Source organism: Coptis chinensis, chromosome 2 (assembly GCF_015680905.1).
Source record: "Coptis chinensis isolate HL-2020 chromosome 2, ASM1568090v1, whole genome shotgun sequence".
Classification (NCBI taxonomy): Eukaryota; Viridiplantae; Streptophyta; class Magnoliopsida; order Ranunculales; family Ranunculaceae; genus Coptis; species Coptis chinensis.
Window position 1 is genome coordinate 1,068,864 of NC_141457.1, and position 72,089 is coordinate 1,140,952.

Consider the following 72,089-nt stretch of genomic DNA (forward strand, 5'->3'; position numbering starts at 1 on the left):
TAATCAAACCTCATTTAAGACATTTAAGTCTAATTTATACAACTTGGTTCGTCCCGCATATTCGGGGAATACCACTTATCATAATACCTATATCAAAGGTAGTCATTCACATGACATCATTACGTCATAAAGTTTTTGCGTGCATAACCATAGATCTTAGACTATCACAAGTCATTAATATTTTTGTAATAATATATCAAGTTATAGTCATTTCGCAATCATATAAAAGATCACCAACATTCACTAATATTATTCACAGTCACACTTCACATCCATAATATCACACAAATTCACATACTTTTAGTTCATTCAATTCCACAATACATCTTGTTTATTAATCACTTATTTACTGACCTCATCACCTTTAGTTCCTACTCCACGATTTGCACTTCACACATTTGCCAAATCACACATACCCGTGTGCCTCTTTCACACCGAGTACCACTACAAGACATATGTCCCAAGCGGGGATATCGCCTCCAAGAACATATTTACATCTTGCAAACTCATAACTTGTGAGTCATAGCCATCTTTGAGCTTTCCAATCGCATAATCACAACCTCTTATGGGCATTCAATATCTCAGGTCATTCATGGCACATTCAATGAATACCTTGGGTTATTCCCGCAACATTCAAGGAATACCCATCATACACTAACATGTCATTCATGACACATTCAATGAATACCTTGGGTCATTCCCACCACATTCTAGGAATACCCATCACAACACTAACAGGTTATTCATGGCACATTCAATGAATACCTTGGGTCATTCCCACCACATTTTAGGAATACCCATCATAACACTAACAGGTCATTCATGACACATTCAATGAATACCTTCATATCACATGACATCTCAAGTCATAATATGTCATTACCAAATCCTGAGGCGTGGAGAGTTCTAAAGGTGTGGTCGACTCGTTGAAAATATTATTCTCAGCTCACTTATCATTGTATTAGCATTAATCATACACAACAATTGATCACACGTGCATAGTTATTTTCACGCATCAATGCAAATCAATCACACATTTAAATATCATGGAACGTAACACGAATGGTCATTAATCAAATACAATTCAAACAGCCACAATCACGTACACAATTAAATGATAACATTATACACATATAGTTATCACAAAAACTAATATATAATATATAATATAGTGGCTGCACCTGTACATAAGGTTGCCTACGTATCCAATCTTTCAAGATTAGAATAAAGCCTTACGTAGCTCTTAACTAATAAATATCAACATCCTTGTATATATGTACCTTTAAGAAAAACAACAATTTATACTATATAGAATCACATACAATAAGTTTCAAATACTTCCACAATCATATACATAAATTTTCATACCTAGAGATACTTTAAATCCAAAAACTCACAAATGGATATTTCTCTATTTTTTATTCTAAAAAAAACAATCTTATGAACCATGTCAGTTCCAAATAAAACAACAGTCTAAAAGTAGACTACAAACACTATATAAAACACCCAAGAAGAGTTTAAGAGACTCTTAGTTCATTACTAGACATATTTCCCAAAATATGTTCATACACATAAAGGATAACACGGTAGGTTTTCTAGCCAACTTGTCAATGCTATAGTTTTTCCTACATTCATCCAAATGACATGTAACTTAATTATTTAGAAACTAGGGTATGAACACATACTTTTTCATGTAGAACTCAAAGTCCCAATCTCAGCCCATCTAAAAGAAAACTTAGGTTGAAAACGGTAAAAATCTTAATTTCAGCAAATTGGATTTCTGACGGACTATCTTCTGAATAATACAACTCTTTCCACAGGTATCTAAATACATCGAGGCTTTTTGTGTTGAAAAGCTAACACACAGAACTTACTTTTTTATCTATATAACAAAGAAGGGTAGTGCTAGACATCCAACACCACCCCCTAACCTTTGGATCTAGCTTATGAGGTGGCGAATCCTAGGGCTTATGAGGTGTGGGTTGTTTAATAGTGTGGAACAAGAAGATTGCATTATTCTTGAAATCAACAAATGCGGCTGGACTTTGGTTAGGCTTTTTTTGTCGGGCTTCTAATGGGCTTCGATTGAAGTTTTTTTAGTCGGGTTTCGGTTGGAGTTTTTTTAGTAGGGGGCGGATGCGCATCGGGGGTGCCTAAGGTGCGCGTATTTGTGCCGTATGGGGGCGGATCTTGGCGTCGAGGGAGCGAATCTTGGCGTATATGTAGTACTGGGGAGGCGATGCTCGTCGGGGGGCGCCGAATCGCGCCACAGATCCGTCCCCGTGCACGGGGCGGATGCTGCGTTAAAGCAAAGGCGTATTTGATTTTGTGTTGTATGGCAAGGGAAAATACTAGTATTTTATAAAAATACTCAATCTCATTCTAAGTGTACGAAAACTAGGTTAGAACATAGTGTACAGAAACTGATTTCTGATGCACTATTTTCTACCAGTCAAACTTCCAGACGTCATAATTAATTCCACAGGCCTTCGAATGCGATGAGGCCAATTGGAATAGAAAGCAGATTTCCAGATCTTACTCTTTTATGTTTTATAAAAATTCTAACTCTCATCCTAACTATTTTAAAACTGGATTTGAACACAGTGCACAGAAACTGATTTCTGACACACTATTTTCTGTCAACCAAACTTCCAGACATTATATCTATCTTCACAGACCTCGTAATGCGACGAGGCCAATTGGGTTGGAAAGAAGACTCATAACGCTCACGTTTTCATGTTTTGGCGAGAGCCTCGTAATGCGACGAGGCCAATTGGGTTGGAAAGAAGACTCATAACGCTCACGTTTTCATGTTTTGGCGAGAGTTTGAATCTGACCCTAACTATGTGAAAACTCGATTCCAAACCAGACACAAACCGGATTTCTGCAGTCAGAAAATTCTGACGTGCCAACTTCCGAAGGATGTAACTCCTTCAACGTAAACCGAAATGCTATGGGCCTTTTTGAGTTTGAAAGAGGACAGCTAAAACTTACTTAACATGTTTTAATCAAAACCTATATCAATTTTTAAAGACATTGAAAATCGTCTCCAAATCAGACAAAATTCCTAACTAGAACAGGAACAAAACAACATCAATATTGGAACTAAGTGTACACCCATTTAAATACTTATCTAATTTAATAGAAGGGTTCATTGCTCAGGTAGGTCTTTTATACTAAAAGAAAATTTAAGAGATAAGTTTAAAACCGATGTAAATGTTGTGCTTATAGCCTTGTATAAGTCTGACTTGTAGGTTCATTATGCAAAAGAGAACCAATAGTTAAAGAGATTAAAAACTAATATATAGGTTAAGGCCCATGCACATTAATGTCTGACTTAGTTTAGCTTAACCTTATTATAACTAGGTGAGCAACAAATTAAGTTGTACCTCCTAGTTAGTCAAAACAGTTTCTGTTTGGACTCACAAAATTTAAGTCCACATATTCCTACGTAATCATCAGCACGTACTTATTTCATATTTTAAATATCATGAAGGTTAGCACAAGTTGTTACAATCAAATATTCCTTAGATCATCACCGACCATATAAGACACTTCAAATGTTTATTCTCATATCTATAAGCCACTTCAAAAGCAAATAAGTGATGCAGACACCACCGGCCATATAAACTCATTTATATCAAAAGAAATCTCAACGTCTGTAACTTAACACAGTATGCCCTTTTCTTTTCTTTTTTGGCTTTGATCAACATAACAATTTTTCATTTCAAATTTCCAATAAATAAATTCAGCACATCACTAATATAATTCATATGATAACTAATCAATTAAATTTAAAAATAATAAGATTTAGACTACTCACCAGAACTAATCGAAAAGCAAAAACATTAGTTTACGTAACAAACTCGAAATCAGGCGAACTCGAAAACCAACGGTAAGGTGTTGTCTTCCTCCACCTCTTTATCTTTCAAGCACTCTCAAGCAATAGCTATCTCTATCTTTTTATTCTGTACGTCTCTCTCTGTTTTTCTCTTGTATTTCAAAAACCAGAAAAAAATACTAATAAAGAGAGAGAGTTCGGTTGTAACCAAACCCCTCTAACTCTCCCACGTTTTTATCTTATCATATTTTACCTTTACCTTTATCTTTTCTTTTTTTCTTTATTTTTTTTTATATTATTATTACTTTTTAAACCCTAATAAATAGGGAAAAATATAAAGAAAATAAACGGGGTGTTATAAATACGCTGCACAAAGGTTAAGCATCTCATATGTCTTATCTTCCAAACAGTAAACATGTGTGCTATACTCATAGTAAAACAGTAATCATTTCTCGCTCATCCAAACAAATAATAGAAGCGCTATGTAGTATCTACCATAGAAAACACGTTTCTCCTAGAGTGCGATGGATTTAGCCAATACTGGCTTCTACGTACTATGTGAGTGTGATATGCCAATATGTGCCAGTGAGCACCACCACTGTAGTGTCAATTTATGTCAACGTGCTAAAATTTTGTCATCACCTAAATAAACAGAGTTGTAGGCTGTAATGTTCTTCAGTTCTTGGTGCTTCTGTAGAAATATCACGATTTCTACCACTATGGATACCATTGTTGATAAGACAATAATCACAATATTCCCCAACAATATTTTAATTGTAGGCTTGAAAGTTTTTAGGGAGAATTAGCGATACCCCCCACATTTAAAGATCTCTTATGTGATACCCCCCACATTTGAAGATCATTTGCGATACCCCCCACATTTTCAACTTCTGTCAGTCAACAGTTAGTTGACCGAGTCAAACCGTAAGAAAAAAACCCAAAAAACTATAAAAAAAAAAAGTTGACCGAATTAAATAGTGGAGGTTACCAAAATACCCCTCCACTTCGACACAACGGTATGCTACATAGTATGTATCATCCTTACTTTGGCAAACTAAAACTTTCAGTAAGAATGGTGAGAACCATGTGATAATGGAACTCAACAGGATGTTATATAGTATGTATCATCCAGAAAATGGTATGCTACATAGTATGTATCATCCTTACTTTGCAAGATTCATCAACTTTTCTAAAATTGAATCCAAAAACTATTAAAATGAATCCAAAACTGAATCCAAAAACTCTACATAATCCATATTCTCTACATAAACTGAATCCATAATCCATATTCTCTAAAGACAAAAAAAAACACACACACAAAAATCCATACACAAAAAACAGTCGAGTTGCTTGCTTCAATTACTTGATCTACTTGAAAAGTTGATGAATCTTACAAAGTAAGGATGATACATACTATGTAATATACTATTTTCTGGATGATACATGCTATATAACATCCTGTTCTGCCCCATTATCACTTGGTTCTCACCATTCTTACTAGAAGTTTTGGTCTGCCAAAGTAAGGATGATACATACTATGTAGCATAAAGTTGTGTCGAAGTGGAGGGGTATTTTGGTAACCTCCACTATTTAATTAGGTCGATTTTTTTTTGTTGAGTTTTTTGGGTTTTTTTTCTTACGGTTTGACTCAGTCAACAAACAAACTGTTGACCAACGGAAGTTGAAAATGTGGGGGGTATCGCAAATGATCTTCAAATGTGGGGGTATCGCCAAAAGAGATCTTTAAATGTGGGGGGTATCGCTAATTCCCCCAAGTTTTTATGATGACCAAGGCATCAGCCGATCAGCATATGAATCCCAGGGCCCAAGATGAAGCCCAAGCCCAAGCCCGAAAGAATGGGAAGGGCCGAAGAGGAATATGAAACACTTGTCTGGTATGATTTGAGAGTTGAGAATAGATAACAAGGAGGTTTATCAAGGGCCACTAGCTCAGTGCAACAAAATAATGGAAGCCAACATCCTTCCTCATCCTCTCTTCTCATCAAAATCATCCACCCCATTCCTTATTCTAAACCAACAATCACCTTTCACTACACGAATTTCCCTGCTGCCCGTTGTTCGCCGATCGCAGTCCCTCAAGGCCACTCCACCCACCACTAACAGCAGCAGCAATGGAGAGGATGGAAACAGTATACCATCCATGCCACAGCCAACCATACCACAACCTGATGCAGTTGAGATTCGTTTCCGAAGAGGTTCAAGAAGAAGAACAAGAGAAAAAGAAATGGACAGCAGTGGTGGTAGTTCAGCGAAGCCACGTTTACCTCCTAAGGACTGGGAGTCTATGACACTTGGAGAGAAGGCAGTGGAACTGTATATGGGAGAGAAGGGTGCACTTTTCTGGCTCAACAAGTTTGCGTATGCATCCATCTATATCGTCATTGGAGCCTGGATACTATTCCGCTTTGTTGGACCTTCACTTGGCCTGTACCAACTCGACACTCCACCTTTGTCACCCACCAGCATTCTTAAATAGTGAGTGGATCATAAGAAGAAATAGATAATAAGCATAACCAGTGAATTGATCAAGGATAGAAATAAATGTACACCAAGCATTGATATATCTATCCATCTTCCTTATCCTCATATTATCCATTTTCTCCCATGCTTACATTTTGCTAAGACAGACTTCTTCATATACAGGAAAGCGTTAGCTACTTAACCTGCCTCCTGTAACGTGGATGGTTTCCGCAAAGAGCGTTTCCTTTGTTGGTGATATCATCTTTTGATAAGGATAAGAGTATAAGACTGGTTCTGCCTTCATTTCTTCGATTTCACCCTGTTTAGTTTGGCCGGTATTGGATGAATTATCAGTCGTTTGAGCATTCGTAGCTGAAGTTGGCGCTGTTGGAGGGACTGCTTCTTGAGTTTCCACAGGTTGCAATTGATTTGCACCAATGCTTGAAGAACCAGAATGTTGTTTTTTAGCTTGTTTCCAGGTAGGTTCAACTTCTAGAGTTTCCGCACCTTGCTGTTGCTGTTGTTTCAATCAAATAGAGAAATTACACTACTGAGGTGTCAATATTGCAGAATATACATTAACCAGTGTTACTTACATTTCATGAAATCAATGTTGCCTTTAACTTTTAGCAATTCAATCCAACATATAAAATTAGTCTAGTCATAATGAAACCCAAGCATAATGAAACTACAAAATGTTAATGCTCCCTGATCCAAGATTGGGTTGCTTGAACTTGATTAACACAAGTGAAAGCCCCCTATCACCCGAACTTCAGTTCTTCCTACGAAGATGGAGTTTCTGATCAATGCAGAACAGTTTGAAGCCAGCTAAGTACCCATCACCAGTTCAACTAAAACTTGTATCTTACATCAGTAGTTTAGTAGACTAGTGATTCCTTTAAATCTACAATGCCACGGAGTTTTGTACCTAATTGTTGTTTTGTGTGATTAGTAGGGACTTGAAAACTTGAAAACACATCTACTGTCAATAGTACGATGTTTGCCTAGCATCAGTGCTTTTATTAGCTCAATGAAACATGTATTCTATATCACAAAAGCAGTACAACTGTACAAGTACAGCTAGAAAGAATCTGCTGCAACTTGCTGGCAGGGGACAACTATGTATCAGTAAATCCTGTATTGTTATGATGTCAATGAACCATTTAGCATGACCAGAAATGGGATGAAGCAGTCCCTAGAGTAAGCTGTTGTTACAAAGACGTCAGAGAAATAGAGAATCATCTTGTTGTCAGCTCTCTTATAAGATTTAATCAACTAGGAATTGGTTCAAAAAGAAGTTATGGAGTTTCTTGGCAGAGTTCATCCTTTTAGCATAAAGAGGATGATACAAGAGTATATGTGATGAACTAATCTACTTAATTAGTTGGTATTCTAGTCAATACTAAGATCCCAGGTCGTATGAGAAGCTTCAGTAATTGCTGGCTAGCTATCTGGAAGTTGTCTTCCTACAGCTGTTTTTTTTTTTAAATTTGTTGTAGTGCATTAATCTAGGACAGAAACAGAGGAATTCATTCTGGCATGCAGTTTAACAACGAACATGTGTAGAAGCTAGATTGCAATGATGTGCAGTTCAAGCTTATTGGGAGAACTTTTGAGGTTTGCAACAGTCAGTCCAAACCTAGCCTATTAGGTAGATAAGGAATTAGTATCCAGTATACGGAGTCTGATCCCTTTTCAGTTGAATGGCGAAAACCGAACAATAGAAAATTCTTGTAAACAGTAAACACTGACTGATCTGAAAGATAAAACTTACGGCGTTATGGAGCTATATAAGAGATAGTAATGAGTCTCTTTCTGCTTATCACAGGGTGAGACAGCAGATGAGGTCAAAAGGCATACAAACACTTTATGGTACTGCCTGCCATGTTTGAGTTATTTCAGCACAAACTACGCAGCTGATAAGCACCATTGTGATGCGGATAACCAACTAAAGGAATCAGAGAATTGATCTCCTAGCTGTCTTGTCAATAAAAAATCGAGCAGTACTGGTTTCCTGGGGAACTTCTCCCCCGTCATGGTGATAAAGAACTTATTCTGATTTCTGAGATGCAAGATCTTAAAAACACTAGTGTTTTATGTATCAGGTTGGATTCTGTGTAATTCCTAGCAAATTTTGTTGGGCCAAATTAACTATGGGGCAAAAAGCAGATCAATAGGCCTATTGAACAGGATGGCGTGGTGAGGTATGCCCAGTGCGTATAGATTACTTATTAACCTACTTGTGCATGTCATCGAGTACCTGATCAACGTGAGGTTTTGCTGTCGACTGACCAGCAACGAACTGCAAAATCTCATACAATTTTGTCTGACCGTAGCTTGCAGCCTTTTGCCAGTACAGAACTACAATATTCGTAGTGCTGGTCCTTAGTTCCAACACGTTATGATCAATATCTTTCTCATGTTTTGCAAGATATGGGGAAAGATGTGAATCATATACATATGTTGTGCCCTAAAGCAAACAAAACAAAACGGTGGAAAAACGAAACATCAAACACTACGTGCACAACTTATCTGAACTATTTCCCTAGTTTGAAATTTGATCCTATTCATACCTTTGGTTTAGGACACCACAATTATATGAAGAATGCCAACTTGGCAGTGTACATTGGTACCCTACAGTAAACAACATCAAATTAGAGAACCAGCGAGAAAACCATAGTTTTCAAATAGATTTTGAGACCTCTTACCATGAAATGAACACATCCCCAACCCTTTCAAAGACTGTCAGCAATGCAACTAAAACCCTACAAATTCAAGAACACAATTTTTATGCGGTTTTCTGTTACTAGCCTCCCAATGACACAAATGAAGCGAACCGTAATTCTTTTACCAGTATTGACACCAAAACCGAAGTTGCTCAATATCCGGCCTGTTCTTCTCTCCAATCTTATAGCACTCATAAGCCGGAAAAGAATATCCAAATATCATACTGCACATAGATAAATCATAAACTTCAGTATATTTCACGTCTTATGATAAAAAAAATATACTAGTTGAAGTTTAAGTTTAGCATTATACATGAGATGAGATAAATATGCATGCCAAATCTATACTTAAGGTTGTAACAGAACAGTAACTCACGGGACTTGGTAAAACAAGCCGATAATCCGATTAACCCATTATTTGACGTACAAGAGTAGGACTGCAACAGAGCAGGGCCCAAAATATCGCCGAGATATCCGATATCTCGCCGATATATCTCGGTAAATTGGTACACCGATATCGATTTTTCCGAGATATATCCACCGAATATTGAACCCCTTTTTTTCCGAGATATATCGGAATTTCCGATATGAAAGTTTATATCGCCGAGATAATCGATATTTCCGAGATAATCGATATATATCGGTTGACTTTTTGACCAATTGTTAATAATTTAATATTGAAATTTCCGAAATATCCTATATATCCGAGATATATCGGCGAGAGATCCGAGATATATCGATGAGATATCCGATATTTTAGAAACTTTAGACTGGTCACCAAAAGAACCGAGATATCCGATATATCCGATATATCTCGGTTTTTGGGTACACTGATATATTAACCGATATCGAAATTTTGGGCCTTGCAACAGAGTTCTACATTATTTGAAATTATTCCCATGCGTATTTCCTCTACGCCCAGGAGCGGAGTTCACTTTCTGCTCCCTAGCTCATAAAATGGATCGTTTTGGCTCTCTCAAGTGGTGCTGGTGAGCCCACATATCCAAAAACATGTGGTCTTAACCAATCCTAAATGTGGTGAGCTTGAACATCCCTTTTTCTACTACCGTACTGTAACTAGTTCCCTCTCATTGTCACTAACCATATAACTCAATCATGTCCTTAGCATTACACTCTCCTTTCCTCTCTTCCAACCTCAACTTATCTTCACCATCTCTTAAACTCACCACTCTTCGTCGCCCACCAACTTCTTATCCATGTATAAAGGCATTGGAACTTGATCAAAACACAGTAATACTTCTCACTCTTAACTCTATGCATTGCATTATATTATCTTTTCTTGATGTACATGTTTGTTCTCATTTTGCGCAAAACTCAGGTTATAGCTATATCGGTTGGGGTTGCTAGCGTCGCAGTTGGTATTGGTATTCCAGTATTTTACGAGTCACAAATCGACAATGCTGTAAGTTATTTCTCTCTCCTAAAGAACTGAGTGAATTTACAGATAAAGCAGGGGCACCTAACCTTTATGTTATCTGTTGTTGCAGTCTAAGAGAGAAAATACACAACCATGCTTCCCCTGTAATGGCACTGGTGCTCGTAAGTACACAGCATCTCCTTAATAAAGAATAATTTTATTTTTTTTCATTGTTAAAATGATTTGGACAATGGGAACCAATAATCACGACTAGATTTTTAGCTATATCACCTATAATTAATAATCGACTCAAGGTGTTTCACTAATTTGTATGAATGAGTAGTTGAACCTATATGATTTTAGCTGCCTGATGCACGACTTGTTGATCAACTACTCACTTACTCAGACTTGAATTCAGAATGTTGAGTAAAGTCATTATGGCGCCTGAATGAACGTGATCATCAAAATCCTGTCATATTTTTTTCCCTTAGACTAGCCTTTTTATTAGGAACTGAAGGAGATTATTGGTGGATAATGACAAATAATTGAAGAATTTTTGTATTTTTTGATATATGAAACAATAGCCAATAGGAATTCCCAGAAGCTGTGAGTCTAGTTCCAACCATAGGTTGAATTCGTTCACTCCTGAATGACGAACTTGGTAAACACAATCCGTGCGTGGTTTGGGATGTGAACCTACACACAAAATGACCAGAGTGAAAAGTGTTCTTGTTAAGGATACACATGCAACAGCCTAGGTGTATCATAGAGATTGTATATTTGTGTATCCTTAACAGATCTACATGGAGATCTCAACATCAACTTTAGTAGTTTATATATTTGTTATTAGCTATACTTCAGATTCTTTAATAAGGGATTATCTTGCGAAGTTTTGCTTATATCCTAAAGTAAGTACTTTATAGAAAACAGAGTAGTTGAACTTTATGTGAAGTGTTTGTTTCCAGAAAGTAGTCGAGCTCATTCTGAATGACTTTGCTTGCATTATGTCTCATCTTTTAAGTCGATTGGTGTGGCGCATTAAGAAATGTGGATAAGTGGCACTTGTAGCTGGCCGGAAATGCTATTTTCTTCCTTTTGCTGAACAAAGCTTCTAACAAAGAATAATGTTAAATGGAATAATATTTTTGTTTTCAGAGAAATGCAGATTCTGTGTGGGAAGCGGTAATGTGACGGTGGAACTTGGTGGAGATGAGAAAGAAGTTTCTCTGTGCATCAACTGTGATGGTGCTGGCTCTTTAACTTGCACTACTTGTCAAGGCTCCGGAATTCAACCTCGTTACCTTGATAGGAGGTATGGTCGCCTTACTATACTCATGAGTAGAGCATTCTCAAATCTCAATGGTTACAATTATTATTTCTTTAATTCTTTCAAGTTCACTAAAGCATTTTCAGACAATCGATGTATGTAAATGCTCAACACAGTGCATATGATTGATGGCACCTGGTCTTGTTTACTGTAGTAACAAGAATTTCCAAATGAATGGCTATAACTGACTATGAGAAAAAATTATTTTAACAATTAATTAACATGTGGTTTCGTGTTGAACAGAGAATTCAAAGACGATGATTGAAGATAAATGACACTTCTGAGTTCGGAGTTAACAGATTTGGTGATCTTGCCGCAACTCATTTTGTAATATTATCATTTATTTTGTTCATCACGGAAATGTATACTTGGCATAATTTTCATATTAAATTTTTTGTTCCGAGTTTGTAATCTGCAAGCTCTTTATAGATTGCAGGAATATGGAACAATGACAAATAATTCCAACACAGTCACATAACATTGTTTCCAGTAGAGATGATTTTTTGTTTTGTTTTTTTGAAACTGTTAGGGGTTCGGCTGACCCCAACCTGTAGTCATGAAAATTTTGTGTACAGATTACCTTTTGCATCATTTTCCACTATTATATATTTTTATATATTTTGTGTACAGAGATGAATTTGAGTATCACTCAACATGTCGTAACGATGAATGTTGGGTTTGTAATATTATCGAACTGAGGGATGGCTTTTTAGGATCAGAAAATTAGTTTAAGGGAGTCGGTTAAGAATTTTTTGGACTCCTAAGATACAGGCATAATAATTTTAGTTTTTACACCCAAGTTTGATCAAAATTAGAATTTGACACCACTTTTAGAAGCAATAGACAAAATTACCCTATTTAATTATTTGCAACTACTTCTACAATATGTGAAACAACGAGATTTCCTCTCCTATAATCTCTTAAAAAATTCATAAATTTTAAATGCATTTGAAAGTAAGTGTTTTTTTAACAAAATTTCATAAATTTTAAATGAATTTAAAAGTATACATTTATTTAAATATTGTGCATTAAAATGCATTTTAACTTGTTCAACATTTTAAAATGCATTTAAGTTATTTTGAATTCAACATTTTAAAACATATATTCCATGTCACTATTTCACTCATAACCACCTACCTTTATATTTAAAAATACATATAACGAAAAAACTAAAAATATTATGCATCCAATATTTTGTGGAGGCATTTGACACTAGTCTTTAAGTTTAAACCCCAAACCACTAGACACTAAACCCAAAATCTTTATAAACTAGACCCTAAGTCTAAATCCTAAAGACCTAAACCTTAAGACACTAAACCTTAACCCCTATAAACTAGACCCTAAGCCTAAACCCTAAACCTTAAGACACTAAACCCTAACCCCTATATCATAAATTTCTAAACATGAAATCCTAAACCAACCCGTTGCATTTAATAGTAGTTAATCGAACCCACAAAATAAATAATCAAATGCATTTTGTATCTACATTTTAAAATGCGTGGTGTGTATGCATTTTAAAATGTATAAGTTTATAACGTGGTGCATCTGCATTTTAAAATGTTTGCATTCAGTAAAACGTTTTTCATAGAATCTGCAAATGTATCCATACAATTCAAAACCATTGATAGAGCTCGATTATCCCATTGAACGGCACCACAAATGAAAAAATATGTTTTAAAATATTAGTTATCTAGTCACTGTTGCAAATTTAATACAAAAATGAAATAAAACTACAGTGTTGAACATAAATTAATAAAAGCAAAATATTTGGAAGGTAGAAACATACCACCACACAGTACACACTTTAAAATGTCAAAATAAAATTGAAAGTTGGTAAAATGCAATTACAAAAATTACAAATTACAATATAGTACACATTTTATATACATACAATATCTAAAGATCAACATTCGTCGATCGAGAATCGGGATTTACTGAAACAAGAAAACTAACTATGCATTTTAAATTGCAACTAGAACACGAGACAATTTTTGGATTAGATGATCAGGAATTGTTTTGGCTCATGGATTAGCATCATGCGTTTTTAAGAAGAGATTAAATTGAGAGGAGATTAAAAGAATGATGATTGCATAAACTAAAAAAAAATATGTAAAGAAGAATAACAAAAAATAAAATAGGGGCGGTTATTTATCTGCTAAGTAGTTATTTTGCAAGGGCGAAAAAGAGAAGAAATTATCTCAAAAAAATCACAGGTGGCAAGCTGGTTTCGAGTCAAAAGCCCAAATTCTAATGATTTTCTATAAAAAAAAATACTTATGCCAATGAAAACAAATTAGAGAGTATTAAAACCCAAAAAAATTATTGGTCCGGCTTTTAAGTTGTTTTTTTCTTAAACCAGTCTCTCTAACCCAATTTCTTGTTTGTAAGATCGTCTCAAATGAAGAATGGCTTTGTTGGATTGTCGAAATCCATCATCATCAGTATGTGTAAATACAGTATGTAGGATTTTATCGATATCTCATGCATGATTCCTATGATATATACAATTACGTTATACCACATGCATAAAATAAGCTTGTGCCGAAAGAAAGATAAGATCCACCTTGGTCACAAACTTTCAATTTGAAGTTCCAAGCTTTGATCTACGAGGAGAAGATGTTCTTGACACACTCAAGATCTTCTTCTTCTTAACTTTGCTTGAGTCAAGTTCCAACCACTTAACGGAAGCAACCTTTTTTCACGAACCAAGAACCAAGAACCGACAATGGCTAGGGAGGATACCACCTATGGAATCTCCACAAATTACCGGGCTTCTACTTTAGAAAATGTTGGAGGCTGCCATTATAGAGAGAGAGCTTTTTCTTGTTGTTCGGATGATGATTAATATGTGAGAGGTGGGGGTCTATTTATAGAGGTTCCCACCTCCTCAATATTGGATAGGATAGAGTCCTATACTCATCTAATATCGATAGGATAGAGTCCTATACTCATCTAATATCGATAGGATAGAGTTATATACTCATCTAATATCGATAGGATAGAGTCATATACTCATCTAATATCCGATAGGATAGAGTCATATACTCATCTAATATCCGATAGGATAGAGTCCTATACTCATCTAATATCGATAGGATAGAGTCCTATACTCGATGGTTTATCCTTATCTTGGTGGGCGTCTATCCAACCTTTATTTCCAACATCTCCCACTCGCCCACAACGGCGAAGAAGGTTTCTAAGAGAAGCATTTAAGTAGAATGCTTAGCCATTTGTGTGTCTCACACGGCAAATGGTTCGTGTGACCCTAGCACACGTATCATGATATCTGTGAAGTAGCAAGTCGCAATGAAAAACACGACCACGTGATGATCTACCATGAAAGTGATCTTAAAGAAGATGAATCCAAAACCTAATATCCGAGGAGAGTGTGTGTATACCCCAAGATCTGTTTGTTTCATCACTTTGACAAATAGCACTCATCCCTATGAGTCCACACCATAAAGTCAAAAACGTATCACATGATTCACAATTATCATCAATTGTCCTGGCCAGGTAGAATCCCAGTGATTGTGTGATAAACCTTCAGTTCTTTTACCCTTTGCACGCATAAAGTCATTTGTCGCCGAGTTCTACCAACTTCCCAAAGATGCATCCGGTCGACCTTTTAGTAAGAGCTTGTGGGGAGCAAACCAAAGTTACGAGTAGTCCTCTTTATTTTCTTGACAAGGTCAAAAGTTCAAGGAGGGTACCATTCGATATGTTTTAAACAAAAATATATTAATAGAGCTCACATAGCAAGAATTTTAGGGATATTTCTTTTCTTGCTCTCAGGTGGTCAACTATACACATGTTGTGTGAAAACATGTCATGGCAAGAGTATCTAATTTGTTTACTCAACAATAGATATCTGTATGTCCACTCATACCATGCAAGTGTTGTCATCCCTAATGACAATTCCAAGGATACTATGCTCCCACTTGGCAACAACCGTTTGTAGGTTTAGAGCGAGAATCTTCCCTATGAAGCCCTGTTTCTTCTTATCCAATTATAAGAAGGGGCATGACTCAAGACTAGGTCCACCCTTCCTATAAGGTTTAGTGACTTGTCAAGCTAAACTCCCATGTTTAAAATGGAAGTATTTGTTCATGTGAGTGAACGGTCCAACCCTACCGACATACATATGAGATGATAAAGCGATTATAATGAGAATGCAATCGATCCGGAAAGAATGCACTTTTATTCATTAAACCATCAAAGTGTTCTTAACATAATCACATCCTCTTTAACCCAAGCATTTTTACATGTGCAAGGAAGAGTTCCTTTGGAATAGGTTTGGTCGGTGGATCCGAACCATCCGATCGGTGGATATATGTTGTAGAACCACTTTCTTTTAGATATCATTTGTCGTGCGCGTAGTGGTATTTTAACTCTATATGCTTGGTTCTTCCATGGTACTTTGGATCTTTAGCATATGCAAGAGCAGCCATCTTTGTCGACCCGGATGTGAACTGGTTCAAGAACTCTTGAGAACACCGACAAGTGTTTGATGAATCGTCGAGCCACACTGACCTCTCGGTGGCGAGCAACATGCAATATACTTTCGGCTTCCATAGTTGAAAGTGCTATGGAAGTTTGTTTCTTTTGCTCCAGGATATAGCACCTCCATTCATTATGTAGGTATATCCCGAAGTTGACTTCCTCTCATCAAGGTCTCGGCCCGGCGGCATCGGAGTACCCAATCGATTTTAAGATCTTTCCCTTGGTAGACAAGTGAGTAGTCCACGGTGCCTTTTAGATACCTCATTATCTTCTTGGATGACCTTCCGATTAATGCGACCCGTGGATTTGTTTGGAACCTTGATACTAACCCAACTGCATAGCGGATGTCCGGCCTTGTACACAACATTGCATACATAAGGCTTCCGATTTGGCGGCTTGAGTATGGTACATTTTTCATAGCCGAGTTTGAGTGGGATTCTTGGGAGACATTTTAGAACTCAAAGACTCTCCTAGACTTCTTTGGGAGATCCACTTGCTTACAATCAGTCATGTTGAATCTTTCCAAAACCTTCTTGATATATGTCTCCCCGAGACAAAGATAACAAGCGTTTGGGCGATCACGAAGTTATTTTAACTCCTAAGACATAACTTGCTTCACCCATGTCCTTCATTTCAAGTTTAATGACAACCACTCCTTAGTGGAATTTATCAATGCCTTATTGTTACCTCGCTAACAAAATGTCATCCACATATAGAGATAGAATCACAAAACCATTTTTAGATGTCTTGACATATACTTAATGGTCCTCATTTACCATTTTGAATTTGTCTTGAAGCATTGCTTCATGGAATCTCAGATTCCACCGCCTAGAGGCCTGTTTTTTAAACCATATATGGATCTGTTAGGTTTACACATTTGTGTGTTCCCGACCCTTGATTGAAAAACCAAATTGGGTTGATCCATATAGATTTCCTCTTGTAATTCTCCATTGAGAAAAGCAGTTTTGACATCCATCTGGTAAAGCTCTAAATCTAAATGGGCAACCATTGACAAGAGGAGACGTATGGAGGCAAATCTCACTACTGGTGAGAAGGTGTCCTCATAGTCTATTCCTTCTTTTTGGGTGTAACCTTTTGCAACAAGCCTAGCTTTGAATTTGTCTATGTTCCCTTCCAAGATTTTTTTCTTGATCTTGAGAACCCACTTGTTCCCAATAGATCTCCTGTTTGGAGGTAGATCAACTAAGTCCCATACTTTGTTTTTCTTCATCGACTCCAATTCTTCCTTCATAGCTTCCATCCACTTACTTGTATTGGACCCAGAAATAGCCTCCTTGAACGCGTTTTAGGTTCATCGGATATTTCGTAAGTGCATTGGTCATATTTATCTCCCTTCAATCTCAAACCCGGCGTTTGGGGATATGGCCTCTAACACTCTTACGAGGTTGGGATTGATCAATCATTTGACCAATGCCATTGTTACTAGAATCAGGGTTGATGAAAGTTTCATCTTCGCCTTGTTCATCAGCAGTTATAAGGTTATCAACTTCGTAAAGTTGTATATCCTTATCAACCTCACCCCTCATTGGGTATTGATCCTCTAAGAATCTGACGTTACGTGCTTCTATTTTCGTGACATGCCCTCGAGTATCCTCCCCCTAGGAAGACATACCCCTTAGAAGTCTCATCGTATCTTATAAAGATACACTTCTTTCCAGAGCACTCAACTTTCCAAATTCTCGATTTTGAGAAGTGACAAAGGGCGCGACACCCCATGGTCTAAGGTAGTTCAAAACGGGTTGTCTACCGGTCCATAGTTCATAGGGTGTTTTGTCAACAGATTTTTGAAGGAACTAGGTTAAGTATGCGCAAGCCGTTAACAATGCATCACCCCAAAATGAGATAGGCAAGTTAGCCCGAGCCATCATAGATCTAACCATGTCTAGCAGGGGTTCTATTCCTTCTCTCGAGAGACACCATTCTGGCTGAGGGGTATAAGGAATAGTTAGTGTCTAGCTATACCCTTTATTTTCACAGAGTTCCTTAAACTCATCGTGAGGAAAGATATTCACGCCGTCATGGGTCAGTTCTTAAGGCCTTTATTGTCCTATCAAGTTGATTCTCAACTAAGTTCTTGTACTTTTAAAATAGTCCAAGGCCTCGATTTGTGAGACATCAAGTACACGGTCCCATGCGTGTATAGTCATCTGTGAAGGTAATGAAATACAAAGCCCCATGCCTTGTCGTTACATTCATTGGTCCACGCGGATGTCCGAGTGAATAAGTTGCCCTTTGGGCTTTCCCAAAAGGTTTCTTGGTGGCTTTTCCAAAGAAGACAACTTTCACAGTTTCCATTTTAACAGAGGTTAAGCTACTTAATAACCCTCCCTTGCTAAGCGGTCTATCCTATCAGGTCCAATATGTCCTAGTCTAGCATGCCACAATTGGCAACCAACCATTTTAGACATAAAAACTTCAGTTTGTGCTAAGTGTAATGTCATAAAAGAATTCATTAAATAAGCATGACCTATCAAACTGTTATTTAAAGATATCTCAAGCGAAGTTCGGGAAAAATTAAACACATAGGATTCTTGAAGTAATTTCAAACCGATAAAAGATTTCTCCTAATTAAGGGTACAAAGAGTACTTCTTCAATAAGGATGGATCTCCCACTCGCAAAATCCAACCTACAAGTGCCTCGTGCCCAAAACATCGCAAGAACACTTTGGTTTCCCATGTGGACTCTCCGAGTTCCTTGTGGAAGTTTCGAAATCTTCAAATAGGGACCTATCGGCTTATGTGGTGCATGCATTTGCTGAATCTACAATCCAATATTGTGATGAATCAGACAAACATGACAAGATTTATCACATTGCCGATTACTTAAAGTAAAACTCACCTCGGGAGAAGGACATGCCCTAGCATAGTGTCCCATCGATGACAACGGAAGCATTCAACACTAGTCATGTCTATCGACTTCCTAGGTTTCTTTTGTCGTGGGTTAGGCTTGGCCTTTTCCTTGCCTTTCCCTTTTCCACTTTTCTTGTTCCAAGGAGCCTTCCTCTTTTTGGAGTTGACAACATTTGCTTCGGTTTGAACAACGGGCTTTTCATTGAGAAGCCTTTGTTCCTCAAGTTTCACATTTCCTTTGCACTGCGTGCAAAGTTTGTGATATCTTGTCGTCATCGTCAAGATAAGATGAAATTGTTCCCAAGTTTTAGGTAAAGACCTAATGACAGCTTGAATTTCTTTGTTCATTTGACAGACTCGGCCCTACTTGGGCTAACTCAAAGAACCATGTTTCTCATCACCGTGCAATGTTGTGTCATAGAGGTATGGGGCAGCTTGATAAATTTGTCAAAGCTCATTTGTAGCCTCCTCAGCGGCTGTGCAGTAGTCGTACCCCCAAGGTCCGCTTTTACTGCTTCCCATAGCTCTTTTGCCGATCCAAGGCCATCATACCGCATCATGAAGTCATTCCTCATGGTGCCAAGTATGGCAATTCGAGGGCAACATTATCTTTGCTTGTATACTCATTGTACTTTTTAAGTACAGCAGTATAAGCAGCTTGTGTTAATCCTTCAGCGGTAGGTTCTGCTACTGTCTCAGTTATTACATCAATGACCTTCCTATCTGCCAGAATTAGCCTAACTTTCCTAGACCAAAGTTAAGTAATTTTATCGTTTAACAAGTCCTTCTCGGTAGCATCATCAGAACGGGATTTTCCATCGGGTGCCATTCTATCAAGTTTGAATTCCAAAAATAAGATACTACGAATAAGAATCATCTCTTAAATTTAAATCTAAGTAATCCACATTTTCACATATGAGATGATCATGATAATCTACTAGCATGATTCTAGCCATTAAATAAAATCAATGCATTTGACTATCAATAAATAGAATATGCAAAAAAATCTACTACTTAAATTTCCATTTCATAAAATTGTTTCTACAAAAAAGAGTTTCCTATCTTTCAAAAAACAATGTAGAACTAAACAGAGCTAGTCAACCATGAACATAGAAGCTTCCGGGGTGCCTGGGGAGTCATCCTCATCCTCACAGTCACTATCAGCCATTCGAAAATTACTAGCCACTTCCTCTGTTTCCCCGTGAGGTGGGAAAATAAACCCTGATGACACATCATATGGATTTGGTTCCTTAGCATCGTCCCATAATCGATGTAGGAGAGATTTAAGTGGTCGAGCCTCATTCCTATCTTGAATAGGACTGGGGCTCTTTGGTGTATATTCTAGTGATGGTGGCTCTGTCTCTATCTTATCAGATTTCAAGACAGTAGGCTTCAAAGTTCTCCTATATTGCTTTGCAGTCATGCGTTTCTTGGAAGCCCGTCTCCCAAGATCTGGTTCAGTTTTCCTACAAGTTTCGGGTCTATGTGACTTAGGCATTGTGCCTTAGTTTTCATACGACCGTTGATAGAAAACAAACAATTTTATATTCATGCAATAGTAAAAATCCAGATTCAAATAATTACTCCATGGTAAAAATAAACATCCTAATGTCAATTTTTAATTGTGGAAAAATACATAAAAAAAAAAAAAAAATCCTAAAATTTATAGAGAAATAATCTCGAGAAATAAATTTCCATGTAAAATTTCTAAGAAAAAAAAATTTCCCTAAAAAAAAAAAATTTTTCACTAATTATTTCCCATAAATAATTTATTTTACAAAAAAATTAAGCAATATCTAATTAATTTTAAACAACCTAATTATTTAAAATTAATTAAAATATTTTGAAAAAAGCGATTTTTTCAAAAATTGTAGATCACAAGATCAAAACCGCAAAACAAAAGCATGCAAACCATGGAAAACTGGCTCGATGCCAATGTAGGATTTTATCGATATCTCATGCATGATTCCTATGATATATACAATTACGTTATACCACATGCATAAAAAATGGCGTGAGGAAGCGAGGAAGATCGTACCTTGGTCACATCTTTCAATTTGAAGTTCAAGCTTTGATCTGAGGAGAAGATGTTCTTGACACACTCAAGATCTTCTTCTTCTTAACTTTTGCTTGAGTCAAGTTCCAACCACGAGCGGAAGCAACCTTTTTTCACGAACCAAGAACCAAGAACTGACAATGGCTAGGGAGGATACCACCTATGGAATCTCTCACATATTAATCATCCGAACAACAAGAAAAGCTCTCTCTCCTTTAATGGCAGCCTCCAACATTTTCTAAAGTAGAAGCCCGATTAATTTGTGGAGATTCCATAGGTGGTATCCTCCCTAGCCATTGTCAGTTCTTGGTTCTTGGTTCGTGAAAAAAGGTTGCTTCCCCGTCGTGGTTGGAACTTGACTCAAGCAAAGTTAAGAAGAAGAAGATCTTGAGTGTGTCAAGAACATCTTCTCCTGTAGATCAAAGCTTGGAACTTCAAATTGAAAGCTGTGACCAAGGTACGATCTTCTGTTTCCGCTGCGCTATTTTATGCATGTGGTATAACGTAATTGTATATATCATAGGAATCATGCATGAGATATCGATAAAATCCTACACAGTATGTTGTCCTTCATCGTCAGTATGTGTAAATACTAATATGCTGTACGCGTAGTCTAACGCTCTCATTCGACTAGATGTTCCATCTCTCCCCTTAGATTGATCACTTTCTCGTTTACATAACAATAATTTAGACAAGAAGATACCTTAAATGGGAGGAAGAAACCAACGTATGTTCTGCCAAACAACTAATTTTCTTCTCTCTCACTTCTCAGGAACCAACTATTTTCTTTTAACTACAAGTAGGCGAACCGTGCTACGCATTGGTTTTTTTTTCAAATCTTTAAACCTGTCGCTCTGACATCTTTAAAATACAATATAAAAAATTAAGAGGGGTTGATTATAATTTCAGTGGCATGAATGAAGTTTTCTAAATTATTTTAAATAATATGAAAGCTAATTCTAATTTCAATGAGGTGAGGGAGTTTTTTGTAAATTACTTAAAACGGAGGGAGTTGATTAGAATAATTGAGGGAGGTGTTTCTAAATTGTAAAACATGAGAGATTAGAAATAGCCTATTCGGTTGAGAAGTGTGGTTCCTGATAATCCGGCTATCATATAGTGTAGAGATGTCAAGATATCGATTAGTGTCACAATCTCAGTTCCACCACATCATCTCCTACTAATAGTAAGCCTACAAAAAGTAAGTTGCAACCATATAAGGGATCCCTTCTTACATTTTCCGAAAACTACCTTACCATTCTCACAGATAACAGTCAAAACAAGAACACCAAATCTTTTAAGGTCTATGCTCTTCCCTTTTATCATTACCATAGTCTTTCCTGCCCCCATGGTCATATGCGCTGAACCAAAGACCAAGCAAACCTTCTTCATTAGTCACACCCTCTAGCCTATTCAAGTACTGATATCCACATTTTGCGGTATAAAGATTTGGAGTCTCTACTTTGTTCGGTGTAGACTCAAATCCTTACTCACTTATCTTCGTGCGTTTAGTCCGACTAGGAATTAGAACCAACCTAAAGTCTAGGACATCTTACAACTTTATTATGCTCCTTAGGAAACTAGTGAGTAAGTTTTTATTGTGGGTTTGCTAGCTAAGGTTTGCTGTGTTTTAAATCAACTTCAGATACTAAAAATGCGAGACACATAAAAAAAAATGGAAAAACTAAGTCTAAGATTTTTAACTTATAGTTTATAGAGAAAGGAAGGTAGAGGATCATGCTACTCGTGCAAGGACTCATTATAATCCATAAAAATCAGATTACTACCATCTCTAAACCGTTTTAGGTTCATTATCAAACCCGAAGCGGATAGAACATCGATCCCTAGCGAGATGAACTCATCTCTAAGTCCATTTCCCTAACATAAGGAGTTGAACTGGTATTTCATCTCTGAAATACCATCTCAACTCCTGGACTCACGCTACATATTCCTGTCAAATATGGAAACAAGAGGTTAAACAAGACCCGTGCGTGCAGCTATCCCAGGCATAAAAAAGGAGGCGCACGCGAGTCCTTCGTAACTTCTAGGCCTCAGGTTTGGCCGGGCACCACCATTTTAGGGTAGTGTGCTACATGTGTCCTTAATTCTAAGCAGTAAATCCTATTTCTAAGAACATATATGAATCCTCACATGCGCATCATTAACCATCCACCTTGGAAGGTTTTAGCTCATGATCCTTGGATTGTTTGAAAGCTACAATGTATATTTGTTAATGAGAGAGAGAAAGAAGAAAGGAATGCATAAAAAAACTGATTACCTAAAGAAAATGATGAACTTTTATTTATGAACTACTAATGTTCTCCATTAACACTATTACAAGCTTTTTCATAAAAACTAAAAATAAAAACTAAAAAATAAGACAAGGGATGGTAAAAGGAATCTCACAAAAGAGAGAAGTTAATGCTCTAAAATCATCCCCCCTAATACATATGAGAGCTTTTTCTCTTCTCCCACGTGAAACACCCCCCTCATTCACTTTCCTCTTATCCAAAACTAAACTCCTTTTTGACACCTTGCATTATTTACATAATTATCACCTAAATCCAACTAACTTCAGTAATTGCATGCAAGGTGTCAACTTTGTGCCAATTATTTGCACCTTTGTCTTGACTTGCATGATGACTCATCAAATTTTATGAGCCCGCATAGTGGGTCTATGTGCAGTGTCCAGTGGCGGTCCAGTCTTTTAGTATTTTTACAACTTTCTGCCTATGCGTAGAGTTCGTCGCACTGATCGTCTGAGCAGCTCACTTGTCGCATTCAGAGTCGTGGTTCAAGAGATATGAGCTTCGGGAGTTTGATGCTTCTATGCACGTAATCCTGTTTCTGACTTGATTTTGTATTGTTTGAGTCTTTGGGCTTTAGTCCGGATTTGTTGGGCTTCACATGGGCTTAATTGGAAAGCTTATGTATACTCCCTTTTTCGTGCTTAAATGTTGGCTTTATCCTCATTTTTACGTTGGTTGTTCCAACCTGCAAAAACACGAGAATACGATTATTTCATGATTATTAAGCACAAAATTAACTGAAATGTTACGTCTCTACGGGGTTTTATAATACAGTTTTGGGTGCTTATCACACCACCCCCAAACAGCACTTTGCTTGTCTTCAAGCAAATAAGAGACATTAAAACATATAAGTGGCCAAAACTGTGCAGTCCTAAGCTAATTCTCGTTTCGCGGAGTGCGGTTGCATTGACCGTATGCAACAAGGCCTTAAACCACTAGGAATTCCCTAGTGGATGAGTTATAGTCTCGTGAGAGGTTTCCAGAGAAGATACTCACAAACTTCATTTATACTACAACGACTCAGTAACAAAAGCTTGTTTCCTAAATTAATCTAAGATATCTATACATCTCTTTAGTGGGGAATGATGATTAATTCCTTTGAAACTCAAGTTAATATGCATACAATAATTAAAACATCTACATATGAACATGCATACAATGAACTTTACATTGAAATGCACAAGCAGGCCGTTTCTGGATCCTTTGGAGAGCGTACCTAAATGGGTTCTCACAGGTATGTGTCGAAACACAAATTCACTCATAATTTTTCCACTCAGGTTTAGCTAACTCCAGTGTGCAGTGGGCACACGTTTCCTCGCATACTCGATGACAGTCAAAGGAGCCGAGGTCGATCAATCACATCTACTACTTATTATCACACCATCATACTCCTAATTGAGCTAGAAGTCTTTGTTAGGTATTAGGGGGCTTAGGTGGTGGTGTAGAAGAAAATGGAAGTGGAAGATAAAAAATGATAGGTATGAGAGAATAAGGTCTTCAAGATATTTACACTCGAAAAATCTTTGTTTTCTTTTCCTGCTTCTACCTGAGTTTTCCTACTTTGCTCTTAAGCCTTTGTTTTTTTTTTAAGTGGAAATTTTATTGATAATGAATGATAACGAATTTTACAAATAATTATGACAAACGCGTGCAACAAACTGCGCCGAAGTCCTTTCTGAATAGCAAATCCTATTCTTCTAAAAACAAACTCGTTAGAACCAGCTGTCATAACTTTACTGTCCATAACTTTCTGAAGTCTCTTGACTAGCTCAACAGACTATTGTTCCAAAAACCCAAAAGTGTCGCAACTGAACGGAATAAAATAATGCTGGTTAGCCCTACAAACTTCCTCATGCTTCTCTATTTTCCCTGTTGCTGCCCTCTTAGCAGCTTCTCCCACCTCAAAGTCACTATTCCCCAACCCTACCAACGGAGAGACTCCAGTTACATCAACACATGCATGTTTTTCGTCGGATCAATTGTAAATCAAGACATCCGCAGGTCGAGTGTATATATATATATATTTTAAGGCTTAAGAAACATGATTATATTTTTCTTTCCTAAAGCAAGTAACTAACTTTTATTTGGGACAAGTCTTTCTCTTTATTTCTCTACATTTCATCCTATTTCTCATACTCATTATTTAGGTAGGTTCTTTTATTTGGGGTTAATAGATGGGTAAGGAATTTTTGGTGAAAGTGAAAGGTTTGATGAAAGGTTCAGTTGAGTGACTAACAGTAGAATTTGTAACAGGTAAGAATTTTTAGCTATGTCAATCCAAAGAAGGCCTAAATTCTCGCCTAGGGTTCGGATGGTGATCAAGTAAGTAGACGCATGATTTTATCTATTCGGAAAAACTACTCCTCTGTGTCATTACTCACAAATCACTCATATCGAGGTTTTTGGTTAGATTCTCACAGGATTGATCGTTTAAGTATACTAACCGTGGGTTCCAGAAACTTACTGCTATGTACATTCGATGATACTCAGTGCATGAATACTCATGAAAAGATGTAAAAACTACTGCGTACGTATTATCTTAAGTTTCTTAAAAGTGAATCCTAATTTGAATGCTAATGTGAGACTTCTAGACAATTTTCATCATTGAAAATGAAATAAAACTTTGTCACTAAGTACATTTATTAACAAGAAAATAGAAACTATATACAGCCTACAAGTTGTCTAATTTTTGCTACAGGTTTAAAACACCCCCAAACTGAATGATATTTAGTCCTTGAAGTATCAATAAATAAATAAATGAATTATTTGAGAACCATGAGCAAAATTAGGGCTGGATTGCTGGAACAGAAAGTTGTTATAACATAATATATTATACAGGAATAAAGATTTGAAAAAAACAATAGCACACTATATACAACTATATACAATTAGATATATGTACAATACCTTACTCAAATTTACCATCTAGGATGTGGTGATGGTCTGGCATCTTCTTGAGTGAAATGCATTTCCTTAGCATCGCGCCAAAAGATAATGGTTTGCCAAATGGTGGCCCATTATTGTTCTCTTGATTCGTTCAAATGTTTCAACATTTTTTCATCGTTCAGATAACAACGAACATGGCTCAAGTACCGTGCAGGACGTCTCTATTGCCTAAACCTTAATGAACGAATGATTTTGTTTACTGGGAACATAAAATCTACCTTGACCCAGTCATGAAAAGTATATGAAAACTGTGGGAAATGTGTCTTCATAATTCGGCAAGCGGTTATAAGTAAAATATATCGATCGATCACAAAGGCGAGCTCATTTCATTTCAGATTGGAGATAACACAGTTTAAGATATCAAAGAATGTATGACCTTGAGAAAGCACATTGAAGACTACACAGGCAGCATCATTGGCAGTCGAAAAATGCCAATCTCCCATGATGTTCAGAAGGACAAACAACATCGCATTCTCCACGTTCATAGTCATGCTAGCTAAGGGAATGGTGATGTCTGGTCATCTGCCAAGTTTAGCTCCTTCTTTAATTTCAAGACCATCACCGTATGTTACGCGAAAAGTAGGCCATGAAAAGGAACGAGTAGAGTTTTGAAAAATGTATGGCCATGTTGTTGCCGGCTCGTGATATGGAAAGTCCAAGTTAGGGCAATTGTTGGCTCAGAAAAGATATGGCGTGTGCCACCAACTTGGATTGTGAATCCGTCTAAGAAAAAGCCGTGAGCAGTGTTGAATGATGGTGTTTCTCCCATATTGGCATAAAAGTAGGCTGCCAAACTTGGAGAATAAGTTTGGTCAGGGCAAAGAACAAGGGAAGACCACCTGATGTTAGTGATGTAATCACGAAAATGAAGGTCATAAGCATTGGAATCCATCATAGCCTGAAAGGATTGCTCAGGAATGATTTTTGGAGATGCCATGCTTGATGAGGATGCTACATGTGATGAAGAAGTCGTGTGTGATGGAGTAGAGCGATGGGTAATGCAAAGATTCCTGACAGACTATCAATCAGTGTACGTGAGAAAACGTCCAAAATAAAGTAGCCACTGCACGTTGCGAATAGCAATGTGGGAGTCCTATCGGAAGGAGATCAAGTATGTCACCCATGCTTAATGGATAAAGATGTGTATGAAGAAAAGTGTCCAATAAAGTTTGACTAGATGGATGACAGAATATGGAAGAAGATAGACCCCTCCTGTAATCAAATTTAAAATACATGTTAAGATTTGATTATTGGATATAACAATGAGAATTATGACAATCCTAGTAGGTTTAGTTTACAAAAGAAGACACAAATATAACAACAATATTAATTAAAGGAGCACACTACGAAAAACTTAATTAATAATAATAATTTTATCTTATTTTATTTTGGAGAAGTTGAGTTTTGTAAAAACAAAACGCAACCCCCCCCCCCCCCTCCCCTTTTATTTATTATTTATTATTATTATTATTTTTGTAAGTTAGGAAGAAAATTATGGATCACAATGATGATGAGGATGGTGATAGGAATGCAGATCGTGGACAACACTGTTCAGTTCATCAATTTGTCAGCTGAGCTGAAGTTGAAGGGCCCCCTGGTTGACAGAGAGCGTAGTTTGATTGTCTACTAGGAGAGTGTGATTTTCCAAGGACTGAGAGTGAGTTTCCAAGATTGCCTCCTGGTCAACATCATGCATTGCTTGACGTTCTTGGAAATCCATAAGACTTATGATGATGATTTCCTGACGTGTGTGTAGTTCCTGCATGCCTTCATGTAGAAAATGAATGCATTCTATGGGATTAAAAATGTTATGTATGACATTTTCATCAAATAAATGTTTAGAGTTTGAGCTTTGGCCATCCTGTTCATCCGCCGAGTATCCGAGTCCAAAACCGGGTATGATCTATGTGAAGTACAGTAACGGCTGCTCTATGAAGAGGTATTTCTGGAGAAACTGTTGGATAACCTCAACGCATCATAATTTTCGTGACTAAAGCAGGTAGAGGTGCTAACCTTTTTTTAGGTCTGGTGATCGCGTTCCAGAGGTATTGGATTATGCAAATAAATCCCTCTGATTCTGCATAATCCAAAGTAGGTGGAGTTGAGGCTTTGTCACTTCAGATTGTTGTGATGTACCTACCGCATTGTTTCCTAACCAGTGGAGCACAACTCGTTGATTCTGTTTCAAAGAGCGTTGAAGAACAACGTGATGTCTATTTCCGACTTCGCCACGAGATACGGTGGCCCGTAGTAAATTTTTGACAGAATCAAATGTTGACTCTGGAAGATGGAACTCCGGGTTAATCATTGGAATTTGAAGTATGTCAGAGATAATTTTCTTAGTCAATTCAAATCTTTGCCCATATGCATGGAAATAGAATTTGCCATTTTCAGGTCCGCTAAATTGGTAGAACATCAAAACCAAATCTCTGGAATAAGTAGCTTCTGAATGATATAGAAGTGGTATCCATCCTCGACGTACAATTTCTATGTCAAAATAAGGAGAAAACCGGCCGTCATCAAAAAAATTCAGGTAGTTTTTCTCGGGCACTATCTTTCTTGATTGATCCATTTGAAAGTGTAAGTGAGGGAAGGATAGTGAAGAATCCGTGAAATGAAAATGGCTGAAAAGAAGAGATTTATAGCCAATATATGAGTCTGTACGAATCAGGATGCCAAGTGCAGTTAGATCCAGAATTAATATATGAAAACACAAACGAACCATGCAGTGTTGGTACACATAATTATGTAACAGCAACTATGGGTATCCATAGTATGTCTTTTCCTGTCAGATTTCCAAAAATAATTAATGAGGTATTAAATTGATAGAAAATACCGAGGAAAGTTTCACAGGGGAGTTAGACCTACAGGTAATTTCTGAATTGATGATCATACCTCAATAATGGAAGATGGATAGAATAATAGAGCTGCGTGCGCGACAAATTTTTTAGATGTACCGTATAACGTGCGCGATCTTCTATGAACACAATGAGTTGAGATTAAATTATTTTTCGTGAGTTATTGATTTTGCTTATTTGTTATGGTTTTGATAAATTTTTTATGTTTATGATAATGTAAAAATACAACTAATATACACAAATATTAAATAGGGGACTTCTCCATTTAATACGCAAACCGTACAAATATTTTGAGAATTATTTAACACACTATAGTAATATACAAAACGACAGAGGGAAAGAGAGATGTAAGTTACATAGATCTAGATATTCTGGAGGATGTTATGCATAATTAATAGTATCACCATGATAAATACTGTTATCAGGACCACTGCGAATGCCCTATCACGTTGCTCCTTTTCCAATCTCTCGATCGGATCCATTATGTTGAAGAAGATGAGAATATGTGAAGATTAAGTTGTGGAGAGAGAGAGAATGGGATGAGTTAAGGGCGATGAGGAGTGTCGGAATTTATAGGCGAAAATCTGACCGTTTGGATATCGACCGTTTTGATATATATATATATATATATATATATATATATATATATATATATATATATATATATATATATATATATATATGAAGAATACAATAATTTCCTATCGTAAATAATTTCTCATTTAATATGTCTGGAGATACAAAATTATGAGAAATTAATTGATAAACCGTTTTACATTACTTAAAAAAAATAAAATGCAATACATAAAGGAAAGAAATGACATAGTAATTTTCAAACTAAAAGAAAGAAGCTGCTACTGTGAATCTTCAGGTTAGCTGAAGATGAACCAGGGTTCCGACGACGACAAGTACTGCGAACTCCTGAGTGAGATGACTGGTCCTGTATGTTGCCTAAGGACTGAATTATTTGGTTCTGAAATTGCTGCTGATTAGCCAGCATCATGCGCTGAAAACGGCCCTGACGATTGCGCATCTCTTCCTGAAATTCACCCATGGAATTACGTATCTCTTCCTGAAATTCACCCATGGAAGTACGCATCTCTTCATGGAGAATAAACATGTTGCGCATGCCAGTGTTCATTAATCTCAAAGCTTCCATGGGAGTGCTGATTCGACGCATGGTATCCTCATTAAAACAATTGGGAGGTGAAGAGGAGGAGGAGGCACATTATCATGCTCAACATTATCCCTTGCTATAGGTTCCTAGTGATCGAGGACACAAGTCTCGAAAATTCCAAAATTTTCGAAGGACCTTGTTGGAATTAATGGAGTAGCAGACTGGAACCCTAAATTAATCATAATTTGTGTAGCAAGTATAGTAAGAGGTGCTGACCTGTCAGAAGCAGTCATAAGGACATGGCCAAGGAAATGGACCATACATAATGTATCCTTCTTCTCCTGGAGGATTCACAGCAAATGCAAGAACGTCTTGTCAACGTCGGATGTCTTTGATGTACCAATCACATTGTAGGCCAGCCATTGAGTGACCACCAGTTGGTTCCGTATGAGGGAGTGCTAGTACACGCATCTCGAGCCATTGTTGTATTCTCCCTCGAGTATCGTGTTGAACATCAATTCTATAGTGTTCGGATACTCGAACATCAGCAGGGTTGCACTATCGGAGTTGATCAGAATATTCGTGATAATGGACAACAACTCCAACGTGAATTCACGTTCCATCCCATCCGCCGTAATCCAAAACTCATTTCCCCGGAAACCACCATTGTTATAAAACTTCAACACTAAATCTTCGGAGTAATGAGCTGGGACTTGGTGAAAAAGATACTCTCATTCCCTACTTGCAATTTCCTCATCGAAAAATGGATGAAACATGCCAGAATCATAGAGATTTTTGAAATTTCTCTCGACTGTGATTCGTCAATTTTCGGCCATCAAGAGATTGAATTGGTTTTCTGATGGTGTATAAGGGGTGAACAAAGGGAGGAGACGGTGCTATATGAACAGTTTTGAAATTGGTGAAGTTTATACCGTGTGGGCTAGTCAAAATTAGTTTATGAGTGCCGCGGTCATGAAGGCTTGTGAAGGGGACAAGATCCGGATTTTAGGGGGGAAGAAAATGAAGGGGTTGACACGTGGAGTGTCTCGTGTGAAGGCTTTAGTGGTCGGACACGTGATTTGGATCAGGTTCGAATTTTTGGTTCAAGCTCATATGAAATCTTTAAATTCCCATTAAGTCCCGAAATGTCCAAAATTTCAAAATTGAAATCTCAATTCGTTTCAACTCCAAATGGAACGAATGAGATGCCAAAACGATCGGCATTAAAAATGCCATCCAATGGAATATGGAAAAGGGACATTCAAACTTTTTTTTTTTTAATTTTTATTTTGGGGAAGTTGAGTTTTGCAAAAGCGAATGCAACCCCTCCCGGAGATGAACGTGTTAACAACACCGGACTTCAAGAAGAAAACCATTACAGTAAAATCAGGCAATTGTCATGTCGGCTCTGGAGCGAACCCAATCTAGCCAGACTGTGGCTTAACCTTTATGTTTTGGGGACCTAGGGTTCAGGACGATATCATCCCTAACCAATGTGCAATGGTCTAATAATAATATTACCCTTAGTACATATGGTATAGCCTCAAACTGCCCTGAACTGCAATCAAATAGAAAACTGCTAGGGGTTGGCCTGGTGAAATCCATTGCCCGTCCGAACGAGGGAACATCCGATGTTGCACATCACGACTCTCTTTGTGCACAATGCTTAGAGCAAAGGGAAAAATAAAAGACGTGGGTATATACATGTTGAGTCTTTTAACATCAGATCCTCAAGATGAATGTGAGTCTTTTAACATCAGATCCTCAAGACGAATCCCAACTTGTGGGAGCAACGGGGCGACAACAAAGTTTATCCTGCTGAGGTGGTGTCAGACAAAAATATACCCTATACCGGCTCATATCGGATAGTAATTCAAGACCTAGACAGAAATGTGTTTGACAATTCATACACCACCCCATCCTTCGCGCACGTCGCTTACGAGCAAAAGTACTACGACCATTACCTAGTCAAGATGGGTGAGATTTATACCAAATGATGAGCTGGAGTTCGCGAGGAAGAGAATAGAAAAGGGAAGAGAAGGAAGGAAGGTGGGAAAATTTTTGGTACCCATTGTTTACCATAAGGCATGTTTGCTCGATTAGCAGAAGACATTTATACTCAGTTCTGAAATAGAGTTTTTCTGGACTAAGATTCCGGCGCTTGCAACCACACACTCTAGGAGATTTGAGAAAAGAAAATAGAAGAGGGCCCGACTACCCTAATGGCGTACTTCACCTATTTTAAACACATGGAAGGAAGTACACCAACAAATCTTTTAGTCTCTGTAGACTAGATCTTTGAGAAAAGTCTTTTCGACATCTGGAGAGTGTAACTCATGATAATGTTTAAGGCGTTGGCCATTTACTTGAAATTCGCTGTCATCATTTAAATTTTTCAAAGAGATAGCCCCATAAGGGGTGACAGCAAAGACAGTGAAAGGACCAGACTATCATGTTTTTAATTTTCCTGGAAAAATATGTAATCTCGAGTTGTACAACAAAACTTTTTGACCAATTTTGAAATCTTTTCTTAATATGTGTTTGTCATGCACTCTTTCCATGTTGGCTTTATAGGACTTCGAGAGATCATAGACATCACTCCGAATTTCCTCAAGCTCATTTTTTTTTGCTTCTCGCCTGCCTCATTGGTATTATAATTTAGGCTTTTGATGGCCCATAGAGCACGATCCTCAAGTTTAACCGGCAGATGATGACAAGGTTTTCCAAAAACTAGGCAGTAAGGGGACATACCTATAGGTGTCTTAAAAGTTGTTCTATATGCCCATAAGGCATCAAATAATCTGAGAGACTAGTCATTTCTAGATGGATTAACTGTTTTTTCTAAAATGGATTTAATCTCTCTATTAGAGACTTCGACTTGGCCACTGGTCTGAGGATGATACGGAGTTGCCACCTTGTGAGTAACTCTATATTTCTTTACTAACAATTCAAAAAATTTATTACAAAAATGTTTCCCCCAACCACTAATGATAGCTTTGGGAACACCAAATTGAGAGAGAATATTTTCCCTTACGAACAAAACGACAATTTTATGATCATTAGCACGGCATGCCATTGTCTTAATCCATTTTGACGCGTAGTCAATAGTTACCAGTATGTATAAAAAGTCATGAGAATTTGGAAAGGGACCCATGAAGTCGATGCCCCATACATAAAAAATTTCCACAATTAAAATTAGATTTCAGGGCATCAAATTGCGTTGAGTAATGCGTCCTAGCTGCTGGCAGCGGGTGCATGCTTTGCAATGCTCATGTGTATCTTTAAACAGCGTTGGCTAATAAAATCCACATTGTAGAACCTTGGCCGCATTTTTCTTACCACTGAAATGACCACCACAAAATTGTTCATGGTAGAAGGATAACACGTCATTGTGTTCCCAGTCGGGAATGCAACGGCGTATTAGTTGGTCAGAATAATACTTGAAGAGGTAGGGATCATCCAAGAAATAAAATTTCACAGTGGATAAGACCTTTTTCCGGTCTATACGAGTCCAAGATGAAAGGACCTCCTCAGTAACTAGGTAGTTTACTATATCAGCGTACCAAGGAGATGAAAAAACGGAATACAAGTGTTCATCCAGAAATGAATCACAGATGGGTTCGGCATCATTATCGACATCATTGATGAGTCATGATAAATGGTCTGCAACCACATTCTCGCAACCTTTTTTATCTCTAATTTCTATAGTAAACTCTTGCAAGAGGAGGATCCAGTAGAGCAACTTCTGTTTTGCATCTTTTTTTACTAAGAGGTAACGAAGCGCCACATGGTCAGTGTAGACTATTGTGGAAGAACCAACTAGGTAAGGGTGAAACTTATCCAGGGAATATACAACTGTGAGAAACTCTTTCTCAGTGGTGGTATAGTTACGTTGAGCTTCATTAAGAGTTTTATTAGCGTAGTAAATAACAATTGGCTTATTCTCTTGGCGTTGCCCTAGGATAGCTCCAATAGCGTAGTCACTTGCGTTACACATTAATTCAAAAGGTTTAGACCAATTAGGTGATTGAATTATAGGAGTTATAGTTAGGGCAGATTTTAAGGTCTCAAAAGCTTGTTTGGAATTGATCGATAGTGAAGTCAAATACGACATCTTTAAGTAGGAGATTTGTTAAAGGTAGAGTAACCTTTGAGAAATCTTGAATAAATCTCCTATTGAACCCTGCGTGTCCTAAAAATGCACGTATGTCGCGAACTGACTTTGGTATAGGAAGGGAAACAATTTTTTCAATTTTAGCTTTATCGACTTCGATTCCGTCCTTTAAAACAATATGACCTAGAACTATTCATTTTGTAACCATAAAATGACATTTTTCCCAATTAAGAACGAGATTTTTCTCTTCATAACGTACTAAAACCTTTTCAAGATTTGATAGACAATTATCGAAAGAATTACCATATATTGAGAAATCGTCCATAAAGACTTTCATAAAATGTTCAACTATATCACTAAAAATGTGAAGCATACAGCGTTGGAATGTACTAGGTGCATTGCAAAGGCCAAAAGGCATTCATTTATATGAAAATGTACCAAAAGGACAGGTGAATGTTGTTTTTTTTTATCAGCAGGATCTATGACTATTTGAAAATATCCTAAATAACCATCAAGAAAACAGTAATATGCATGACCTGCTAACCGTTCAAGCATCTGGTAAATGAAGGGAAGTGGGAAATGATCCTTTCGAGTGACCGCATTAAGTTTGCGATAGTCAATGCATATTCGCCACTTCACTGGAATACGAGCGGAGATGCATTCATCTTTATCATTTCATACAACTGTAATGTCAGACTTCTTGGGAACAACGTGTACGGGACTCACCCAAACACTATCCGAGATGGGGTAAATAATACCTGCATCGAGTAACCTTAAAATTTCTTCCCGTACCACATCCTTCATGGTTGGATTTAGACGACGTTGCAGGTCATGTGATGTCTTTGCATTTTCTTCAAGATGTATGCGATGGGTGCACACAGTAGGGTCAATGCTTTTAATGTCATCGAGAGACCATTTAATAACATAACGGTTTTCTTGAATGACATTAATTAAACGTGATTCCTAATCGGCAATCAATTGTTAGGATATGATAATTGGGTGACTACCATCTGGATCAAGATGTACGTATTTTAAGTCCGAAGGAATAGGCTTTAAGTCAGGGATGGGAGGAGTGGGTATTACAGATTTTTTAGGAAAGTCGTCTTCCATAGAGAAAATAGATTGATGTTCGTCCAAGTTTCTTGATAAGACGGTAGTAGGGTCAAATAGTGGTATTGACTCTAATAACTCATTTACATCCTATGAATAAGCATCAACATCAAATTCAGAATCACCAAATGAAAGGAATTAGTGTACTTCATCGTTAGGAAAAGAGTTTGTGAAATATTCTTGTACAAGGGTGTCAACCAGGTTAACCTCACCATCAATGTCATTCTCTGGAATTTGTTTCATCAACTTGAACACATTAACCTCGACCGAAAGATTTCCGAAGGACATAGTCATGGACCCATCCCTACAGTTTATGAGAGCATTAGCAGTTTCTAGGAACGGACGCCCTAATATGATAGGAATGGAGTCATAGGCAACTTCTGTATCCAAAATGACAAAATCGATGGGATAGAAAAAGTCTTGGACTTTTACAAGGACGTTTTCCACAATGTCTTTGGATACTTAATGGAACAATCGGCTAACTGTAGAGTCATCGTGGTAGGTTTATGCTCATGTAGACCTAGTTGTTTGAATAAGTAATAAGGAAGTAAGTTCACACTAGCTCCTAGGTCTAGTAATGCAGTAGCCGTATATTTGTCACCTAATGTGCATGGAACTGTTGGTCTACCGAGGTCCTCGTATTTAACTATACCATTATATTCAGTGATGGACGAAAATTGTTAGGTAAGGAATGCTTGTTGAGGCACATTTGTTCTTCTTTTTGTGGTGCACATGTCTTTCAAAAAATTTTCATGTTTTGGTAATTGTTTTAGGGCATCGAGAAAGGGTAAGTTGATTGTCAAATTCTTAAAAGTTTCTCGAATTTCATCAAAATTTTTGTCAGGTTTATTCTTTGCCAAACGGGTAGGAAATGGTGCCTTAAGGTGGAATTTGGCATAAGGATCCGCTTGCTCGTTTCCCAATTTTTTAGATGGTGATGTTGTTAAACTTGGTGTTTCCATCGTAGGTTCATTATCAGAAGCAGATTCACTAGAACCTCCGGTTACTTTTGTTTGATCATCTGGCTTACGGATTTGATTGTCAACAGTTTTGCCAGATCGAAGAGTAGTTATTGCATTCACCTCACCTTGGTTTGGAGCATTTGTACCAGGTGCATTGGTGAGTTCAAAGGTAGTGTTCGCTGGCTTAGGGTTCGAAACTGCTTGGCCAGGAAACACGCCTTTCTGACTCTTTTCTTGCGCTAATTGTTGAAGTGATTGTTGGATAGACGTTAGGATTTGGGATTGTTGGTTCATGTAAGCGAAGAAAGTCTCGCTTGTCCTATTAGTAGTGAGAGGCATAGATTGTGCAACAAGGACTAGTTCACGATTATTCCTGAGAAGTTGTTGATTATAGCCAGAATTTGGATTGGCTGGAACAAGGCTACGGTTTTTTTGATAGTTAGCATTGGAATTACTTTGAAACTGATTTTGACTTTGTTGGTATTACTGATTATTTCCTTGGCGGTATAGAATAAAATTGTTGGGTGGTCGAATAGGTGGATTGGCTAAACCTGGAGGAGCCATCTGTTGGTTATTCGGGCGCCAAGCGAAATTCGGATGTTGTCTCCAAGGTGCATTAGGAATGTTGAATGCACATGCCTCCTCCGATGGTTGAGTAGGGGGGCATATAACAAGGGACAATAAGCATCAGGATTGTCTGGACTAAGACAAACAACACATGGGGAAGTGTTAACATTCATGACCTGTTGTGGGAGTTGATCGTTTACTTGAACTGCAAGAGCATCTACTTTTTTAGTGAGGGATTCTATCAGATTTTTTAATTCGGGATCGGGTTTTACCTCAAAAATAGATGTAGCTTTTGTAACAGTATCCTTAGATAACCTAGAAGAATCAGTGTTACCCCAATGCGTACCTCTTGTTGCTTGTTTTTCAAGAAAAGTATATGCTTCAGTAACTCCTTTGTCCATGAAGCAACCACCGTTCATTATATCAAGAGTTTTTTTTTGATGATCAGAAAGTTCATTAAAGAATGAACGAACAAGGACAGCGGTGTTGAGCTGATGATGAGGACAATCTAAAAGAAGATCAGTAAATCGACTCCATACTTCCGTAAAGGATTCATGAGGATTTTGTCGAAAGAATTGGATTTTCTGAAGCATGTCAGTAGTTTTCTTATGAGTATAAAATTGTAGCATGAAAGCTTGCACAAGTTTATTCCATGTGTCTATGGATTGTGGCTGTTGTCTTGCTAGCCAAACTGACGCTTTATCAGCTAAAGTGAAAGGAAACAACCGAAGCAAGATTTGTTCGGTAGAGACAGCTGGATGGTGAAATGTTGTGGCTACTTGCTAAATCCTACGGAGGTGATTGTACAGTTTCTCATGGTCTAGACCATGATAAACAGGTAACAAACCAAAAACGTTAGGCGGGATTCGAAAATCGCCGGCAATATCCTCTAGTTTGATGCAGGAAGAAGGTCCTTCCTATAATGCTGTACAGAAGTTCGAAAGGGGCTTCTCAACTGGTGGAGTTTCGTCAGCCATAATGAATGAATGTAATGGTGCAAGGGATCTTGATGATTTTTATTAATAGAAGAAGAACTACGCAGCGGTGAGAACTTACGCAATTGCTTATCATATTTTATCCTACGATAAGTATGTTCAAATTCTTTATTATTACCAGACCTTAATCTCATGCAACCATAAAATTAGATCTTAGGCACACAAGGAACTTATTATTACTTGAATTATATTATTTTCTGAACCATTCGAAGTGAACAACGTAGGCCTAAGCTGTCACAGCCCGAATTTCTAAACAATTAAAAAAAATGAATATTTGAAATATAAATATCTCAAACATCACTCGGTTCAATTGTCTAAAAACCCAGGCTATGACAGAGTGTTATAATATACACACCTTAAAAGGATCTCGTCCCGAGATTCAAGGTAGAGTGTAGATTAACCAAACAAACAGTACGTCAACCAATAAAAATGAGACATACGTGTATACGCAAGTATACACACCTTAAAAGGAATAAACATAATTAGTTTTCTTCAATTGCCAACACTTAATTGAAATCATTCTTTCACAGTTCAACAGATTCATATCATCAACGACTTATACTATGTCCACTATCATATAGGATCAAACACCTACAATGTGATGCATGCACACTGGCTCCCACACCAACGATATGCAAGTATACACTGGTTCACACACCAACGATGCATACTAACTCTCTACCATCACATAGGATCAAACACCAACAATGTGTGGTAGATACACTGGATCACACTCCAATGGTGTACATGTATACACTGGATCAAACTCCAATGATGCATACAGAGAGATGTTATGTATATTGGATCACACACCAACGATATACATAACTTAGACAATATAAAAAATTTCAAATCCAACTTTTATCAAAAGGGTTTTCCTTATTCCTTGGGTAAATTCCAAATTACTCAAATATGAAATTTTAAAATAACAATTTCTTCTTTAGCCAATACTTACTTAAAATAGAAAACTTCGTTAGGAAAACAACACTATAACATGCTGAACAATTTCAATTATAAATCATAAGAAACTAACCGTTAAAACAACTAGCATTTTATTTTCATAATCATACGATAATTTCTTACATGCTAAGTACCAATAAAGGGACTAGTAAACAACAAATTCAAACATACCTAACATTAACCAGTGCAGTTCTTAGCATAGTGTCCCAACTGTCCACATTTATAACACTTGCCTACTAGTTCATTTGGTTTAGGACATCTTCGGATAGTATGCCCAACTTCCCCGCAGTTCAAACAATTACCATCAAATCTCTTTAGCGAAGCACTTGCGTCCTTATTCACATGCTTACTTGTTTGCCTATTATATGGGTGATGCTGATACCAAAAATGTCACAGCCCGAATTTCTAAACAATTAAAAAAAATGAATATTTGAAATATAAATATCTCAAACATCACTCGGTTTAATTGTCTAAAAACCCAGGCTATGACGGGGTGTTATATAAGCTGCTTCTAACGTAGCAGTAAAGCTAGGAATACATGTGCATAAACCAACAGCTAGGTCACAAGAAAGATGAGGGAGGATTTCCGTGCAAGCACGGTTCTAATTAAGTAACCTCAATCTTTCAAGTTTCCTAGACACCGTTGGAATATGTTTAAGATTTATGGATTTTTTTTTTTTTTTTAAGTGGAAATTTTATTAATAATGATAACGAGTTTTACAAATAATTAGGACAAGCGTGCAACAAGCTGCGCCGCAAGTCCTTTCTGAATGGCAAATCTTATTCTCCTAAACACAAACTCGTTGGAACCAGCTGTCATTACGTTGCAGTCTATAACTTTCTGCAATCTCTTAAGGAGCTCAACAGACTGTTGTGCCAAGAAACCAAAAGTGTCAAAACTGAAAGGAATGAAACAATGTTGGTTAGCTCTGCAAGCCTCCTCGTGTTTCTCAATTTTCCCTGCCGCTGCTCTATTAGCTGCTTCTCCCACCTCAAAAACTCCATGCCCAAGCCCTACTAACGGAGAGGCTCCAGTTACATCAACACATGCATGCCTCCCCTCAGACCAACTGTAGACCAATACATCCGCAGGCCGAAGTGTCGATCTTCCCTCATTCGGATCAGTGAGAAAATTCACGGGAGCCTCCTTCTTCACTTGTACCCCAGCCCTCCAAAATGCATCATATAAAATATCTCTGACATGATCATGTCGGTATTTGAAACCTGGAAAATGTCTACAATGTGCTGTGTGGTCTCTGAAAGCATCTAGTATATATATATATATTTATGCAAGGGAGAAAGTAAAATTATGTAATCATGGAAATACGACTCATACATATAAAATTGAAGTCTAATCATGCAAATATAACTTACTCATACATTACGAGATACATTAACATGTGAAGATATTCTACTCATACCTATAGAAATACTAATAGGCAAGGTTGTATCATTAATAAATACTTCGATACATACAGACAAATACATATCAGTAATACATATATGTAGGCTAATAGGTAGATAGATATTACGTATATGTATATCTACAGTAACATGCAAATTGTAATTACTCATACGTATCTAGATACGGTAGCATGCGAAGATACTATACATACGCATATATATACTAATACGCAAAGACGAAAAAGATATGTAAAACTAAACAGGCAATGTAGTAAATATAGAGTAATATACTACTCGTGTTTGGCATAATAATTCGATTTTGTCAATACTCATTGAGATTGCGAATGTCATATAGAGAGCAGCTTTACCCCGCAGGGTTTAGAAACAACTTACCCAACTCAGATTTAACCCTCGTTGGAATGTTCTCTTCTTTCATGACAAAATCGACTTATTAAACAAAACAATTTACTTCTACGTAGATAGACACTAAACATGCAACAACAGTCACTTATACGTATAGATAGATATAACCATGCAAAACAGTACCATGGGCATGTATATATACATTAATATGTAATTCATAATCATTTAACCGTATATATATATATTAACCGGTGTATTCACATGATTCATACAAATTTCTAACCTAATACGTAAATAATAGTCCCTTACATACGACATCATATAGAACACATGTGAAGCATACAATAATAATATCAATATTAGAACCTGTTAGCGTCCCTCAAGTCCGTTTAAGAAATGAAACAGTCGTTTCAACCCGTGGACATCCCGAACACCAAAAGGAAATGTGAAGTACTGTTTCAGGTTCAGAAACTTATATTAGGCCATTTACTGGAATGAAATAGATCAGTAGGTGTTGCAGATGAAAATTGAGCAGGTTAAGATTACATCCACTCGCGCGCGCGAGGGTGTGCTAGCAGACGCGAGTCCAGTATCGCATGCGCAGTAATTGTTCGCAGTAGGCTCAAATTTTTATAGGAGTCTTAGGTCAGTATGTAGATTAGGCTCCAGGTCCTAAGTTTTGGTTCCTGCAAGTGCCACAAAAAATCTGAGTTGGGATCAGTACTAAAACGCGGGAAAATTTCAAAACAAAAAAAACAAAGAAAACACAACAAAATGAAAGGAATGAGAGTGGGGGGTTTCCCCTTGGAGCAATTCCAGTTTATACGCAATGTTCCTTGGGTCTTTAGAATGGCAGCGGCGCCATTTGATATCCACACTTTGCGGTATAAAGATTTGGAGTCTCTACTTCGTTCGGTGTAGACTCAAGTCCTTACTCACCTATCTTCGTGTGTTTAGTCCGAGTAGGAATTCGAACCAACCTAAAGTCTAGGACAGCTTACAACTTTATTATGCTCCTTAGGAAACTAGTGAGTAAGTTTTTATTGTGGGTTTGCTAGCTAAGGTTTGCTGTGTTTTAAATCAACTTCGGATACTAAAAATGCGAGACACATAAAAAAAAAATGGAAAAACTAAGTCTAAGATTTTTAACTTGTACTTTATAGAAAAAGGAAGGTAGAGGATCATGCTACTCATGCAAGGACTCATTATAATCCCTAAAAATCATATTACTACCATCTCTAAACCGTTTTGGGTTCATTATCAAACCCGAAGCGGATAGACAGTTGATCCCTAGCGAGATGAACTCATCTCTAAGTCCATTTCCCTAGCATAAGGAGTTGAACTGGTATTTCATCTCTGAAATACCATCTCAACTCCTGGACTCACGCAATATATTCCTGTCAAATATGGAAACAAGAGGTTAAACAAGACCCGTGCTCGCAGCTATCCCAGGCATAAAAAAGGAGGCGCACGCGACTCCTTCCTAACTTCCAGGCCTCAAGTTTGACCGGACACCACCATTTTGGGGTAGTGTGCTACATGTGTCCTTAATTCTAAGCAGTGAATCCTATTTCTAAGAACATATACGAATCCTCACATGAGCATCATTAACCATCCACCTTGGAGGGTTTTAGCTCATGATCCTTGGATTGTTTGAAATTTACAAGGTATATTTGTTAATGAGAGAGAGAAAGAAGAAAGGAATGCATAAAAAAACTGATTACCTAAAGAAAATGATGAACTTTTATTTATGAACTACTAATGTTCTCCATTAACACTATTACAAGCTTTTTCATAAAAACTAAAACTAAAAACTAAAAAACAAGACAAGGGATGGTAAAAAGAATCTCACAAAAGAGAGAAGTTAATACTCTAAAATCATCCTCCTAATACATAAGAGAGTTTTTTCTCTTCTCCCACGTGAAACACCCCCCTCATTCACTTTCCTCTTATCCAAAACTAAACCCCCTTTTGACACCTTTCATTCTTTACATAATTACCACATAAATCCAACTAACTTCATTAATTGCATGCAAGGTGTCAACTTTGTGCTAATTATTTGCACCTTTGTCTTGACTTGCATGATGACTCATCAAATCTTACGGGCCCGCATAATGGGTCCATGTACAGTGTCCAGTGGCAGTTTGGTCTTTTGGTATTTTTACAACTTCCCACCTATGCGTAAAGTTCGTCGCACTGATCGTCTGAGTATCTCACTTGTCCCATTCAGAGTCCTGGTTCAAGAGATATGAGCTTTGGGAGTTTGATGCTTCTGTGCACATAATCCTGTTTCTGACTTGATTCTGTATTGTTTGAGTCTTTGGGCTTTAGTCCGGATTTGTTGGGCTTCACATGGGCTTAATTGAAAGCTTATGCATACTCCCTATTCCGTGCTTAAATGCTGACTTTATCATCATTTTTATGTTGGTTGCTCCAACCTGCAAAAACATGAAAATACGATTATTTCATGATTATTAAGCACAAAATTAACCGAAATATTATGTTTCTACGGGGTTTTATAATAATACAGTTTTAGGCGCTTATCAAGTACCACAAAGAACCAACCCCAATCATTACCGGACCATCACTGATTAATATGGACATCATATGGTATGGTACGTTCTATCCTAAGTCCATGCATAAGATCGACTACCATATATTTCTTTTCTTTTTTCTTTTTTTTTGAATTGGTTACGGGGTTGAGCCCCTACCTATTGATTAAACTTCAAAGAGTTACATATACCTCTCTAAGAGTATGATCATTGGAGGGAAAATTCTTACTACAATAATAATAGGTTAGCTCGAAGCCTTACTATCATGAGAAACTCATGAACATAACCTACTCGGGTACATACACAAAGACTTAACAACATAAAAACATCTAATATTTGCCACCAAATAAAAGTACGTTTATCCCTTAAGACCGGGTGATCATTCCTTATGTGTTTCTATGCGTGCTCGAAGTCATAGAAAAAGGTCCCACATTCCCCACAAGCGTATGTCAGACGAAGACTACCATATCTGACTTCTTTTCCTCCTTCAATCAGTCCAGGAATCGGATCGAAAATTAAAGGACATCCCACCATCTCAACATGGCGGATTGGTGGTGCCCACCTAATCCTACAAAGATTGAAAGAAGATAAGGGAAACACAGTTTCCAACAGAGTCAAGCTTTTCGGTGAAGTATCAGACCTTTAGGGAAGAATCTCAAGCGTGCCAAGAATATATAATAGCAAAGCAAACTATTCAAGTTGATAAAACAACAATATAATTGGTGTTGACGTACGACTTCTGATGTTAGAGTAGAGTAGTTTTGCACAAGGCCCAAAATATCGATATCGATGAATATATCGGTATACCCAAAAACCGATATATATCGGATAAACTATTTAAAATATCGAAAATATCAGATATATCGGAAATATAATATCAAAAATATCGGATATATATCGGAAATATATTAGAAATATCGGATTTATATTTTAAAATGGTCAAAAAGTCAACCGATATATATTGATTATATCGGAAATATCAATTATATCGGCGATATAAAATTTCATATCGGAAATTCCGATATATATCGAGAAAAAAAGGGTTCTATATTCGGTGGATATATATCGGAAATATCGATATCGGTATACCAAAATACTAATATATATCGGCGATATATTGGATATATCGGCGATATTTTGGTCCATGGTTTTGCATGAACTCGTGTGGATTTCATAATAGTGTCTTGGTATCTCCAAGGCGAAGAGTAGTCTATGCACATGTTGTTGATCCGGGTGGTACTTAATGCCTAGGATTCTGTGCATGGCCGTATGCTGTGCTACTCCAGCATATGGTCGTCCAAGTCAAGTACTTGTTGCCATGGCCCAAAATATCGCCGAGATATCCGATATCTCGCCGATATATCTCGGTAAATTGGTACACCGATATCGATATTTCCGACATATATCCACCGAATATTGAATCCCTTTTTTTCCGAGATATATCGGAATTTCCGATATGAAAGTTTATATCACCGATATAATCGATATTTCCGAGATAATCGATATATATCAGTTGACTTTTTGACCAATTGTTAATAATTTAATATTGAAATTTCCGAAATATCCGATATATCCGAGATATATCGGCGAGATATCCGATATTTTAGAAACTTTGGACTGGTCACAAAAAAAACCGAGATATCCGATATATCCGATATATCTCGGTTTTTGGGTACACCGATATATTAACCGATATCGAAATTTTGGGCCTTGCTTGTTGCACACTTGCACCCAATGATGTTGGCATAGATGGGAACGGATGGTTATGAATGTTGCAACTATTCTTGCTACCGCGCTGGCACAGCTACTAAGCCTTTCAATACTGGTAACTGTTACGGCTTGACTTTTTCAACAAACTCAAGCAGTTCTTGAAGTGGTGCGCAGGCTTGGGCTTGTTAAGACCAAGGCCCAAAATATCGATATCGATCAATATATCGGTGTATCCAAAAACTGATATATATCGGATATATCGGATATATCCATTATTTTAGTGACTATTCCAAATTATTTAAAATATCGGAAATATCGGATATATAATATCGGAAATATATTGGAAATATCGGATTTATATTAAAAAATAGTAAAAAAGTCAACCGATATATATCGTAAATATCGGATATATCGATTATATTGGCAATATAAAGTTTTATATCGGAAATTCCGATATATATCGGAAAAAAAAGAGTTCTATATTCGGTAGATATATATCAGAAATATCGATATCGGTGTACCAATATACCGATATATATCGGCGATATATCGGATATATCGGTGATATTTTGGTCCATGGTTAAGACACTGTTCTTGTTTTGGCGCATGGGCTTGGCCCGAGCAGTTCTTTCTTGAAGTGGTGCGCTGTTTGGTGATGCGAATTTGATGAAAACACTGAAGATGTTTGGTGTTTCAACTATTTTGGTGTTGATGGATGATTGGTGAAGGACTTTAAATATGATTTTCATCAAATTTGCAAAGATTTGGTGTTGATTTTTGATTAAGTATCAATATTGGAAATGCTCAAACCCACTCAAATCAACCCAAAACCCAAAATCCCGTTACAACCGGTTTGTAACTGGTCTTAGGTTAGGACTTACTATTAGGAGTGGTTTCTACTTTCTAGCAAGGCCCAAAATATCGATATCGATCAATATATCGGTGTATCCAAAAACCGATATATATCGGATATATCTATTATTTTAGTGACTATTCCAAACTATTTAAAATATCGGAAATATCGGATATATAATATCGGAAATATATTGGAAATATCGGATTTATATTAAAAATAGTCAAAAAGTCAACCGATATATATCGTAAATATCGGATATATCGATTATATCGGCGATATAAAGTTTTATATCGGAAATTCCGATATATATCGGAAAAAAAAGAGTTCTATATTCAGTGGATATATATCAAAAATATCGATATCGGTGTACCAATATACCGATATATATCAGCGATATATCGGATATATCGGCAATATTTTGGTCCATGCTTTCTAGTAGAGTAACAATAGCAAACAATTTATTTTTGTGCTTTCTAAGGGTTTTTGGTTCTAGTTCTTCAATAGGATCGGAGAAATCTTACCCAAAACTACTAAAAGTAGTGGGTACACCAGTTTTGTTCTCCATTTCCGTTCTTACGAGCTTTTCACATATTTTCTTGTATTTTTTTAGGAAATTGTTAATCATGTACACCAAAAAGCGATGATGCATCATTTTTTCAACATTGACATAAATAAGTATTACATTCATTCACATGCGGAACAAAACCACATCTTTAAGGTTGTTACTTATTACTTTTAACATATTCAACATGTTAATTGAACTAGTTAATACCCGTGCCTTCGGCACGGATTCCATTAAGAAACATCATTATTGATAATGTGATTTAAAATTTCACATGCATTTATTATTTATTGTGATGGAAAAAAAAAATTTGATGAGTAGGCAGTTCGATAAAAAGTCTAATTAATGTGCTTAAAAAAAATTATTCAATTCAATGATGTACGTAGATTAGTTTACTTTGATAATTTTTGTGCCAAATTAATGGAAAACATTTTGAAGTAGGGTAGTAACGTGGAATATTTCGAAGAAGGAAATGCACGATACAAAATTATTGGAAAACGTAATAATTACAAAATTATTCTTGTAGGAATTGTGTGGTAAGAGACTATCAAGGGGATTTTAACTCGTAAGAGCATCTCCAATGGGGGGGTGTAAACCGTATAGAGTGGAAAGTTTACACCCCAAGTGTCAAAAAAACTATATCCAATGGGAGTGCTAAACCGTAGGTAATATACTATTAGTTGATAGAGGGGGTGGAGAATTTCTCATCTTGCTATCAGTTGATAAATAGCTCGGGCGACACTTGAATACACGTCTGAACAAAAGAAATATTTTGACGTCCCTATCTATTTCTAAAGCTACCGAGATAGTAGCTGAGTTGTGAACTTCGGACGGGATGTTTGATTCTATCTCGTGAATTCTTTTATATTTTTTTGGTTTTTTTTTCGGACAAAATATATTCCGTCCTCTTTTCTTTTCTTTTTCGGACAGGATGTTTCATTTTTTTCGGGTTTTTTTCGATTTCGGACGGGATGTTACATTTTTTTTCGATTTTTACATTCAAACGGAATCAAACATTCCGTCCGAGATTTAAAGTCACCTCTGCATTGGGCAATCTTTTCTTGTTTTTCACCACAAAAGTAACAAAGACGAATAGAAATGTTACACTTAATAAGTTGATGCAAATGGTGAATCATTGTATATGGCCTGAATTCTGTAATTACATCAGGTGTAAAAGTCAGAATATATGTAGCAATCGATGAGTCTCAGTGTTATTACATGCAAAATCAATTCAGAGACAAAATTTTATTGAACTTTTTCGCTTATTATTAACCAGATCCAACACAACTACAATATTTAAAACTATAATAAGAATATAAACTTTTTTTATAGCAATACCTATTGCCCTATTGTCTATCCAAAATCTTAAATTAGGAGGCGATGGCATCCACTTTAGGGCCCATTGTGCAATCTTGAGTTCATGAGGCCATAGACATTACCACCTGTCGAAAAGTCAATAAATTTAACACAAATAGAAATAGGTCTCCGGCTCCAATAGCATTCAAAATTGCCCCATACTCAAATTTAAAGAGGAAGAGTCAGGCAAAGAAAATATATGTACCTTAACCAAATGATCGAGAATTAGTGAATTTCACGCATTTTTCTGAGAAGTGTTAGGCGTGCTTGTTTAATGACCTTAAAAAATATGCCTTCTCACCAAATAAGACATTTGCAATATTTGGCAAACAAATCTACTTGTCAAATGATAGTTATATGTCACATTGAACACCACCAACTCCATTGCTTCGTGCTATGTCAAAAGCAAAAACAAATTAGTGTGTAGTGTTAACGCAAATCATAACCATTTTAACAAACAGATGAAGATAAAAAGGGATGAAGAGAGGCACCCATAATGAAACCTTTAATAACTTCAATAAGTAGAATCCCATAACTCGCTTTATGGTAAGTCGTAGTTACATGACCACATGTCACAAAGAAGACGAACATTGGCAGCATTATATAAATTATGAGATATGAGTAATTGTGTGCCCTAACAAAATAAATAACATTGATAGCCAAAAAGTGGGGGTGGGGTTAGCTCTTAGTTCATATCTGCAAAAAGCATATTTAACCTCTACCCTAAAAGCTTCTCCAAAGCACATATTCATAAAGGTTAAACTAATTGGTTTCATTTAACGTAAATACAATTTTAATTCAATCCAAAAGCAAAAAAAAAGTTCAAGTAATTATGTGGAAATAGCAAGTATCCGAGTATCCTATTGAAAGGTCATGTATAAGTAACAAAGTCAAATGCTACTATTAGGCAGATTCCACCAATGCTAATTGAACTCAATTAAAACTCACTTCCCTATACCTATTATAGACTTTTGGTATGGAGGGTGACATGGATGGAACTCTTCTGCACCTATTGCCTGACCATCCAACACTAATTGGATTTAGCATGCATGCATGTAGAAACTACAAAAACCAAGTTGACTTGGATTGAATCATGATAGTCCAGCTTTTCTAGATTGATCACACCCTAACCTATCTATAAAGCTACGTCGACCCTTTGACCGCTTCTATTACTTCCTAGCTTCCCTTGCCTCATTAATTATGTGCCTTGCCTTTCAATTAACTTCAGATAATTTTTCAACCAAAAAAAATGAAACCGAATCAAATTTGCTAATTTCTTATACACACCAAACTAATGGAAAGTAAATAATGAATGTTACAAAAACAAAGTACTGAAAAAATTACCCATACTATTTGAATTAGTAATTTTGCATTTTTTATAAATTCTAAATGATAGTCCATACTACATACCTGATCACAAATGAAGCATCAAACACATTTTCCTACCCAAAAGACATTATCAAGTAATTTAGTCCAAGAGAGTACAGAATTAGATCATCATGTTAGGGATAGGAGTCTATTAGTCGTACCAGCCATATACATAGCTTTCAGTTCATTTGCTTATATGTAAACTGTAAGCACAAATCTGTGCCACACAAATCAGACTTAAACTAAAATCTACATGGAAGTCAGATAATAGGAAAAGGCATGATGGCGGTGTACTCCAGTTGCACAGAGTTATAATATCCTTAAACATGGCTTTACATCTGGTAATTGCTCATTGTATAATGCACATGTGGCCTTAATGTACTTGCTCTGAATATGAATGTCACTAAAATGTAGATAACGACTAAACATGGCTTAATGTACTTGTGGCCTTAATGTACTTGCTCTGAATATGAATGTCACTAAAATGTAGATAACGACTAACTATTACTATTATGCCAACATACATACACATAGTAAATCCAATATTGTTTCACCTCTGTTTCACTCTTATTACTTGGTTTTAACATTTCAGCAAACACGCCATATGCATAGTTTATATGAAAGACAAAGATCAAACTCCAAAGTAGGCTACTGAATATGTTTTTTCAAAATCAAAAGCTAAAGCAAACTAGAAAAATTATATAATTAAGGTTATCCAAGCCAAGATATGAACATCATGTCATAAGCAAAACATTTAAGATGCAACAAAAAGAGGAAAGCGCTCGTACACTACATAGTGATGGCGTCGTTAAATATAGAAGTAGTTAGTATAATATCATCTAAGCTCACCTTGTGAAGTTGTTTCAGGTTCTCTAGACGGGGGGGGGGGCTAAGAAGAAGAAAAAAATTGTCAAATAGGATCTACAACATACCTTAGCTCTTACTTAAGGACTTCGACCAACAATGGTTCATAAAATTTTACGAAGTTTGTATTGAATTCAAGAACAATTAAGATGTTGAATTCAGGGTCGTGATTTCGAACCAATGCTTATAAACTGTTGTACACAATACATGCTTAGTTAAGCGGAAAGCTGGCTTACTAATTTACAATTACGGCAAACGATTACAATTACAGTTGATGTGTTACAGTTCACTAAAGTAATAAATTCATAGTTTCAGCAAGGGGTTACAACTGATGGTGGGCCAGAATTTTATGAACAACCAATACAAATATACAATCCTAGGTAAACTGAACATGCTCCCAAATTAAGACCCAAAAGGAATATAAATGGAGATACGCAGATGAAAAAAAATTTGGAAATAATTAGTTATCTTTGGATCTCGATTCTAAAAATCAGAATCTTGCGATCAATGAGCATTAAGAAGTTATGCTCCAAACCATCTTTTTTTTTTTTATAAACATAAATAAAAACAAATTGGTTGGATACTATTCTATTCATGCACGCAGGCGGTTACCATAGGCACAAAATCATTGAAGGTCCCTTTCGGTGGGTTTTTCTATTGCTTCAAGCTAGATTTGTAGTAAATATTATTGTCTTACAGTATGCACTTCTTAGCAACGGAAAACAAAGATCACTATATATGGGCATATGGCTTTAGCACATACCTGAGTAGCTAAGATTACCAAGAAGAGGTTCAATAACTTTTTCTTTTCTTTCTTCATTTCTTAACACAGAGCAATCAAAACTTGATCAGTGAAATCATCAACACGCCATATTAAAACTTTTTTAGCAACAACTAATTAATAACTTTGTTCCACCAAATCACCTACTGTTGGGAATAGAGCATGCAAAAGAGTACCACCAATCGATAAAATGAATCTGGTTGAGTATCATTGACATTCCAATTTTCTGCCGTTCTTAGTTCGTTTGCCAATAAACCAATGAAAATAAAATGAAAATTAGAGAGCATGAGAGAAGAGAATGGGAAATTACCTGAAAGAGGAGGGCTTACCAACTAAAAAAAAGATAACAATGAATAAAGAAGAAGAAATAAGTATTAAATTAAGGAGATAATACATTAACCTTAGAGAGAGAAGAACAATACCTGAGCGGATTACAGAGAGACTAATGCTAATTCGAGAACTGAAGGAGAGGAAGAGTGATTAGGAGTTAGGGAGACGAATGGTTTTGTAAATTGGGATAACTGTTAGTAATTATGGCCAATTAATATAAGAGATTTTATTAAGTGCCGAGTGAACTCTGTTTGTAAAAGAGGGGGGAGACGTAAAGTAGAGAATTGAGAGGGAGACGGAAGTTCGGAGAAACGAAGCATTTTTTTTTTTGTTTAATTTCACAATTAAGAATCTAATTAATATCTAATCCAACTCACGCTGTCATCGTGGCACTACTCTTGACCCTCGATTTATACCCCTTGGAATTAAATCCCAGTTGCGAATCAGGGAACCGAGCTGTTTTGTTAAGTTGATTATGGGAGCTCAGGAGGCTTGTTGTAAATACATTGTTATACATTTAAATTGTTTTGTACAATTTTTCAAAGTCGAAGAATCTTTACTTTACAATTCTCAATGAACACACACATTACTATTCATTTGATCTATGAAACAGCCTCTGCCTAAAGACTTGAATACATATTGACCGAGTACTCCTACACACATTCTGGATGTAATTCCTATTCCATCGCATGAAATAAAATCTCTAAATTAAACAGGTTCAGCTCAAAGAACAAATTTTTAAATTTATTACCTACAACGCGAAATAAAAACAATAAGTTACCTGTGTTTGGTAGTTAAAGATACAAACAGTTCCTGAATAAAGACTTGCAAGAAGCCTGTACAAAAAAAAAATCCAAATGCACAAATTACAATCTACAAATTAACAATTGAATTACAACAAAAAAATGTAATTGAATGTTACCATGCTTCGGTCAGATGCAAATCAATAGATTTAACTCTCTCCGATCTTTGCGCAAGTTTTCTCTGAAAAAACAAAACTCTCATTAGCACATTAAACTTTAAGATCTAATAAATAAAAGACAAATCGAAAAGAAATTGATCGTAACTACCTTGATTTCAAGTCTTAGAGGTTGTTGACAATCGCGGGAAACACACAAAACACATCAAACAATATAACAATCAGTTGGAATTGAAAACAAAAAATAGATCATAAACGTAATGAGATCAACATAAGATTTAAGATTCGATGGACATTAGTGTATAATAAACAAATTGTATCAAATCTAATCAGATATAACCATTTTGGGTGATGATGAAACAGCGAGAGTGAGATTTGATTGATGGAAATGTTAAATATATAAATCAGGAAATCGGAAAAGGAAGCGTTGTGTGTGATTCAATTCTGTCGCATCAAAAGCGAAGCGAGCGAGATTGGAGGAGTGGGTGTGAGTTTGTTGAGGTGTTTTTAATCTTGGAGAACGAAAGGTTTGGACACGAAGGGTTTCACATTTAAGAATTTGATTTATGATAGTAGAGGCAATTGTGGCCCTCGATTTATACCCCTTGAAAACGAATCCCAGCCGCGAGTCAGGAAAGCGAGCTATTTTGTTAAGTTGATGTTAAAAGTTTTTATTCTTTTTTACTTCCAGATTTTGTATGCTAAAAGATAACATTTATGATTTTGATTTCAATTTTTTAAAAAACCACTAGTTTTATGTGCTAATTAATATATGGCCCGCTTCTTTTATTATTACCCGCTTCTAAAACAGTAATGATACACATACCTATTAATTTGACCTACTTAACCGACCTATACACATGATAACCATTGATTTACATCGAGACATGTGTTCGTGTGTATTTCAATGCAAAGCAATGTTATCCAAATAGTTAGTCGCAATAGTACGTCTAAAAAGTAGGTCCGTGTAGTAGTGTTGCGCTCCTTCTAAAAGGTTCTCAGGTGCACAAACCATAACCTTGTTTCTTTTCGATCTACTTTTTTTTTTTTGTTGTGTTGCTTGGACAAAGATGCTCATGATAAATAAGGTTGGAGAACATATCTCGCATGATGTGTATCATTTATAAATAGAAACACATGTAAGCAAAATAAGTTATATACTATATATGATGCACGGATACTGATAATTAAGGGTACCGATACAGCGACACCGATACATACGGGGTATGATACAGCTTTTTTGAAATATTAGGATATAGGTACGACCTATAGGTACGGCTAATTAATATGAACATTTTAAAATATATGGGTATTCTAAAAATTATGTTAATAGTTCTTTGAGTAAATTAAGTTAGTCAAGAACATGTGAAAAACTATTATAACACGTGTCAAAGTCAATACAGTTTGAAGTCTCAAGAACAATTTACATTTGAATGGAGTAGAACTATCGGATCAGATCTATTTAAGGGATTCTGGTATCTTAGAAGTATCCAGTACCCGTATCGGTATCGTACTCGACCGATACAGGTGCAATGACATTTTAGGAGTATCCGTGCATCATAGGTTATATATATCATTATTGACATTCAACTTAAGATTTAACATATTCTTTTGATCAAAGTCTTGTTCCTAGTAGTGGTGCCTTTTTTATTATGTTACTTGAGAGACATGAAACTAAAAAATTCTATTTTTTTTTTTAATTTGTTACTAATATATAGCCCGTGCCCACGACATTATTTTAAATTAGGCCCAAAAGAACCCCAACCAACCAAATGATAAAACCCTAGCCCACAAAGCATCCATTGTTGACCAAATCAACAATGATTCAGTACTATTTCAAATTAACATTGTAAACTGCACATATCCTATAAGACTTTAGATCTGACATGTCACAACTTGTGAAATACAATGGTAGCCACCGGATGGGGCCCTGCAGGCCCCACACCAAGCCTTTTTATTAGATAGATAAACATTCATACCCACCTTCACCAATAATTTTACTGATGCTAACATCATCAGTGGCATCTGATGTTTAATATTTGGTGAGAGATGTCGAACACGCTCAAACAAGTAGAAGAGAAATCAATTTAGACTCAATTAGTTAGGGGGAAAATAATGATTTAATTTTTGTGATTTTTGGTTTGTTACACTACTTGACAGGAAAACGTGGGTCAAAATTCTAACTTAAAGATAGATTTAAAAGATTACAAAAGAAATTAATGAGAGTTGTGGAGGGCTAAATCCACTATGAGTAAGGATTTACCCTCCATTAATGTAGCACTTTCTTGCATCTCTTCATCTTCTCCTAGGTTTATAGACAAACCAATGAGAGGACTAGAGTTTGATCCCTAGTAGATTTTCCTAATCTTTATGAGAACCGACTAGCATGAGGACTTGTTAAAAAACTCTATCTCTAGGAGAACCTAACAAGTCCTAGCTTGTTATCAACATCAACTATTTTGGAGTTGATGTGACAACAAACTTATTGTGAAAACCTAAAGAAATGAAGACTACATTAATGGAGTTTCTCCTCACATGAGCATCATTAACCCTCCTCCACAAGGGAGGGGTTTAGCTCATGATCCTAGGATATATGGACTAAAAATAAGAAAAAGAAGTAAGAGAGAAAACAAGTTGAGAAGAAGAAGAAGAAGTTTTATTCTACAACTATTGGGATGACTCCATTAACAAGTTGCAAACTTTCTATCCTAAAACATGGAATGAATTATTTTCTTACTTTACAAATTTAACTTAATGGAATGGAATGATTACCAAGCATAAGTGCTCACTCCAATTCCTTAAAAAAAATGGACAAGTGCTTCACTTTGTTTATTTAATTTTCCACCTACTTTGTCTTCAATTAGTGCTCAAATAATTGAGCACCCACTAAGTGATGGACCCACGTGCTTTGACCAGTGGTGGGTCCATGTGGGTCATATTGATTTTTACAACTTTACATCTTTGCGTTGAGCTCGCCGCATTGATCGTTTTAACCGTTCACATGCCGAATTCAAAATCCGGAATAAGAAGATATGCTCGTCAAATGTGCAATGTGCAAAGAGAGAAGGCTTCACGTTCAAGCAATATTCCGTACCACTTTTTCATGCTAAAACACAAGTTTTGTTTGTATTTTGTCGTTAACTGCTGAAACCTGTACACGAAAATATAATTAATTTACATTTATTAAACACATATTTAACCAAAATGTTATGTCTCTACGAGGTTTATAATACGTACAGTTTTGGGTGCTTATCAGCATCTAGTAGATATTGTAGAGAAATTGTTTTGGTATGGTCAAACCTAACTCTTGGAATCCCTTTAATGTGAGAGATGAAAAAAAGTTACCACATAAATCCCTTTAACTGTTGGAATCCCAAATGCATAAAATTAAGGAATGAATGACAACTAACATGTGATGGAAAGTCACACATGCAATTCTTGATATGGAAAGTCACACATACACATATAAGATATATAAGTGTTTGTCATAGATTGGTTGATTTACATTTTTGAAAACCATACAGGGGCAGATACATTTTTTGGATAGGAAGTGGAAAGTAATATTCTCATACTAAGTTGTAGTATGGAAGTGCACTGTAAAATACCATAGTAAAATAATGATAGATGAAAAATCACATGAAGCTGACTGTGTATGACGATGAGGCGGTGATCGTGGGCAAGATATTCCAATAACAGAGCCACAAATGTTCAAGTTATAAACAAAACTACAATGGGAAAATAGTTATCTGTATAAAATTACTGAACTGAACAAAAACATATCGATCAACTAAAATATCAATTCATACAACAACTAACTTGATGTTGATGAATAGCAAAAACGAATTGTTAGTTGGAACTGAACCTGATAGATGGCTATGTGATAATTCTTTGCATGCCATTTTGAAATATGTTAGTCACCATGCTTACGAAGTAGCATTTAGTAAGCAAAAAACTAATAGTGTTTGCAAGATACTAAAGATAGACAACAATGTCCCAATTTAGCAAAACTTGAATTCACAAATTGTAAATTATACATATAACTTTGAAAGAAAAAATAGATTTTGTCCAAGTGAAGTGTATGTCAAAATATCTTAGATGAGTAAGATCTTCGGATCTAATAGAAAATTTTACGAGCCATTACGATAGAGCTTAAATTGCTTGAATTATACAAGCACGTCAATCTTCGACATAATAGATCCTGACAAACTATTATTGCTCAACTATATGTTCAAACCACGAACACACGTTTTCATAATAGGTTGCATTTAAACTTAAAGATTGCAAGTTCTAAGGTAAGTCTGGTAAATATTGTCAAGCTTCATTTAAAAATCAAAATAATTAGGACATCCATGTATCTTGTAGTGAAATATATGTTATTTTATAATTAATGGTGAGTGAACTATATAAGTTATGTTGCATAAGATATGCAGTGGTGTCTATCTCGTTACACATTCAAACTACATGATGTGTTGTTGTTTGTAAGCAGTAAAATAAAATCATTACTAATTAATGGTGCAAGTAAAAGACAAGACATAAATGTTTTTATACACAAGGATTGTAGAACTTACGACATAATACATATAGATAAGATATAGAGAAACTTTAATTTACATTGATGTCTAATTTTTTTTTATTTAGTTTTCAGATATGTAAATAACATTCATTTTATGTCATTATTTCTTTGAGAACATGTTTGTTTATCAGATCAAACATATAAATATATATCATTCTCCAGAAATCTTATAAAAGTAAAACTTATTCTTTATAGACAGGGGCGGATACAAGATTGGCACTCAAGGGTGGTTGCTCATATATATAATTCACGCAATATATAATATTAACACTACTATTAACCCCCACCCGAGATCCGATCATGTCTATAGATGAAAGGAGTTCAAAACATGTGAGATGTCTAATACTATTCGAAATTGAATATTTGAAAAACACTGTAATAATAATAATAATAATAATAATACATTAAAAATATATAAATCTGGACTCTCCAATGAGGTCATAAGCTCGAGTGGATTTACAATTATGCAGAGCATAATCTTATATATGCATAAATAGTCCATTGAATCATATTCGTGCACTCTCCAAATATTACAATCATAATAACTTGAGTGGATTTACTCTTGCATTGGTTGTGGATTTTGAGATGATGCTTCTATATTTTGCTATGTTATTAAGGATTTGTTTTAAAAAGCTAGCAAGATATGTAGCAAGAAATCGAAATCTACATTTAGGAATGTAATAGAATCTTATTCATAATTGTGTTCGATAACGACACATCACACATAGACGAAACTTTGAAAAGAAAATATATACTAGTACAGATGTATAGTAGTACTAGTACTCAAAGATATGAAACATTGAGAAGAAAATATATACTAGTACAGTAGTACTAGTACTCGAAGATATGGAACTTCAAAGAAGCTACATAATTATTAAGTAGCAGCAATCATAAAGGAAAAGCCAATAGTACTAAATCATCTTTAAAACAATAGTATTTCAAGGAAAGAAATCTCCTGAAGTAGTGTCCCCAAACTGCATAATTTAATCATCTCCAGTAGGTGGTTGATAAGTAGGGATCATCATTTCCATGAAGCGTTCTTGCGTCATTAAAGCCTCGATGGTGGTCATATCTAAACCATTGTTATCACCATCATCATCGATGGTCATATTTAAAGTGTTGTCACCACCACCATCACCACCATCAATATGCATCGGCTCATTGGAAGTTAACAACTGTGGAGCAGTTGGTGGCCTGCTATAAGCCTCAATCTTCTCTTCAACTTCTTTCACATTCTTTTCAATCAACCTTACCAAATCACCAAAATCCTCTGTGCGAAGCTCATGTAGTCCTTTCGCACCGGTCAGGCTCTGGTACATCAGTAGTTTGACCTCCTTTTCACGATTCAAAATTTCTTCTCTCTTCAGCTTCTCTTTCTGTTTTGCAAGCCTTCGCTTGAGATACACCTCTTGATCAAACATATGCTTGGTTTGCTCATACCGTGGCAGGCTCTTGAACCTCATAAGCACACGATAGGCCTCAGATGGAGAGTGCCAAATATCTGGTACTGGATCGTTTCGCTTGTAAACTATTGCACAAGCATCAACTCCACATAGGGTGCTGAGTTCGCTCACCTTCTTCATCAATCCATTCTTTCGTTTCCTAAATGAAGTCTTCCTATCAGCGACTTTAGCAATCCATGCAAGTTTCACTTTCTGTCTAGGCATGATGTGACCAAAGAAAGAGGTGTTGGTGTTGGTAGATACTAGATAGAACCCCTTTGCTTCTGTTGGTGGTATATATAGATGTCCTCCTAAGATTCCTACAAGATTACAACAAAAACAATCTTTGTTATTACCTATTCAACTCTTGTATTATTAGGTTATAAATTAAATGCTTAAGATTAGGCAAATTAGATTTGATACACTAAATTTTTCTCAAGTGGGAAAACCCATTATCATTTAAGTGAAAGATTACAGTTTCTATAAGTAGTGCATCTCTAAATAATTTTTGTGATTGTATTATGAGATTGTTCAACCCTTCCATGTGGCTATCCAAACTTTCTCAAATATAGGTTAATTTGCATTGAGATACACATGGCACATAGCTCAATACAAATCAACCGCGATCAGCTAGTGAAGGTTAGATTAGTAGGTCCACCTAGAGCTATCCTTTGATATGTAAGGATTCAGAATAGATAATCCTGCCATTTATAATGGGATCTTTATTTCATAAAAAAAGAAAGAAAAAAAAAGGGATTTTTTTTTAATGGGATCTAAATTTGGCATTGAAATTAATTTTGTTGATGTATAGAATACAAATTTTACCATGTAGGGTACAATTAAATCAAATTTGGTAGTGAGTCATATTTGCTCAAGATAAGTTCCGCTATATCATTATAACTAGGTATTGTCCGTGTCTTCGACATGGATGACATTTCCAAGTCTAGTCTCTGTGTTGTATTAGCTAGCAAAACTTGAGTATGCGTATCGATTTGCCAATGGGAAAGATATGACGTTTCATGATTCTAATGGAAACCAATGGCCTCAAACAAATATTGGCCCCAAACAAATGCTTTTGTAGAACTACTATATATATATATACTCATGGCTCCCATGACACTGTTTTTCCCCGCTATCTTGTAGTTGTAAAGTTTGAATTGGATACTACTCGAAAAATCAAATAATTTTCTGGCAATTATATATATAGCTCAAAATGCCTTATAAAAAAAGCTTTTGATGCCCACACATGATAAATTTTCTACCCCTTTTAATATGTTTTTGGCATGCCAGCTAGCATGCATTCAACATATTAACAACGGATGCGCTTTTGATGCTTCAATATTTACATTAAAAAAAAAGATACTTCAATATTTACGATCGGTTAGAGTCAGCAAGTAGATCAATTAAGCAAAATTCAAATGATCAAAATTTTCCAAGATTAAAAGAACAAAGAACCTAGATGGATGAAATTTCTCAATCGCAATTGTCTATACCTTGTTGCCAAATTATATAATTACAGCCCAACCAGACACATCTCACATTTCGTACAATTGTTGAAATTAACACATAAATAACTTACAAATATTTTTTCTATTCAAAATTTACATCTACTTCTTCATTAATACATGACATACATACATTTTAGCTCTTTGAAAAACAAAATAATTGTACACTTAACTAAATCCTTTATTATACTTTCACATTCATAATTAGGGATAGCCCTTCTTAATTGCCCTCTCGATACTTGAATAGTCATCTATGCATTCAACACGCTACTTTATTGCTCATACATGCATTCGGCACTCCCATCCAAACTCTTTTACACAAATAGATCTGCACACAAAGTTTGCAACAAGGATGTCTAAAAGGAACATAGTATTTCCTGGAATATCCTCAAACTCGAGACTGCTTGAAACTTTGACTGAAGATTTATCTGGTGCAAAAACCTTAACCTCATGCATTATCCATTTATAAATGAACAACATAAACATATGTAACAACACTAAAAAAACAACTCTTAGATCAAATCAAACGCCATGATAAGTAGAAAGTACAACTGATTACTTGCAGTAATATTATTTGCCCATTTGCCTCCAAGAAGAAGACAAAAAATTAACTAAACAAACACCTCTTTGGCCTTTGCAACTATGAAAAAAAACAATCCAACCGGATTAGCAAATTATCACATTTTAGCATATTTGACTACGGGCAACATGACATAGGAGAGTCCAAACATAATTTGGTAACTCATGGTAGACCTCAAAATGAAGTAATAGGTATAGTTGTAAAATTCATTTTGTAGTATTAGTGGATTGCTATAAATAGGAAAAAATCACGATTAGCTCATATTTGTTTTTTGGCAAACTTGTAGTGAAAAACATGTTACTTTATAATTAATGTTGAGTGAACCATATAACTTATGTTGCATAAGATGTGCAATGTGTATCTCGTTACACATTCAAACTACATGATGTGTTGTTGTTTGTAAGCAATAAAACCAAGGGTTCTAATTTATAATTGGGAATTAGACATAACCCCGCCTCCACTCTAATTTTCTCTAGACACACACACACACACACACACACACACACACACACACACACACACACTTTAGCTTGATGAAAGTCAACTAGATTGACTCTCATTGACCGTTAGTCCAGGTTTTCTATTTTCTTCCAATAAAAAAAAATAATCTAAAACTCCAATGACGAAATGCCGAATATACCTTCAATGATTTCTATTTCGTATGCAATTTGCTATTGAAAATCAAGTCTTTCTATTCTACTATTTAACAAGTATGAATCAAATGAACACACTCAACGGGTGTTTAAAGTTTTAATTCATATATTTGATGGCCATTGAGGGCATATTCGACATTTCATCATGGGAGTTTTAGATTATTATTATTATTATTTTATTGGGAGAAAATAGAAAATCTGGACTAACGGCCAATAAGAGTTAACCTAATTGACCGACATCAAGCATGTCTAAAGAAAATTAGAGCGGGGGGTTATGTCTAATTCCCAATTATAAATGGGGGTATGTCTAAAAATCCTAAAATAAAATCATTACTAATTAATGGTGCAAGTAAAAGACGAGACATATATAAATGTTTTTACACAAGGATTGTAGAACTTACGACATAATACATATAGGTAAGATATAAAGAAACTTTAATTTACGTTGATGTCCAAATTTTCTTTTTTTTTTTGTTTAGTTTCCAGACATGTAAATAACATTCATTTTATGTTATCATTTCTTTGAGAACGTGTTTGTTTATCAGATCAAACATATGAATATATATCATTCTCCAAAAACCTTATAAAAGTAAAACTTATTCTCCATAGACAGGGGCGGATATAGGATTGGCACTCAAGGGTGGTTGCCCATACTAATTTATACTACTATATATTTTTTTTGGGTGAATTATATACTATTAACAATACTAATATTTTTTGTTTAGGCAAAGTTGGGATGGGCTGCAAACCCCCCCCTGGATTTATTAAAAAGTCATTTGGTTGGTTTTTGTCCGTCTGTGCTCACTCCTCATTTCTCATCTCTTCTCTTCGTCCTTCTCCCTCTCTACGCTCTCTCAATCTCTCCCTTTCTACTCCTCCCTCTCCGCTCATGCCCCTACTGCATAACAGTATACTAGTAATTGATGTTAGGGCACACTGTGTTAGCCATGTTAGGCGCACACTGTGTTAGCCACGGGATGGTTAACTAGGCCGGTGACTTTAGAAACTAAAAGAAGGTGGGCCCATATAAGTAAGCCGTCAAAACAATCTTAGAAAAAACTAAGATTTGAACTATCGAAACAAGGGGTACGTCAAAACAACTACTTTTGGTTTGACTTTCTCTTCGTCCAACTCCGCACACGCGCACATGCCCACTGCCATAGCCCTGTTATTCTAATAGAGATAGAGATGTTGTATGTGATTGGGTTAGGATTAGGTGATGAGAGAGACATAACACTAAGAGGTCTTGAAGCAGTGAAAAAATGTGACAAAGTTTATATGGAAGCCTACACTTCTCTCCTCTCTTTCGGCCTCTCTTCCAATGGTCTATCCACTTTGGTAATAATTAATAATAATAATAACTTTTATTTTTATTTTACTTACTTATTCAATTGTATATTTGTAGGAAGACTTGTATGGGAAGCCGATTACTATTGCTGATAGAGAAATGGTTGAGGAAGGAGCTGATATTTTTTTGTCAGAAGCTCGTCATTCTAATGTGGCTTTCCTGGTTGTCGGTGATCCTTTTGGGTATCAATTTTTTTAGCTTTAAATATTATGCTAGTGATACAAATACTTAACGTTTTTACTCTAGTTTATCATGGATTCACAATTCCATGAACCAGATACAATGTTTTTCTTACTGGGTCGTTGCCTGTTGGAGTGGGTACATATTTTTAGAGCCTCTTAACGGTTTTAATCACATAATGTTGGTAGATAACCAGAGAGTGCATACGCTGATCTACTCTCAGGGTCTTTTTGGATTTTGGAGACGAGGTGGTAGGAGCCATTTCTCAGGAATCCAAAAAAAAAAGAAAAAAAGGGAGAGTTCCTTGGGTATTGGAAACAACAGGACACGTGTCATAGGAATACCACTTAAGTTAGAGGTGACCACTCATTTCAGTAGCCATTTCTTATTAGGTCCCAGGGAGGCCTTCTCTTTAGTAGTTTGGAAGGAAGTCACTATTAGCAGGTCCAGTAAAACCCTCACTAAAATGGTATGCAAAGGCGCGGAAACTCAAATGAAAGTATTCCCAAGAATCCCGTCCTTTTATGTGGTCTCCAGACACAACCCAATGCTAATGCACATGAGATTATGAGAGGGGAAGAATCATTCTTTCACGATTATCTTAATATTGAGTACATGTTTGTATTCAAAGAAAATACTTAAAAGTAACTAGAGAAACTTAACTGTTCAACTTTTTAATTTTTCAAAGTGAAAGTTTGTTTCAATACAAAGTGAAAAGTTTGTTTTGCAGTCATTATAACGAGTTATCCAAAAGTGTGTAGGTTTGTATCTGTGTGGTTTTTTTAAACCTACATTGTAAAGGCGGTGCCGAGGTTTCCATGGCGCTTAATTTAAAACATACTGCAGATGGATATATTTATGTACACGTATATTCTCTATAAGTGAATGTAATTTATATAAGTGAAAAACACTAAACTAAAATCCTTGGCTCCTCGCCGCTCCTAGACAATCTACAGAAATATCTTATGCTAAATAGACAATAACATGGGTAGGCGATAACATGGATAGACATGTTCTTACACATACCATCTCTCAGAATATGCTGTGTTCCTAACTATTTATATAGTTATATCTATAGATGTCTGGCCCACTTAATCCCCCACCTTTCCTAGAAAAGCCTAGCCTAAGTCTGTTTCCAGTTGTACAGTAAAATTCTTATGGGAAATCTTTCTTTTGTTCAGGAGACTTTTCCCAAACTGGGAGGTGAAACTAGTTATCCACCAATAAAAGGAAAAAAAAAGAAACACTGTGATGAGAATGATTCGAGAATTCTCTTAAAGGTTCGAAATGAAATACTTGCACGCCTCAACATCGCTTGAAAACAAAGCAAACACAAGAAACTCTTAGTGCCTCCTGAAGTCTTAATATGAAATTTTCACTGAAAGTTCTTTTGTGCGTTTAATGCAACTAAAGTGTGCGAGTAAGACTTACTCTGTGTTCACGAATTTTATTTTTTATATCTAATTATAACTCTGTTCGGACATAGGGCTACAACACATACTGATCTGGTCGTTCGAGCAAAGAAAGAGGGGATTCAAGTTATTGCTATACACAATGCTTCAGTAATGAATGCAGTTGGAGTGTGTGGTTTGCAGCTTTATCGCTATGGAGAAACAGTCTCCATACCATTCTTTACGGACACATGGAGGCCTGACAGTTTCTATGAGAAGATCCAGAGAAATCGATCTCTTGAATTGCATACTCTCTGCTTGCTGGGTGAGGTTCTCACTGTACTTACTAAATCCATAAACTTAAAGTGTTCTTCTGTATAAAGGTTGTGTTTTTGGTTAGGAGTTTAGGATATACTTTTTTCGTTCCTGTGTTTGTGTGTTTGTTTGTTTTTAAAGCATTTTTGCACCTCTAGATCCATGCACTATGTAATAAGTGGTGTTCCGCACTTCTGTGATCTTGCCTACTGTATTTTGTGCAAATTTGAGGTATGAAAGTTACCCATTGAACAATCATACTGGCCTGGGTTATTGACTAACTAGAGGCTATCGTATTACTCAAGAATCAAAATTACTATATATGTTTTCCTCCGTTTAGTTTCCTTCATGCCCAACATTTCTTTACATTTTATATGCTTTAACTGGTTAAAAGTGGCGTATTTTATATATCTATATCAGTAAGAAACTAGGAGGAGATCTCCTACAACTCAAAGCGGGACACACAGGTAGTGTTTCCTGTGTTATATTAAATGTTTCTTCCTGTGTCCCGCCTCACATACCCTACAGTGTTGCATATGGTGAATTCGTACCATTGAAATATTTTATTGAAACAAATAAAAACGAAGTTAGCTTCCCTTTGGATGTAAGTAGAGACGCCTTCCCAAAGAAGGAAGAGGTATAGATCTTAGACTCGTGTACAAAGTAAACTAGTCTGTGCTTAGTAAATGGCTCTGAACATTTGGGGTGAAGAGGCAGAGAGGGTTATAAACTAGGGTAGTAGCTTCTAGGTTTGGTGGCAGTTGACCAAGTGAACTAGGTGGTAGCTTCTAGGTTTGATGGGAGTTGAACAGGTTGGCTAGTGGGCTTGTGTCTGTACCAAATTGGATGGCTTTTCAGAAGGTATCCACAGTGGTTTAGAGGCTTTTCCAAGACCTATTAGATATGATCTGGGAAGCAGTTACAATATTATTGTTTATGAAGGATGTATGGATTGATGAAACCTTTTCTTTTGGCTGTCCCAAGATCACACACTATTTCACTGTAGATGAACTTTAAGAATCCTTCTGTTCACTTGTTCATGTGGATAGATAATGACATCTTGCTTAGGATCTTGGTACAGATTGTTTTTCTTTTTTTTTTGCTTTTTCTGATAGCTATTTATGGAGTTGCTTGCCCTTAGAAAAGGTAGGTATCATTTTTCTGAGACCAGATAGAAATAGAAAGCTCTGCTCTACTGACAGAATGGATAGATATTTTTGTAGGTCTTCATACTTTCTTCTTTGTTCTTGTATCCCAATCTCTCATTGCCCTGGCCTTTTCCACTTTTGCCAGGCTAGTGCATTTAGAGATTGGATTTGTTAGCCCAAAGTGTAGCACTATACTGCATTTTAGAATGCTGATACTTCAGCACCTTAGTGCATAACTGTTCAAGTATGGGACAACAGATCAGCAGTCAGCACCACACCATTCCAACATATGAAACTAAACACAATGATTGTTATGTTCACTTGAGACTCCATCATAAGTTGATTTGCTTATGAAGTGGAATTGTGTGGGGAGATTGTGGTAATTTTGTAGTGGACGGGTCTTGGTTGCTTGCTTGCTTATGGAGCTATCCTTGTATTTTGTGAGTAGGGTAAGGGTACTAGTTGGTACGTTGTACCCCCCCCCCCCCCCCTCACGGTAAGAAAAAAGGAAAGTTCTATAGAAATATAAAAATTCAAGCAATGTAAATGCTCAGGTATTTTTATATGACCTTCACATGTCATATGTAATGCACATTGCCATTTGCTACTAATTAAAGTTTAAAGCCTCAAGAATGCTTCTAATTTTGTATCACAGACTAACTAATACATCTTAAACTGCAGATATACGTGTGAAGGAACCCTCCCTGGAATCTTTGTGCAGGTAGATCGCTATATAGTTTAGAGTCATTTTTTTCATTATTGATTTCTTCTTGAACAAACGCTTTAGTGAGCCTCTACTTGCATGTTTTCAGAGGAAAAAAGATATATGAACCCCCAAAGTACATGACAATTCCTACTGCCATTGAACAACTATTGGAGGTTGAGCAGATGCGTAGAGAATCTGGTGAGGTTCTTTAACTTACTAAACTAGTCTGCTTTCATTGATGTTGCATGAGTTGCACTAGATATATCTGTTTTTTGTGCATTACTAAGTGCAAGGAAAATTGGAAAAAAGCTTCGTATATCCAATGAACTGGTGAACCACCTTATAAGCAATTTTTTGTAAAGTATTGCATTCATTAGTGAACTTCATAAAGTATGATTATTCTTTGTAAAATGTCGTTAAAGCCACTTAAATTAGTGCTCTCCATGAATTTGAGTATACTCGAATTGGATATATCGCTCCATTAATGAAGAAGAATTACACAAAGGATCTTGACCAGATCATAAAAAAAAAATTCTATTGGTAACAGCGTACTCCCTTGACTATTGCCTTTAAAAAGACCCTGATTTTTGGGGAAGCTTTGTGAAGACCTCGTAGGACCTTATGTAGAAAGGCCCAGAAAACATTGACAATAACTTCTTAAGACTTGATATCGACAAATAATTTGGTTTTCCGGTGAATAGGCACGAGAATTACCTTATATTATGCCACTGTAATGCAGAAAGTGATGATTGTTTTAAGATAACAGAAGTTTTGGATTTCAGTTTCTCAGAATTTCAAACATTCCTAAGTTCTTGTTTATGCAAGAAAGTTGACCCACCACATCTTCTCTGTAGATTTAGAACCTCTTCCACTCAATGCAAAGCCCAGAGCAGATCTGACAAACACTGCTACCTATCAGAATGCAAGTTTGCTTTCAATATATCCTAGTTGCATGAGAGCTTAAAAAATATAAATATTAAAGATTTAATACTCTTCTATGTCCTACTGTAAATATAAATATAAACATATCCTACTGAATGTTATATTTACTGCCCTGCCTATCTTCTATGTATTATCCAAAACTATGTTATACTACCAAACTATAACTGTAAATTGGACCTAAATGCTTCTCTGTCAGCTGTTATGATGAACTGAAGGAGTCCTGTATAAATATTAAATAACAAGCTGGTTTCCTTTTTCTATTAACAAGGTGGTTTCATTTTTTATACATTTTTCTGCAGCATACAGTCCTGACACAGCTTGTGTTGGTTTTGCGCGCCTTGGAAGCGAAGATCAGATGATAGTTGCAGGTTCAATGAGAGAATTGCTCGAGATTGATTTTGGTGCACCCTTGCACTGCCTTGTAATAGCAGGAAAGACACATCCAGTAGAAGAAGAAATGTTGGACTTTTACTCGTTGAAAAACAATTTTGCTGAGTAGAAAGAAAATTATATTCCAAGCCCAGCTCAGGTCAAGCGGGAAATTTTCGTCTTGATTATCTTGTACTCTTCGATGTCTTGATTATCTTGTACTCTTTGATTCCTATTTTTTGGGTTCGCTATTCCATTTTGCTTCCATGTTTGGTGACCATGGAATCAAATTTGGAACTGGGATCAGCTTATTTGTTTGAAAGAAACAGACTGCCAGTGAAGCTAAAAAAATGTGCTGAGGATTTATAACTACTAGCTATTAGGCCATAGGCAGGACGGACTTGCAATTTTTTTAAGTAGAATTTGGTCTTGCTATATTTTTTAGTTTATTATTATTATTATTATTATTATTATTATTATTTTATGATGAAGTAGAAATGGATATTATATTAAACATTAAAAAACATAGATAATATTTCTGATGATATATTGTTAAAAGAGATTATTAAAAACCAATTGTGTGTGGCGGAGAAGTGGAATGAGTAAATGAGTTGAAGGTGGAATTCATGTTTGTGCAATTACAACCTAGGGACAAATAGTATAAAGAAATTGATCAATTTTTGAAAAAATATCGGGTTAACATGATAAATTACACGCTTCCTTCATAAACTAAAATATGTGTCAAGTGCATAATTGCATTGACTGAGGTTACTCCGAATGGTACACTATTATGTTATTTCTATCTGAATATGAATGAAATTTGGTAGGAAGTTACTACCCTGCTGTTTGTTTGTTTTTTTTTAACTGGGTGTTTGGGCCAGCTTACGTGCACCTCGACTAATCCCAGGCTTTGGTTGGAAATTCCACCTAATACTGCCTGGTCAGTGACTTTGAGGGGATGTTACTGCCCTGCTGCTCAAGTCCATACATAAAGATTTAGGAAGAATAACCGTCATTATAATTGTAAGGCGATAGACACATAAAAATTCAATTTCAATTTCAAAAGAGTATGCTAGTGAATAAAGCTCACCTAGAGGTAGGCTCTCAAGAAAAATAAGACGTACTACATTATGTACTACATGTCTTCCAATACGATAAATATGAATAAGCTACTTAAAGGCTCATAGGTCGTATAATACAATTTAACTATTGTTTTCATTGGATTATCCTAATAATATCCAACTGCTGTCAACTATTTCCCGTATGCACAAAGTAACTCTTCTCTTCAACTGTCAAACCGTGATCCACATTTCAGAAAATAATTTGATCTTGAGAATTGTACCTAATAACAAAACAAATATCATTATGTACACCTAACTATTCTTGCATAATGTCTTTCCTACATAACACTCATAACAGTTTGATTGTGTAAGGTTTACTAAACAATGTAGCCATTAATCCATTCAAAGAGAGTGCAGGCATGGATATGGATTCTTTTTCAATTAAAAGTTAATAATCAAACTATTTCAACAGTTTACTACTTTCAAATACACTACAAATACTAATTTGCTTAATTTCTTCTTTCTTCACAAAAGAATATCCCAATTGCGGGGGTCAGTGAAAATACTTGAGAATCACACGGATTATAACACGTTACTATATATGCTAGACCAAGGAGAAGACAGTTTCCTCACTATAGTACGGAGTCATAACACTGCATACAGAAAAGAACTGAACGTCATCCAAAAAATTACAAAAATAGTATTGCCCGATAATAATAATCAACAAAAGCACATCACATTAATAGTTGATTTGCTCATGTCAATATTCAAGTGTATCGTGCTATTAATTTTAGTTTGGGCCTTTTAATTATTTTAGTTGTCAAGACTATTTTCGTTGAAAAACCCATTGTTTCGATAGTAGTTTGGCCATAAAGTTTCTTTAGGAAACAATAGCCTCGATTAAAACACATTTGTCCTATGGTCGGGCCTATTAATTTAAGACTGTTAATTTGACTTGTGATGTTTAATTTGGATCATTTTAATTTTATGCTTTCAGTTTGGGCATTTTGTTTTTCGCAGTAGTCTTTAAAATTTGCTTATAGTAGATCAACAACAGGCCTTAGTCCACTTTTTGTTTTTAAGCTTGCTCCTCGATAAGAAAATCCAAAATATAGTAATTAGATTTTTGCTTTGCAAGAAATAAATCAGGCATACTTATCTTCAAAAGCAGTTATCCTCTTCAACATCTTTATCAGAAGATTTAGTAGAACAATCATCATTTTGAGAAGAGACATGATGATCATCTTCAAATATAGAGGTAGATTTGCAAAGATATTTGTCAGGCTCTTCAATGTAATGTTTCTTTGCGACAAAATAAGATTAACTTGACATGTTTGCAAACAAAAAAATCCGGTCTCTTAATTCTTTTAGATTTATTGCAATTGTTCATTATTTTAGCACACTAAGTGTGCCTACATAAAGTGAATTTTTATTTGTATTTAACAAAAAACATCTTTAATGAAGTAATACGCCAAAGTTATGTATATGATCTTAGTGGATTTGAACCACCATCTTTTGAGATATTTTCTATTGAATAATCATAAAGTATGTGCTCTTCCATTGAGCTAAAGATCCACTTCAAGATACATAAGTATAGTGTGCAATACAACCAAGCTATTAAAAAGTATAAAGATAGGACTTAATTCACAATACACATAACATACAAACCAAAATAGATATAACTAATACCAAATGCAAATATAAAAGCGTGTGAGAGCATACCAACGACCCAAACCCAGGCTGTCCCCAGCATAAGTTACAACCATTTATGAAAGCAAATTTGGCTAGGCAAGCTAAAATGCATATGTTGCACTTTTTAGCAACCCAATTTAGCACCTCCCCATTGGACTTGCTCTTTACTCTAAAACTATATATGCATGACATGCTAGCTTGCCTACTTTAGGCTTCCTCACTAACATTTCTTTAAAAGTTCCACAATACTAAACATCACATATCACACCTTTTAATTTGCCACATTTTTAATTGGAGTGTATGACATGACACCTTTTGTGGCCAGAATGCTATGTACACCAACTGCTGCATCGAGAAGTAGTAAAAGCAAGATGACATAAATTGACTAATGACACAAGTCCTTTAGTAAAAAGTTTGTATGAGTTGAGTACTGATGCAATGCAGTAGTACGTACTAATCATATTGTTGTTCGTTAAAACTACAATATTATGCATATTAAGGCATCACCAATGGGAGCTTTATATGGCCATCTATTTTCAAATTTAAGAGAACAACACAAAATTGGGCTTCCAATGCAGTTTCTATATGGCCCCCTATAGTTACCATCATTTAAAACTGTCTCTATTCCTATCACACTTATAGAGGGCTCGATCCATTTCGCGAAATAAGAAAACATTTGGCCATAGTATGTTTAGTTAAGTGGTGGGTAGCAAAGTTGGTCGAGGTGGTTCTTATATTGAGAAATATCTCGGGTTTGAAACCCCACCCAAACATTTGTCAAAATTTTTAACTTTTTATACCAAATTTAAAAAGGAAAATAAATCACAATGAATTGTTATAATCAAAGTCTCGGGCAAAGTACACTTCCACCATGCCAATTTCATAAGAACTAAAAGTTAATACACGATTTACAATTAATTTTAAAGGTCAACATTGTAGCACACAAAATATAAGGGTCCTCTATGTCCATTCTCTCGTCTATACATGACTTCAAAATGCTGATGTCGCCCTCTATTGTGAGGGCTTGCATTGGTGATGCCCTTAGCCCATACAAAGCTATTTGAGGAGGCTTATTGACAGGTATAAAAAATCGTTTCACTTAGAAACATGCAGTATATAACATCTTTTTATTTGTGGGGTTCAACTCAAATAATTCCTAAGCTACTAACTTCACATCAAAATTATAACGACCCCAAAATGAAATAAGCTAGCCGCTAGGAAGAACGAGATATAGTGAAAGACCAAATGCAATAAGTGATGCCTATAGGATTAGAATTCTTAGCCAAAAATAAACTATAGGATTAGGGGTCGTTTGTTTTTCTGAGCCTCTGAATGCTGATTACTGATTGTGCCCACCCTCTGAATTCTAATTGCTGAATGTTGAACTCTAAAGAATATGTTTGTTTTCTCTCAGAATGATCTAGCTCTGAACGCTGAATATCACCATTTGGACCATTTTAACCTTGTTATGTAGTTCTTAATTCAATTGGTAATAAAATAATTCGTGTAAAAACATACAATTTATTACTAATTACATATTATTGGAAAGTGAATTGTCTTCACTAAAAAAAATAAAAAAATCATAAGATACATTAATACGTGAGCGTAGCGAGCTCTTGAGATCGCTTTTCTAAAGTCATCCAAAAAACCACTTGCTTCGTGTCGCCTCTCCTTTGTATGTCCGCACCCCCCCAAAACACTCCCCCTCTCTCTCTCACTTCTCCATCCCCCCTCCCTTTCACAGTCTCTCTCCGCTCTTCATCTCCACTCCTCCTTCTCCCTCTCCACTCACGCCTCCACTGCTTAGCAGTATATTAGTTTATTAATAGTATATAGTATATATATATATATATATATATATATATATTTTAACGGTAAAGAATGTATGCATGCTAATGTAAATAAAATTTTCATTACTACTTTGCCGAGGATAAATACCACCCTACCCACAATGACGGTGGGCTTTTGTAAGTTTTGAAAATTTAAGCTTTAGCCTTTATG

At 36.1% G+C, this 72,089-nt stretch overlaps 5 protein-coding genes across 5 annotated transcripts; 3 read left to right on the forward strand and 2 right to left on the reverse strand.

The window, feature by feature from the left end:
* The first annotated feature begins 5,741 nt into the window (after positions 1 to 5,741).
* LOC147514287 (uncharacterized) lies at positions 5,742 to 6,500 on the forward strand. The gene has a single exon (XM_086582365.1). It carries the CDS (start codon positions 5,808 to 5,810, stop codon positions 6,336 to 6,338), a length of 531 nt encoding a protein of 176 aa, XP_086438491.1. The 5' UTR covers positions 5,742 to 5,807; the 3' UTR covers positions 6,339 to 6,500.
* A 1,933-nt stretch (positions 6,501 to 8,433) lies between these two features.
* HVA22G (HVA22-like protein G) lies at positions 8,434 to 9,403 on the reverse strand. Its single transcript, XM_086582376.1, is given in 4 exon segments — positions 8,434 to 8,792; positions 8,896 to 8,956; positions 9,031 to 9,087; positions 9,174 to 9,403. Coding segments are annotated over 4 exon segments (459 nt in total). The 5' UTR covers positions 9,281 to 9,403; the 3' UTR covers positions 8,434 to 8,558.
* Positions 9,404 to 10,038: 635 nt separating this feature from the next.
* Positions 10,039 to 12,380, forward strand: LQY1 (DnaJ/Hsp40 cysteine-rich domain superfamily protein). Its single transcript, XM_086582387.1, has 5 exons — positions 10,039 to 10,299; positions 10,388 to 10,471; positions 10,557 to 10,608; positions 11,582 to 11,738; positions 11,997 to 12,380. Exons 1-5 carry the CDS (start codon positions 10,165 to 10,167, stop codon positions 12,016 to 12,018), a joined length of 450 nt encoding a protein of 149 aa, XP_086438513.1. The 5' UTR covers positions 10,039 to 10,164; the 3' UTR covers positions 12,019 to 12,380.
* Positions 12,381 to 57,739: 45,359 nt separating this feature from the next.
* On the reverse strand, positions 57,740 to 58,423 carry LOC147514290 (agamous-like MADS-box protein AGL80). The gene has a single exon (XM_086583661.1). The coding sequence runs from the start codon at positions 58,421 to 58,423 to the stop codon at positions 57,740 to 57,742; it is 684 nt and encodes a 227-aa protein (XP_086439787.1).
* A 3,599-nt stretch (positions 58,424 to 62,022) lies between these two features.
* LOC147514291 (Tetrapyrrole (Corrin/Porphyrin) Methylase) lies at positions 62,023 to 67,772 on the forward strand. Its single transcript, XM_086582401.1, has 6 exons — positions 62,023 to 62,274; positions 62,342 to 62,466; positions 63,951 to 64,180; positions 66,000 to 66,039; positions 66,131 to 66,222; positions 67,266 to 67,772. The coding sequence occupies exons 1-6, from the start codon at positions 62,125 to 62,127 to the stop codon at positions 67,463 to 67,465; spliced, it is 837 nt and encodes a 278-aa protein (XP_086438527.1). The 5' UTR covers positions 62,023 to 62,124; the 3' UTR covers positions 67,466 to 67,772.
* Positions 67,773 to 72,089: the final 4,317 nt, after the last annotated feature.

Excerpts from the sequence above, each read along its gene's own strand:
- LQY1 (XM_086582387.1), top strand. The coding sequence starts at position 10,165 with ATGTCCTTAGCATTACACTCTCCTTTCCTCTCTTCCAACCTCAACTTA. Across the intron at positions 10,300-10,387 it reads TGGAACTTGATCAAAACACA|GTTATAGCTATATCGGTTGG; the intron begins GTAATACTTCTC and ends CGCAAAACTCAG. Across the intron at positions 11,739-11,996 it reads CCTCGTTACCTTGATAGGAG|AGAATTCAAAGACGATGATT; the intron begins GTATGGTCGCCT and ends CGTGTTGAACAG.
- LOC147514287 (XM_086582365.1), top strand. The coding sequence starts at position 5,808 with ATGGAAGCCAACATCCTTCCTCATCCTCTCTTCTCATCAAAATCATCC.
- LOC147514291 (XM_086582401.1), top strand. The coding sequence starts at position 62,125 with ATGTTGTATGTGATTGGGTTAGGATTAGGTGATGAGAGAGACATAACA. Across the intron at positions 62,275-62,341 it reads CCAATGGTCTATCCACTTTG|GAAGACTTGTATGGGAAGCC; the intron begins GTAATAATTAAT and ends GTATATTTGTAG. Across the intron at positions 66,223-67,265 it reads GCAGATGCGTAGAGAATCTG|CATACAGTCCTGACACAGCT; the intron begins GTGAGGTTCTTT and ends ATTTTTCTGCAG.
- LOC147514290 (XM_086583661.1), bottom strand. The coding sequence starts at position 58,423 with ATGCCTAGACAGAAAGTGAAACTTGCATGGATTGCTAAAGTCGCTGAT.